Genomic DNA, 72,089 nt, shown 5'->3' with positions numbered 1-72,089 from the left:
TAGCTAAAATATCAGATCACGCAACATAGCAAGAGTTTTTATAGTGAAGTTTGCAGTCATATCATTTCAAACTACCCAACCATGAAATAATTATTTGATGCCATTTAGGGTCAATTTATTAATAGTCAGATTATTTGAAAACCAGGGAAAGGACTATTATCAAAGAGAAAAGGGTAGAGAATAGGATTCACAAATATATCTTTCCTTTCTGTCATATTTCAGTGTTTATCGTGTATTTATAAATATGGAACTACCGACGTGGTATAGTTGTGCTTTAATTTTAATAAAACTATATTCATAACATTGAGTAAATATTTGAAATGTGTGTATAAATATATAAACTGGTCAATTTTAATATTTCTTAGTCCATTATTAAAACGTTCGGTATAAATAAATATAATATTATGAGTTAAATTTTACCATCATCGGGTAAATCGTACACCATATTATTCGTAGTCCGTCAATTGTTAGTCAACCCGCTCTGATCCCGTGATTTTTTCCATTATATGTATGATATTAAAGTATGGAGGGAGGATAAAAAGGGATAAAAATTAATTTTTCTTCATTCTTTGGAATTATCGATTTGAAATAGCATATATTTTGTCTAGCTGTCGTAAATAATTAAAACAAAATATCTATCTTGTTTCTGAATCATTTAAACAGTCATAATATAATTTGTGTTTACAAAAATAATAGACATTCTGACGAGAGTAAAATTAATTGGAGAAACGTTAGTAAACACATTTATTCTTGTTGTGTATGGTTTATATACGCGAAATAAGATTTATGTTCTCCATTATTAAGTTAAATCCTTGCTAACTATACGTCACTACATATTTACTACATTAATTTGAGTTTCTGATTTGTGTCAAAACTTATAATTTTCAATAACTTCGAATGACCGTGATAGTGATTTTTTTTTCTAAAAAGAAAAATGTTCAAATCCTTGTCAATTTGTATTTTGATAATATTTACTGGTACGCAAAGCTCCTTTGATATTTATTTAATATGACTTAATAAATATTAAACAGTTTAACAAAATGAAAATAATTATTTTGCTACTGAAACAATATTAAATTTAAATAAGTTAAAGATGTGATATTAGTTATTACTTTTTACTAAGTTCAAAAAAATATTAAAAGTTTTGAATTTAAAATGATATATTTTTAATATACCTATATTTTCAGATAGAAAAAATATGTAAGATTATAGTTTAAAACATAAAATATTTCACTATAATATTTCTTACTATTCAATTTATTGTTGTGTTGTTACCTACCTATATTGTTTATAAAAATATTTTATTATTTTTCTTAATTGCAATACGTTGATGCTTAACACAATTGGGTAGTATTGTGTGATATATTTAATCAATGTAGGACGTATGTAGGTATGCAACTTTAACTAGTAAGTAGCTTACCTATGCTTCAATCATAATATAAACGAAATAAAGCAGTCGGAAAACCGTGACGTTAATATCATATTTTAATGCCACTATTTTTATATTTGTTTAATTATTGTTTTAATATAATAATAGATAGAACCTTTGATTTTGATTACCAATACGTAGTGTGCGTGACATTTAAGTTTATAAACGGTTTTTATTAAATTTGTTTGTCTGAACGTTCATTCTTATTATTCAATATAATATTCTATGAATTATTAATTTATTGAATATATTGCATTAGCATGAGTATTATAATATAATATGTAATGGTGTTGAATAGTATATTATTGTGAGTGTTGGTAGTATATTTGTAAATTTTAAATTGTGATTAGATATTATGTCATCCTAGTATAAAATAAGTAATTTTAATTTTTAATTATTACTTATTCGTTGTACCTATTACACATTATTTTTATAAACATATATTTGATTGAAAAATATATTGACAGGTGCAGACCTGCTCTAATATGTCCTTGTGAAACGAACAAACAAGTTTTTTTCCCCAATGGTTTTTCTAAGTAATGGATCCTACTATAGTAGAACCTCGATAACTCAAATCACTCCGAGGCAAAAAAAAATTTGAGCTATCGAAAATTCGACTGATAGAGGTTTGAGTTATTGAGGTTTCACTGTAGTTAAAAAATGTTGAACTAAATGTTGCAATGTAACAACCGTCTGAGGAATGGTGGACACTCACCCCATGGTAGTCATCTCACTCATCTGCGTAACCACTGCATCAATCCAGCTGAAATTGTTTAAATAAAAATATTATGATTAATAACCAACCGTTGTATTTTAAATCGTTTTTTTAACTTACATAAATATACTACCTGTATTTTAATAATTAGGTCCCGTTTATAAACTCTTATGTTTTTATTGTGTGGTATGGTTGATTAATAGAATATAAGTATTTTTATCGTTATCGAAATAAATATAGATTTATATTTATTTCATTCGTACTTATTTTTTTTTATTATTTATGAATTTCAGGATATCGTCAAAATGGCAAGCAGTATTACGAAATTTTTTATAAAGTGTTTTACCATTATTGTATTTTTATATAATATGTATGTATACAAAGTGATTCTTTTATCATTAAACACTTATTATTTCGTCAAGTATTTTCAAAATATTTTGTTTCATGCTTTTCTCAAACTCGATGAAAGATAGGGCTATTTTTATTTATGAATTTTTAACATTTGTTAATTTTTTAGAGAGATTTTTCAAAGTTAGGTGGTTTTCAATTTTTATAATACTTCTTGTTTCATATAATCATATTTAATTAACTTGTTATGGACTATCGACGCAGCCCGCAGTAATGAACTTTGTATTTGTAGTTACCAACGTCTCGCAGCTGTAATAACCTGTAGGACGAAACACCTATAACCTCAAACCCCCCCAACTTTGAGCAGCCTTAATTCACTAACTATTAAATGAAAAATAATAATTTTAACGTTAAAATTCATAAAAATAGCCCTACTATTTTATGACTTTTTATTTAAATACAGATTGTCATTATAAAATCAAAATTTGAAAGTGATTTTACTACTAAAATATAAGGATGAATAAATAAAAATTTTATTTATTTTTAGAAAAGCATGCAACTAAAAATATTGAATAAAGTCAACACTTTTTGAAATATTGAGTGTTTAATGATAAAATAATCACCCTGTAAATATATTTATAAATACGATGGCTCCTTTAATTCATCTATGTGATAATTGGAGAATTTTATATGTGTCCCATTATGGGGGTGGTTGATAGTAAACTTGGTGATAACAAATTTATAATATTGAAAAGTATTTAAACTAAATTTTAATTGCAATAATTCGAGTACCTAAGTATATGATTTAAATATTCAATAACTTAGTATTAAAATACATCACAAATAATATTGTAATTTTAACGATTGCATATAATTTATAAAATATAAATTTCCTATAACAATATTGTGTAACTATATGGTTTTCGGGCTTTTAAACTACTTTCGGTACTTGTTTGCCAGTATACCACATAAAATTTATCGCACCGACACTCTTGTTTGTTATCACCCCGAGAGGTTGTGGGGTTCTGCTAAATGGCAAAATATAACGCGTGGAACAGAAAAAAATTTTCTGGAATCGTATTTGACATAATTTATGTGGATAACTCGTCTCGGAAAACCAGATACATTTGGAACTATTTTAAAAGATATATCTAAGTTCTGGCCTCCATTCTAACTATGATAAAATAAATATTATACCTATACTTACTTATACATTTATACATATTTTTTTTTTAATTTATAAGTATAATACATTTATTTTTAACTTTTAATTATTAATAATAAATATAATTTATTTTTTATTTAAGGCGGGGTGATAAATTTTATGTGGCGTACTGGCGGGGCGATAACAAACAAGTACCTTACTTTCACCTATCAAAGATATAATATATTTATATTCCTTTAGTAGATATATTTATTAAATAGGTACCTTCTAAAAATTAGTATTATAAAAGCCTTTGTGGGGTTTTGTGTTTAAATTTAGATTGTGGTTGTAAACTTCAAAGATTTTACGGTTAGTAATAGAAAAAGTATTACATAGCCAATTTCAATATACCACTGAACTATAAATAGCTTTGATATGCATATAAAGGTTGTTTACACAATAAACACAATCTTTTGAAGAAAAAAAAAACGTGTCAAAGAATATCCTGGGGGGGGGAGATGTATATAGTATTATATATATATTCGTGATATTCAGGATATTCCGAATAACAATTCTTATAATAATTATACAGCAGTATCTACCAAAATACTTGTAATTGAAAACAAGAAATAGTGAGCATTTCTTCGGCCATTGAATTACTGAGGGTTGTAGGTATATAAGTATGAAGAGTGGGTCTGTTAAATCTTAAAGAAACAATAATTATTATTATTATATTCTGAAAATAATTCTGAGAAGTTTATTTAAAACGTTTTTGATTCCTTTTCGTTTTTTATTAAAGGAATTTTAAAATTAGTTCTTTTACGAATTATAAGCTGAAAATAATTTATAAGTCAATATTCTTTAAAAAAAAAAAATGTTTTAATGTATAAAATATTCTACAAAATCGTCTACAATTAAATTCAAAAGAATATAATATAATCTAACTATATTATACGTGTAGTCAAAAATAATCTTATACAATTTGTATTTGTATTTGTATTTGTATTAGTAGTATTTGACTAAAATTGCATCATATATTAAATTAGGTAAATTATTGACCTATAAAGAATATCCTAATACAGTAGGTATCACATTTCACATATCTATACTAATATTATGTAATATGGGTGTCAGGTGATACATGGAAATCAAAACAATGAACTGTAGAATTTAATACCTAATATAATTGTTTATGATAAAATAATTAGTCATTCACTTACTCATATTTGTTCAGAAATATTTTTTTTTTATCAAAAAATACATTTTTGGACACTGAGTTTATAAAAGTGGCCATATGGCCATAATATACTCGTCAAAAGTCATCATGATGAATAATCAAAATTTATTATTATTGCATAATATTATTTGTATTGTTATTTTTTCTCAGCAATCGTCAAATATTTGTGTAACTCTAAAAATAAATTCAATAAAACTTTATTTATTTTGAGACAAATAACGGTCCATTATTCGTCGTATTATCAAACATTTGTTTACCCAGACATTACAACAGAAAATGTCTACATTTTCTTCGAATTTGTGTAATAATAATAATTTCGTAATATTGTAACAAGGGGCTAATGCAATGTCTCAAGCTTGGTTGGGAGTTTTTTTTTTTTGGGGGGGGGGAAGAGGGGAGGTCCGACGTCACTGATGGCGGCGGCTGTGGCAACGGCAGCGGCATTTGCTTTGCCATTCTAAGTAGGGTGGTGGGTGGTTAGCTGCTGTGGGTGGACAATCGCGTAGCGCAAGAAATGCGGCCGACCGGCCGAAGAGCGCGCCGTCAGCGGAACCCTCAAAGTTATAAATATTACCAGAGTGACGCCGGATCCGCCAGAGTCTTTTGGATTCCAGTCAATGAGTCAGGTGTGTTATCACAGCGCATTCGCCTAAAAAATTCCGCTCTCTCGCGAAATCACTATCTCGATTTTCTTAATCGTCGACCATAAATTAAATATTAAAAAATATTTTAATCGTTTGTTTCGATTTAAAATACACGAAAATATAACTACCCCTAAACACGCCGATATTATTGTTGTATACATACGTTGCTTTCACGCGCAGTCTCTGACCAGATCACTTTCCGCCACAAAACCACAGCAATTCATAATAATAAATATAATACGATGAATTTTCGCATAACTTTTAACTGTTTGCTGGCCGCCGTGTTCACGATGTCTACCATCATCCTCGCCGCTGTGGTGGCCGCGTGCTACAGCCACCCGGCGTTGCCTCCGGCCTTGTTCGCCGGCCACAATTCTAACTCGGTGGTCGTCTACAGCAACGTCACGGGCGCCGGATCCAAGACCGCTGGTCGTGTAAACTCGACATTCGCTCGCAATAGCCAACCGCTGAACGTGTGCTGCGAACCTCTCGGTGCCGCCGCCGCTACCGCCGACAAACCAGCCGACCAGCAATGCGACCAATGCAAAAAGATGTGCTACATAGGGATAGCCGATGTATTACATTTCGGTTACCTCCGGCACACGAATTGTCGCTGTCACCCCGTGCCCCCGTGCACCACGCGCATCAGCTACGTGCGGAACACGACCACCACTGGCGGTGGCGGTGGCGGCGGCGGCACCGAACTCGCACAGAACCGCAACAGGGGCGACAACAAGAGGCCGACAGGCTACGGGTCGTTCAAAGCGTCCGCTGCGTTCAAGGACGCGTACCATAAAATGTCCTGCGTGTCCTGCATAAGCCTGTTGTTCAGCGCGGTCGTGTACGCCTTAGGAGAGGGACACGGCGTATACGGCCACTTCGACAAACATTTAATGGTGAGCACGGCCTTGTTGATCTACGTGAACGCGATCGACGAATTCCGTAAACGTCCAACCGTCGACGACTTCCGATCATGTGGTATGTAGGCACACGTAACGCCTTAATTATATTATTGTATTATTAAGTGGCCAATGTCCGATATAATATCTATTGATGTATATCATGCCCTCCTGAGTAGAAAAAGATACGTTATTAACAAAATGAAAGAAACATTTATTTTTTCGTTTGAAACGCTGTTTTTGTAAATTGCTTAAGATATTTTTAAAAAAAATTGATTTTTTTTCTAATTATACCTATAAAAATTATATGCTCTGTTTAAACATTATAAATAATATGTATAAATACTTACAAACTTAATATCTTCAAGGTTAATTATTATTCGACTGTCGTCACAAAATGTTGACGAGTCCAAAATTATTAAGGACAAAAGAAAATATTATGTTTAAAATATTTAAATGTATACACATGTTTGTATAATATATATTATATATTATATAAACAAATAAATTATTATCAGACAAAAAATGTATTAATTATAAAACTAAAATTAAATGTTTTACGTATAGAATAAAAATATATTGACAATTTTAGTTATTACATTTTTTTTATATTTTGTTCCTCTTCTGTACCGTGGTTCCTCTGAACAACACTCATGATTCCCTTTGAATCCATGATGAAGAGTTTGAAATACTTGGTTACCTCTGATGTAGACATTTTAAAGATGATTTGTCGTATAATATTATTGTACTATTTTCGAACAAATGCTGAAATTCAAAGTATAATACTTAAATATATAGACAATTCATAATTTTACAGTATTAGGGTGTCTTATATACATATATATATATTATATTATTCCATTATTTTAACTTTAGAATTTAAGCGTACTGCTATTGGTAAGTAATGAAATGGAAGTATTATAAGGTTTAATTAATGAAACACTATAGGACAATATATTCATACGGTATATGATAATACAAATCTGACAATTTAAAAGTTTTAAGTTTTAAGTACACTATGTATTAGTAGTTTTAAATTTAATCTAAATTTAACAATCTATAAATGATACTTTTAAAATATTTTTAAGATTTTATTTTCAATTATCAAAAATGTGCACGAAATGTTGACTTATATAAGATATTGGTTGGTAATAATTATAATCTCCAAATTTAATATCTATATCATAATATGCTGATATTTGTTTTTGTATACAAGCGTATTATTACACTTTTAATTACTATCTTGGTTCACATATGTTTATTAAAAAAAAAAAAGAATAAGTTGTTAGTAGTATTCACAGTATGTGTTTACGTTATAGTATTATGTATATTTTATGTACCTAGTACCTACAATAAATTTGCGAAAAATCCATTCCTTTTTTTATCATCGTAATACATAAATCAATTTGTATTTTCATTAATTAATATATTTTATAATTTACTTTTTTCTCTATAGTTTGTAAAATTAGCAGATATTGATATTCAATAATCTAAAAATATATTTTTAAAGTAAACTTTATAATATTCAATTAAAAATATAGGATATTATAGAAGTAAACAGGTAATATTAAAAATCCAAAATAATAATAACCTACAATTGATAGATTAAATTCGATCTATATACAGTGTAATTTGTTGATGAAATATTATTTGATACGACTTTAAGAACTCTAATCCCAAAAGGAACCTTAAAAATTATATTGGTTACACAAAACTAAAAATAACGTAACACAAATTTATTACAATAATAAACTTAAGTTATCTCTAGCCTAAATAAATTATTTGGACACAAAGTATTGCCAAATTAACACAAAATTCTGTTTTTTTTACAGAGATAGAAATTTTCTTGCGTTAAAAATAAATGTTTCTTAAACATATTTAACATAGTTATATAAAATGATTAATATTTTTAATTTTTTGTTATATTTATATTTATAACAATAAAATCAATAGCTATTAAATTACTGATCCATTTTTTTTCAGGCATTTTCAAGCTATTAATTCTTATAAATACTAATGGATGGCAACTGGTGACTTATTACAGACTGAAAAATATGTTTAAGTATGATATTACCATAATACAATAAAAATTACAATAGAAAATAGAAATTAATAATTAGATAATTTATTAGTATGTAATAAATATATTTTGAATGGTAATAATTTTATCATTATTAAGTACCTATTATATGAATATTATGATATTATTGCGGTGTTGTTATAGTGCTTTGTTTTTCTAACGACAATAGACATAATTAACATGTTGCTTTGTCACAAAAATAAAAATAAATTTTGTATTTTGATTCATAATATTCGATTCATGGCATTCATGCACGTTAATATAAAGTTTATATACGTAAATATCAGAATTTTAGTAAAATTAATAAGCCAGTCATTCATATTGTGGGAGCCATGCGTCGCGTTGTAATCCTTAAGCCACCCTATGATACATCATATTATATTATTATTCTTATAACAATTTATTTTATTTTAATAAATTAATACTAGGTACAATTTTGTTTTTATATTCAATAAAAAATAAAATTCATTTTTATTTTTTATTTTTTATTTATAAAACCATAATTAAAATAACCTCTCAAACATTAGGTTTAGGTAAATTATAATTTATATTATTGTAACACTTTTTTTTTAAATATATTTTAGAGCCATGGATAATGTATCTAATTTTAACAAGAATTTATCAAAATACGGTTTATATTTATACCTATCCACTTGGTTATTACCAGTTGCCACTATTGCAATAACCTATAATAATGAAAACGATATTTTTCATCAAGTCGATCAACCGGGAATTGATTTATTAATCAATCGCAAAATCTTAGGTGCGTAATCAATATTTTGAAATATTTTATATTTAAGTTTTTAATTTGTTGAAACATTATATTATTATAGGTTCTTTACTTGTTATAATATAAATCAGTCAAACATATCTATTTATATTTTATTTCTCAAAAAAGTGAGTATAATGCTAATAACTAAAGTAGGAAAGTTAAAGGATTTCGATGGTTTTTTATGCTTCTAACTTTTAGCAAAGCAAGACTCAAGTTTGGGTTATTATTTTAATATATTAAAATAATGATTTACATAATAATTTGATAACTTTTCCAATTATGAGTAGTGTACATTTTATGAATATTTAACATATTTTTAAGTATTTTTTTCATAAATATCGTCTTTGATAGACCTACAAAAAAAGACCATGCCATTTTTACCAACATGCTAATAATATAGTGTATTAAAGGTAATCATGTATTGCTACATTACTTTTGTTTTTATGTATATTCAAGAGTATGTACATGGTATAAACGATTCAAGATATCAGTCTGCTGGTTATAGTGTCATTTTCATAATTTTTTGTTAATTTGAATAGTAGATAAATACTTACATTATGCTCTAATAGTCTCATCCAATAATTCTGTCAGGCATTATTGTTCATAATATGTTGTGTATCTAGTCTTTATGTTGTACTTAAGTTTTTAGTTTGAACGTAATATAATTTCAATATGCCCATAACAAATAGTTATATTTTTTTATAAATCTTTTAACAGATTTGGTATATAGGTACATTTTTTTAGGAGTACCTAGTCGAATATATATTATATATTTGATTTTTATTAGATGGTTCGTTAATTTTAACTCCTACAACTGCTCTGTTCTATTGATGCTACTAACACAATAAACATATTATAAAATTTGTTTAAAAAAACCAATTGTTGAAATGTAAAATAGATAAATACAATTTAAAAATTATGATTATTTCACCTTAAACAGTAAATATAATATTCAAAATAGATGCAATCGCCTTCTAAAATATTAAAATATAACGATATTTTAAGAAAAATTAAACTTAATTGTAATACCAACTCAGCTAATCTCATATATCGATTATAATGTAGATAAATAGGACCACTTGCTGAAGAATTGTATTTTGTACATTTTTTACTTTATTTAATCGGCTTTTATTTTTTTTTATTAGAATTTTGAAAACGGAAAAATTATCTCTTAAAATTGTGTAACATATGTTTTTCTTAAAACCAATGAACTGTTGATAACAAGATGTGTTTTTATACTAAGAATTCTATGTGCTTAATAATTAATAATAGAAAAATCTACGTCAACAGGCAATGTATTTACTAATTTTTTGATAGCTCGTTTTTCGTATTATTTCATAATTTTCAAAATAAGTAGGTATCTAATACTTTTAAAATTTTTGATACTTTCATAAACTATCCATATTTGTATAAAAAAAAATATAATAATACATAATATGATTTGTGCTGTAAATCAAAACAATTTAATTATTTTTACTGTTGTATTTCTTTAGGTTTAAAAACTCCTCTCAAGTTTAACATTATTTTCTGCCTAATTGTTGGATTTATCACCATCCTGATTTTTTTGTACTTATTTAAACGCCACGAGATTCCAATGTCTTCAATACATCCAGATTTAATTAGCTTATATAAAGAGAAGTAAGTGTTTAAAATAATAATTATCAAAATAAATTTATATCTATAATTCGTTATTTATTACTAATTAAAATAATAAATACCTATTTATATATGCAGACAAATTAAATTGTATAATTTATTGAATTAAGTAATGTGATTTATTGGTTTTTCATTTTAATTATGACTATGTATTGAAATAGTAATCGTTTATTTTTTATTTATGATTAAACTTTAAATTAATAATTATAAACAGTGTTGAGCCCAGATAAGTAGTTTGTCATCTAGATAAAGATAAAAATAACTAATAATAATATTATATTATAATAAAAATTGTTATAGGCCGATCATCGTCGTCGACATACTGCGACGACACGAACGAAAATAGTATATATTATCAGAAACATAAATATAATAAATAATAATATTAATAATTAAAATAATTTCTACAACATAAAAAAATATCTAGATAAATTACAGTAGATGACTAGAGTATTCATTTAAGATAGATAAATAGATAACAATTATATTTTTATCTAGATAAGTTAATAGATAGTTACTATATTTATTTAGATAAGTCTCAACACTGATTATAAAACATCACTTGTTCTTCTAGCATTTATTTGTGATTATTATTTATTAATTAATTTAAATTAGATATTTACTTATCAAATTGTGTTTTCACCATTATAATTTTACTTGTTAAAATCAATTATCTTACCATAACAGATAATATATAATGTAGTTTAATAAGAAAAGTAAAATTATAATGATCTTATAGCACGTACCTATCACCGATCACCGTTTAGTACGTGCATCTAATACGATACATACGAGTACATATATTATTATTTTATATATTTCAAAACTTCAAAGCTGGGACACTAATATTAAAAAATTTAAAGTCAACAAATTGTATTGGATTTAATTCTGTTACATACTTTAACGGTTGCTCAATTAGGTACCTGTATACTACGAATTCAATCTATAATTTATAGATAAAATTATACAGACAAAGTTAGGTAAGCTAACACAATAGCGTACGCAGGATTTTAGTTCAGTTAGGGTTTTCACTATTGATTGATCAGAGACCTATCGGGGCTTCCCCCACCCCCATTGTTCTATATCTAAACAAGTAAATATCACTAACATTTTATAACACAAAATAATTAATATCGGTGATAATCACGGACTAAAAAAAATTGTTAATAAGTCTATTGTCTATGGTGTAAACCCTATTTGTAGGCATAGACCTTCATCTAAAATCGTGGTGTAAACATTTCCAGTGTCACAAATGGCGACCTTACTTCAGTGATAAAGTTGAGTCAGCTAGTTCAGCCATGCTCATCACTATCTTAGTTCATGGTTCAGCTTGTTGTTTGTACGAAAGACCATAGTCCATAGACAATAGACAGATTATTATTTAACATATAAAAAAAAATTGCGAGGAAAAAGAAATTTCAGGGGGAGGGGTAAACTGTAGAACCCTACCACTGCGTGTCTGCGTACGCCACTGATACTAACATAGCTACCTAAATTAATAGTTCCCAGGATACAATCACCGACTCACTGTGCTAGAAACATTATATTATACGATGTAAAACATTTGATTAAAAAATAACTTTTGATATAATTATATTATGTATTACAAAAAAAGTTGATGATAATTGATTATATTTCACGAACAAAAAGTCCAAGATAACTCTTATAAACAATAATTTGTCCCTGATCTAAATCGCTATCTATTATACTATGAAGTTCCTATTATTGTTGTACCTGTTTAAAGTATTTAACCATCTTAACCAAACATCTTAAACTTCCCCAGCTTTGAACTATGTCTATGTACGTGCTAAACTGACGAGAGTTTTTATCAAATAATATAATAAACATTTTTTTTTTATTATCATATCAGGATATACATCAGGAATAAAACGTTTAAAATCTCAGTATTAATGTGGATTGTCGAATTATTGAGTTTCTTGGATGTTATGATGGAATGGGATTTCACCATAATCCACATTTTACACTTCTTACCAGCGTCCAGGGGTCTATTGATAACCTTATCACTTTACCAACCAATATTTGATAAAATATTGGCAACTATACGGTGTCTAAAGCGTAAAGTAAGTACAAATGAAGAAACAGTCAATCCGACGCTTCAGTCTTAACCAACACGATAGTGAATAGTTTATAATGAAGATAATAATAATAATAATTATAAGATACGATTTGTCACTCATTAATAACATTGTGTTTAATGCCAATCTTAATTTAATATTATATATATATATATATATATTGTTTTTAAATTAATTGAAAATATAATTTTTTTTTTTAATGTTATTGATTAAATAAAAATTTGATCAATTAATTTAATTGTCAAAATGTTAGTTTATTTGGTAGGGGATATAATTGTCAAAGTATTAGTAATAAGTAATTACAATTAATAATAATAATAGGCACTAATGTAGTGTTAGTAGTATAAATGTACGTAATTATTTATCATTAATTAGTACAAAACAATGATATTATATAGTTTATCTAGAATAAAAATGATTATTAATGTAAATTACATTATTTAAACCATTCATTTGTAAATAAAAATTTAACCGTATGTATAAAAATACCTAAATTGATTAAGATTAATGGTTTATTAATTTATTAAATTGAATGTACAAATTATGATGGAATATACAAATTGAATCTGATTTTAGGGTAAGTACGTTTCTTTAATTCAGAGATTAACATATTAATATCTATTTAAATTACTGAACATATTTTAAAGCAGGAAATCTAGCTACCTTTAATGAAAAAATTAATATTGAAATATATTGGTTGATAAATTCTGTATTCAGTGTATTCTACTTCTCTTTGAATTTATTAAAATATATTTTAGATTTTTAGTATTATTATTATTATATAATTTTTTTAAATTATTTTGCTACACAAAGATGTAACTGAAACTAAATACAAATCAATAATTTTTAACTATTCAGTAATTATTAGTTTAAATTAATTAAAAATTACTAATCAAGTTAGTTGTTTACTTTGACTTGATGCTCCAATACTATATAGTACTAAATTAGTATTCGTCATAAGTAAATAAATTAAATATATATTATTTTATTATTTAATAAAATAGAAATATAATAACCCATACAATTACTGAATAAAAACTATTTTGGTTTATAAAATATAAACACCATTATAGCATTATATACCAAACAGATATAATATAAAAAGTCTGTTCTTTTTTCTTTTTTCCATCTCCAATAAAATACTCGCACAATTCATGAACTAATTACTAAAATTTTATGTTGATTACATTCATGGATAGATACAATTTAAACGTAAAAAAAATAATTAAGCATTCTTAGTAGTCAAAAGTTATTGTTCTTCATATATACATAATTATGTTCATAAATTAATAATACTTATTCACAGAACGACTATTATTGTCTTTCTGTCGAAAAATATTTAGGTATACAAGTAGTTGACACTTTTGTCACGGAAATATCCGTTAGTTTAATAGTTTATACTATTCAAACACTCTTCTATAATTATATCCTAACACTTAATGACTAAATACTTTAGAAATCACAAAGAACTTTACAAGTTATTGTATAATAATATCGATCAATATAAATTTCATAACCTTGCATAAAAGGAAATTAAATTACATTTTATTCTAAAAACTACCAACGGCATGGATTAAGATTTAAATAGTCTCCGAAAAATGGCGTCGGATCCATAAACTACAATATAAAATCAATGGTATAATAACACGGGATTGGTAAATTGGGTTCCAGGAAAAAAAGATAGTAGGTAAGTTGAGTCCCGGAAAAAAATATATAAATTAAAATACATGTGGTTTTTATAATATCGTATTCTAAATAAATAATGATGGTATAAATAATCAAACAATTGTGTCCCGATAAAAAATGTTAATCTAGTATATCCACAATAAGAATAGCCAGAGCCGTACCATTAAGATTTGGCGCCCAGGATAAAATTAAAAATATTCGCTCCCTATTTTATTTATTATATTTATATATATTATATACTATAAATTTTGGTGCCCCTTTAAACCATGCTTTCGGGGCGTATACCTCCTAGGCCTCCCCACGACATGGCTCTGAGAATAGCTGTCTATAAACACACATTAACATTATGATGCGTAGAATGAATTGGTGTCCGGGCGGTGTACCATTATATGCAATATGACGTATTATTGTTACAGAATTATTAAAAAAATAATATTTTAATTTATTAATATTTTAGACCTAGTTGCACCAATGGTTTATAGCTGGGACCCAACTTACCTACTACATTTTTATAGCCGGGACACAACTTACCGCTTTCAAAATGGACAAAAATTATCGTGGACCCAATTTACCTATCTCCTCATAACATTATTTTGTTACACCACATGTGCTTTGAATATAGGAATGTGTACTTAAACGATACGTTCTAAACAATTTTTTTGTAAAATAACCATCGATTTTACACTATGAGCGATATGCCGATATATTTTTACTACAATATTTTACTTAATAAAACCGTTAGCCAGGAATACGGAATCATCATACAAATAACAGCTAGCTATGCCTCATCCTTTTCGTAAAAATTTTGTACACAAAAACAGATATTGTAAAACGACCTTTTATTAGGTATATTGTTTCTAAAAAAAAAAAATGCAAGTGGCCTCGGCAGCAGCAATCAAATAAACAAAACCAATACATATAAAACCCGCCATGATTGTCTCCAGTCCACAAATTACCACTATAAGACGTATGATATTGGTGGGGCTATGTGTAATATGGCCACCCTACCTACCTGATACCGACCCAGATATAAACCGTCTGAATTCTTTGTTACTCACAATTTCAATTGTATTTACCCTCCTACTATCACTATTGTGTATTTTTAGGCACAATAAACACGATTTTTTGTTTGTAAGGAGGCAGATAACAAATAATAGTCACTTCATTAAAAAAAAATACCACAAAAACTACAACAGCTTTTATATTGTTTTTATTTTTTAATATACTGCATAGTCTTGTAATTTTAATTTATTATTCTCAATTTAATCTTTTGTCATTAAGATACTCACAAAATAGTTAAGTACAAAGTACCCAAAATATATTATACTATAGAATAAACAATTGTAAAAATTGTACATAGATATTTAAAATAAGATGAAAAACTGCTTTCCACTTTTCCAGACTGTAATAGACATTATAGTAATGATATAATTAGTTGTAAATGCATTAAAACAATAAATTATCCTATTTTCTTTATTATAATTTAACCTATTTAAGAGAGTACTATAAGAGAGCCCCATAAGAGAAGGTAAGTATTAATGGCTGCATACGAACTGAGTCCCAGTATAACCTTTTTTGACGAATTGAGTCCCGGGTTGTTTAAGGGTATATACCAATTGAGTCCAGTGAAATTTTAGGTATAATACTAATTGAGTCCATGTTTTAATACTAACTGAGTCCCGTCAAACTAAAAAAAAAACATTTTCCTTCCCATTTTTATAGACTTAGGAGTTAGGACTATCTGTAGCATGTTCTAACATGATGTATATTTTTTCGAATTAATTGTAAGTCATAGGTATCTGTATCATTCTCTCTGAGTTCTCTATGAATAATTTTTGAAGGTCTCTTAACTGGATCATCTAAAGCTTTACGTTTTAATTTATTGCTAATTTTCTGTCTATTTATTAAATTTTCACTCGGTTGTTCATGATTATGACTAATAGATTTCTCAACTATAGTATTAAATTCATTTAATTTAAAAAATGACTTACAGTTATTTTTGCAACAAGTCCAGCGTTGGTAATTATTAACTAAATTCTTGTGAAAACGAAATTTGTATCCGTCGTCGATTACAAATATAGTTTTATTTCTTTCACTTAGTATAACTTCATCCATGATGCTTGGTGTACCTCGTAAACTAGAGTGTGTAATATAATAAATACAAATTCCAAGTTGATATGAACAATATCAGTAGATATCGGTAATTATTTTACTAGCGACGACAGAAATAATATCTAAAAATCCCGGCCTATAGTATAATAATATGTTACTATATTATCTGATGAAAGTCATAAAAATGATATGAACGAAATGTATATATAGTATTATATACGTATATTGTACATCCATTTTGACGCCCGGCACGGCTGTGCGGCATAATTTTCGCTTTGTCTGGACTCGGACGGTTGATTTTATATTTTACTCAAAATAATTCTCGGACTCAATTCGTATAGTATTAGTTTCCTAACCCCGGACTCAATTAGTATATATCTCGTTAGTACCCAGGACTCAATTAGTATATAATTTTTTTCCCCTTCAGGTATAGGGACTCAATTGGTATACAGCGGTATTAATAATTATGGGCATGGACCAATTGCGGGTAAAACCAAATTTTTATACTAGGGTCAATATATCGATTGCGCTGCATATATTTTAGGGTCAGTGTACCAATTGTGCCTCTTATATTTTTCGGTTAGTGTACCACATGCGCTCTTTATATTTTACGGTCAATATATCAATTGCGTTTGTAATCAAATTATATTATTCTAATTGCCATGCTCAAGTTATTAATTAAAAAAATTATTATTATTCTTAAAACGTGCAAAATACAAACATCATGATTACCTTAAACACAAAATCGTATTATTATTATTATATCTTTATGATTTAACCACCTAGTCTCTTATTATTATTAATATTATTTTATTTTAATTTTCATTAACTAAACTGTATAAAGCCTATACGTTTCACCGACTTGGAAGACTTTTACTTTTAACTCGCAAAAAAATCGGTTATTAAGTTTTCCTTAGGTAATGTAAAATGTATTGAGCGCAATTGGTCTATCGACCCTAACATTTTTAGAGCGCAATTGGTATATCGACCCTAAAATGTTTCGAGCGCAATTGGTATATGAAAAGGTAATTTTAAGCGCAATTGGTAAACTCCCATAATTATCATTGGTATGATAAGTTTAATCGCAATGTATTTATAAACTATTTATCTTTAGATTTTACAATAATACTTAAAAATTCGTTCGCTAATGTGTAGGTAGCTAAAAAAGGTACATACCTACAACCGAACGATCATATGCAATCATCGTGTTTTACCCTTTATACCGTGTGACATGTAGTATATATATATATCTGCTCTTACTAAACTGGTTCTAGTCGTCGGCAATATCTACATAGTATATAAGGAATTGAATCATTTAAGACGGCGCCTGTGAAATGTAAGTTGAATTGTCTTATCTCACTAAAATTGATAATTATTTAGTCATTTAGAAGAACAATAATATATCCGCCAATCTCTGCTGAAAAAACAAAAATTTAAGAATGATGATTATTTTATTTAGTAATATAATATAATTAATATTAAATTTTTAAACTTATAGTTTTGAGATTACCAATAAAAAATTAGTACAATCTATACAATTTTCATAAGTCTTATGCAAAAGTTTAGATGAAAAATGCGTAAAAGTTATTAAGGGGCCTCGCTACTGCCGTCAATTTGAGCTCAAAAGATGTAAAGTTTTGACAAAATTAAAGTTAGTTTAAGATGTCCGATTTTGATTCTGAAAAAAATTCTGAACTCGACAGAAAATTGTCTATAGATCGTACGGAATACTTGGTAAAAATTAAATCTTATATTCTAATGAAGTGGTTATAAAAACTTGAAATTATGAATTTTTTCAAAGCATAATATTAAATTTAAAATTAAAATTAAAACCAGAATGTTTCGTACGATATACAGACATTTTTCTGATGAATTTAAATATTTTTTCAGTATTAAGATCAGACAACGTTAACTAACTTTAATTTTGTCAAATCATTAAGTAAGTTGTCGTAAAATTCGTATAGTGAATTTTTATTGTTATCGAGTTATTGACATGTGCATGCGCGTACTCCAACCGGTACCCGCATTTCATTTCACTCACACTAATAATCATTTACAACTAACACATAGATCTCGGGCGGCTAAGAAGAGATTATGAATTGCCTAAATGATGTCCCTTAAATAATAACCGTAGCGAGGCCCCTTAAAACATAAAATAACTTTTATATGATATCGTCATTTTGTTTTTCAATATTAAAACCGAATTCAATAAACATGCTTTATAATTATATTATACTTTTTTATACATTTAACATTTAATAAAAATTAAAAATTCGTCAAAAAATCTACTAGAGAGCTAAATTAATTTTTTATGATAATTTAAGTTCAAATTTTTACAATAGTGAATATTTTTAATCGTAAAGTAATTATTTCCTCTCAAATAATTTTTTATGTAAAAAAAATAGCAGTAGATACTTAAAATTTTTCTTGAATATTTATATTACCATTTTTATTATACGATAAAATTTTCTTAAGTAAAACTTAAAAATATGTCTAATTAGTTTTTGTATCTATAAAAAAAAAGAAGACATTAATTTTTTATGCCCATTATGAATTTATGATCAAATTTGTATTTTAGATAATCACTCGTAAAATAACTATTTCTCCTCGAACGATTTTTGTTTTTGTTGTAATTCAAAAATGAAAATATATTTGAAATTTTCACTTAATGTTTATATTATAATTCCCTATACCCTATACCCTATTAATATAATAAATTAGGTACCCTTAAATAGCAATATCAAAAAAGATTACATGAAATGTACTACTTAGTGATATAAGCAGACTGATGATTATAATTAAATTTATATCTTTATAACTTATATAACAATGTTTATTACATTTGTGAGTGTGTGACATAATATCATATTCGAAACACTCATTTAGTCTTATACAATTATGGTACATAATCTAACATATTAATATGGATTTTTATCAAAAGCAGTCAGAACAATTTTAAGCTTGAAATATAACAAAACGCACTTTCTGAAATTAAATGTAAACACAGACGCCACATTAACTCTATAACAGCTACCAATTATAGCCAGTCTGGAGTCTACTGCTCAATTTCTGACAGATCTATACATATTATTTTACAGTATATATTACTATACGTTTCGGTTTGTTTTTTGTTTGTCATAATTAACATACCCAACACAATATAAGTCGTTATTACTATATTACTATATTTTGTAGTAATTCAAACAAGTATTACACTCAAATAATATAACTATAATGATGAAAAAGATATGTTGTCCAAAAGAGAGGGAGACAATTTAATTTAATTTCACCCACAGACATAGCATATGAACAGTCAAGTACCTCTCAATCACAAAAATATACCATATATATCAAGAGTTTCCATCTTATGTATCCAGACGCAAATCCAAGAGGGGAGCAAGGGGCCATGCCTCACGTAGATTCTGCAACACAGGTAAATTTTAGGATGTCTGTTTTTGGCAGCCGATAAAATACGATACGCCCATGGTATTCCTCCCCCCTCCCCCGCGTAAATAAATTCTGAATCCGCGCCTGTATGTGTCATGGATTCAAAGGTCGTCTCCAATTATTATCATAGAATAATCTTAAATTATTATTCATGTAACATTCATCACAATAACTTATTATACTTGATTTTCAAAAGTACTTTACCATAGAAGTTGAACAATACATTTGGATTAAAGACCCTTTTACAGCTTATCTAGCGACAGAACTATCAATTTGTAAACAAGAATAGATAATAGACTTATCCGAATCAGCAGATTCAGTAAAAATTTAAATTTGCATTATCATTAATATTAGCTGAATTTTGGCAACTATAAAAAATCTTCATGTTTATTTGTATAGATAAAAACTTATATGTTATATTATTAATTGTTTAATAAAATAATTTATAATTAAATAAAAGTGACTTATAATATAATATATCCTAGACTTACAAATCATCTCCGTTCAGAATTTGTTTTTCGTATACAATGATACCTGTCAATTCATTCAAATTTAATACATCCATTATAGTGACCTTCATTTCCATGTTTACTATACAGCAGAGCGATATACAATTGCCCACCTTTTTTTATTATTATTGAAATGTGTGTGTTTTGATTAAATTTATTTATTAGAGTTTATCTATTTGAATAAAATAAAATCAGTGACTCAAAGTACGTTAATTAATTGTAGCAAAGTAGTTCATACCTGTTTGGAACGATGTGAGCTAAGTGTTTTTAATAAATAATTTGTAATTAGAGTTAAAGTTAGAGTTAGTTAGAGTTTAAATTAATTTTTATATATCCCCACTTTGCCTAATATATTATGGCTATATGGGTAACCTGTATATTTTTACATCTTTTTGAACTTCGAAAAAAAAATATTAAATTTTCATAATATGTAATTGCATAATAAATCACCATATCCTAAAGATTGGGTGAACAAAATTTGAAAAGAAAAATTATTATTATTTATTTGAGTTTTAGGTGAATTACAGGCCTTCAGAAATTATCGTCCCCACTTTGCCTCATGGGGAACCTAGTCTTCATTTCTTACTGGCTCACTTAGTTTCTCACACTGCTGTAGTTTTTCAGTAATCTTTAGATCAGTTGTAAATAATAAATTATTTATTGCGAATTTACTCCTCCATACCTATTGTAACTTATTTGAACAATAATCATCCAAGTACCAAATTGTGTTCACATTATACTGTATTGTAGTAAAAAACACGTATTTAATATATATATAATATATGGTCACTGTAAATGTATGTAGTACTAAACTTACAGGAAACTACTCTTGAAGATGAAGTAGCATAATTGTGAATGTTTAATGGGGGGGAGGGATATAAAAATAAGTATTCTTAAATAACTTATGGGAGATTTCACCTCCACGCTGTTCGTTATTTTATATGCAATATAAAAACGAACAAAAAAGTTTATTATGTATCAATTTTTTTGTTTTTTATAATATTATTATGTCCAGATTCCTTGGCTTCTTGTCAAGTTCATCAATGTCATTCACATAAAAATTTAACATCATCATGAATCGAAAACATTACCTAACAGACCATTAGGTAAGTCATCTTTTCTACAAACAAAATTAAAACATTTTATTTATTAGGTATTATGAAAATGTATTCAATTATGCACATCTATTACCAATCTCTGAGTTTGTTTTCGAAGATAGTACGTTTTGATTCTTTTAAGGGCTGAAAACAACCTTTCTGACGTAGGTACTGTGTATTTTTAGAATTGCGGTTTTCAACGCATCCCAAATGACTCCCGTCCATTGTTTGCTTATTTCAAAACGGCTCCCATCGAAAAAAATTTTACGAACAGGTAAAATTCTCAAACTGCTAACGGTTAATACCTACTGGTATACCAATTTGAGCTTCTCTAAGGCTCTAAGTCTCTAGTATAAGTAAACGAATTTTACGATTTTTTTTTATTTCGTAAATAATTAAATAATTATTAATGTTGTTATCAATTTAGTAAGTATATAAAAAATTGTGCCAAAAAATTTACCTAGAATTTAAATTTCTTATTTTTTTAAATTTTAAATGTAATTGATAATAATACGATAGTATATACTTTTTTATATAATTTTTATAATCTACTTATTAGTGTTCACCAACATATTTTAACCACACCACTTTTGAGATAGTCCTAAGTCTATATGAAATGGGAAGGTATTTAAGTTGTTAAAAACCAGAGCCGTTTGGGAATTTACCTTTTTGTAAAACGGGACCCGTTTAGGATAACGATAACCGAATGAGCTACGTCCGCGTTTTTACCCAGAGGTGCCTATATTCCATTACTATCTCATATCTCTGTGTATATAGTATGTCGGACGTGGATATTGTAATTAGTAATTACTAATTGAGTACATTATGTGGCACAAAACTCTGTGTTTGTAAATCAATAAGATAACGTTAAAAATGAAATAATTATTTATTTTAAAAATCATGCTTATTGCTTACCAATAAGTAATTAACTAATTATATAGGTACTAACTACTAATACAAGAATACAACTAAACATTTCATTTGATTTATTTTTGTAATAATTTATAAATTTGTATTTTAAACTATTTGTAGGTAAAAATCAATAAATAAATACAGCTTATAGGGGGATATATCACCTCGGAATTTCGCCGCTATGAAGATGAAAATCGAAGCATTTTTACTGGTTCAAAAGGTGATGACAGACACAAAAAAAACTCATCTCACCTCATTGTAAAATACATTTTATGATAAATTTTTGAAACAGTAAAATAGTGCAAACTTAGTAAGTTGGTAAGTCGGTAATTCTTAAACACTAATTGTATTTGTCTCTTTGTTCTGTGATTGTAATGAATTTTAGCATGTGACACTTTATTACACAAATTCATTTTTAATATGAACAAACCTATAATATTAAATATACATATTTCTAATTATTGTAACTAAATTTTTTTTTAAATTTTTAAAACATAATATTTTTCTCAGTTTTTAGTGTAAACCCAGAACACCGAGAGGCAAAAAATGAAGAACAGCTAATGATCTACCAAAATGGCTAATAATGACTGCTTATTTTGAATAACTATAATTAAGCGATTTAAATACAAACATAAATAATTTAATCTTTAAATGTATTTTATGTGATCAAAAAAAAAAAACAAATTTCTACTTCTAAATTATCAAATTCAAATCTTAGAACACATATCAAAGTAGGTATCTAGTGAAATCATTTTCAACTTTTGATTTCTAAATAGCAACCTATATTTAAAATGTCATAAAATAGTAGGGCTATTTTTTTTATGAATTTTAACGTTAAAATTATTATTTTTCATTTAACCGTGACTTATAACTACTCAAAATTAGGTAATTTGAGGTTTTTAGGTGTATTTCCTACAGATTATTACGGTTGTGACTATTTTAATTGGTCAGCAATTTCTTTTTCTATAGAGATTATTTAGCTAAGTTGGTAACATATTCTTTTACAATTTTACATGAAAAAAAATGATTTGTACATTTTTTTTTTGCTCATCAACTTGACTTTTTTTATTGTATCTATGAAGCGGGGCCTTTCCAATTGTGGCGAGAGCGCGGGGCCCGGGGCGAGGGCCCCACTCGCCCTGCCCTAGGGATGGCCTTATCGTCATAATTATTACCTAATTCACGGATTTAGATAGATAGATACTAGTATCTATATCCGTGCCTAATTGTACACATTATTAATTTTATAGTATATATACAAGTACATCACGTACTCCGTTCGGAATGTGAAATACATACCTACTAATACGTTGAATTAAATTATGCAGAATATTTTACCGGCGACAATTTATTTAATATAATATCTATACTCGGTGACAAAAATGTGACGAATTATAATTATTCAAGTCAATACTTCTGAGTATTGTAAATGCTGAAATCAAATATTGGGCATACCTTACTATAAGGCTGACATCAAATTCACAGCGTTCGAATTTCAAATATTTAAAATAAACACTTTCAATAACTAGAAAAAAATTATGTTTATAATATACACATTTAAAAAGGATTAATATAGAAACATAGTATTGTACGTTTGTGTAGTGTTATTCCCTGAAAAACTTTGACATGGTCTGCTGTCAGAAATACTGAGTATTATAATTAATATAGTTTATATACAATGTCAAACCTAGCTGTATAGTCATGATTTTTTTTTACAATTATGTTTATTTTACAAATGTATTTACTTAGTCAAAAATTATCAACCATATTCATCCGTATAAAAATGAACAGTTATTAGTTAATAATGTTCATGTTTGGCTGGAAACGGATTAACAATGGTCTATCTTTCGTATAGTTATTATTACAATTTAATAAAGCTTAAACTCCTAAAGCAAAAAAAAAAAAAAATATATGTAAACAAATTTGAAATAACATCATGTTTCGCTATTGGGAGTTATTCTGAAAGAAAATGTTTAATTTGATAATACAACATTATAATTAAAACGTTAAAAACCAATTCTCGTATTAAGTATTAACCTAATAAAAAAATCCTTTTCGGTTCGACCTTTATTTTGGGCATAGCTAGTATTATATATTAGGTACCTAGTGTGTATTGTACGCGTTTGAGGCGATATTCAATTTAAAGTAATACCAAATCAATCATCGCTTTTGCACTTAAAATCCGGACTTGCTGTATGATAGATATTTTTCGATGGTGGTTTTACCTTACCTATTCTTAAGTTTATTTGAAAAAAATCAAAAGTTTCACCTCTTTAAAGTATGCCAACATACTCGATAATCGATTTCAAGAGGTACTACACAAAATTTTTCTTGAATTTACAGAGAATAATAAAAAGAAAAAGTGGACAGAATAATATATTTTGATCATGAGTGGACAATGATATATCAGTATACCTATACCTACCCTCTATAATATTGTATCCGTATAATATTAAAAAAAACGACGCCGAGTGGTAGGTACTTGATAAAAACCGAGCTTTCGGATTTTATTCCTTCAACTATTTTTGACGTCATCGTTGATAGTTGGAAATTTCGTTGCCTAGAGAGCATATTAAAAAAAACTATTTTAAATTCAAATTAACTATGAAATCATAGATACGTTTAAACAGAGTATAACGATTTTAGTTATTATATTGTTATTCAAAAATATTATTCATGAGGTCTTGAAACTTATAGTTAATCTCAACATTATTATTTATACTGCTTAATGAAATTCTCTAAAATATTTAGATTAATTTTAAGCAAATAATTTATTTACCTCGTTAGTAAAGTCTATTGACTTATAATTCATAAATGTTATTATATTCAATAACATCAATACCTATATGGCAATATAATATTATTAAGTCATAAACTGGAGTAAACTGGAACTTTTGAGTCTATGGATGGGATTTATGGGTTGAATAGATGAGATTTGTGATACTAACGGGTTAGTATGGGAAGGTAGTTTGAAGTAGAAGGATCGGTAATGTTTGGTGGCTAATTGGTCAACTGACTCAATTTTTAGGTCAGAGTGTAGTGAAGAGTTTGAAAGACTTTCTTAAATGTTAATAGGGACTGATTTTTTTTTGTACAAATTACGCATATAAGTTTTTATTGCTCCAAAGTATTTTTTATAAATTATATTATAATATTGATTTATAGTCTTACCTATAGGTAGAGTACATAGTATTCAGAATGGTAATTTTGTTTTTATAGCCGTTCAATGTTTGTAAATATACCGAGTTTAAGATGTATATGCTTAATATATAAAATGTACCGCAGATATAACTCTAAATACTTGAAATGTATGCGGACTATTGATTAGAATAATAATATAGGTACATGTATATGAAATTACATTTAAACAATGTTCTTTTAATGATATTAGATATATTATCTAATGTGGAATACGTTAAGAGGCCAGTAATGAATATATTTGTTCAGATCTTAACTATTTAACTTTTTTAATAATATGCAGTATTATAGGTATATGATATGTATACATTTTTAAATTATTTTTATAATTTCATAGTTAATGAGGTAAATAATACTCGTATAGTCGTAAATATGTATATTCTATACATTCAGAAATTGGCTATTTTTTTTTTTTATAAGAGATATAATACTATTAATACTGCCAAATAAATGTATTTGAATCTGTTATAGCAAAAATATATGAACTAAGAATTTTGATACAAAACTGACGCGAGCTTGTTTGCTTATTTAAATGTAAGGTTTATTCAAAGCAATTCAAGTGCTTCTTAAATTCGACTAAATCTTCTTTTTTACTAAGAAGATGATCGGAATTAATATAATAATTATAATATATACCTACTTAGTAAATAAATGTTAATCAATAAAGAGCACGACCTTTCTTTCAGGAAACTGGGAAACTGCCCCCAACTCAACAGAGATTGAATGCTTGAAAATTAAGTAAGAATAACGAACATAATTCTGTGAATTTATTTATTTAAATTCTAACAGTATATTTTATTTGAATCGTATTGTTTATGTCTTCGCTTGTTGTTAATATAATACGACCAGTACGACCTATTCATATTTCGTTTAAAAACATTATAATTAACAGATTTTAAAAAGTTGTTTCGATATTATTGAAACATTACCTAGTATGTCTTTGTATATATGTATATTGTATATACTCGGATTACGTTTAATATTTGACTTCTTTATTTAATTAAGTTTAAGTGCACGACATAATACGTCATAAATATAAATATTATTCATCTAGTGGACCATTTTCAAAATGTCTCGTAAACAGCACAAGATCACGGCGCATAATAAATTATATATTACCTACCTATGCAAATTGTTGTCTATCGCTTTATCGGTGGGATAGCGGGTTGTCAAGTACAGGCGAGACTGTTTAGACTTTACAGCAGTCTGTCATTTCATCCTTTGTTTACTTTCGTACGAAATATATCGTACACAAATACCCAGAAAACCATCTTTACATTGGCAAAATGTTAAAGTAAAATAACACAATATTTATTAGGTAAATATTTGGAGAAAAAATAAAATAAATTCTAGCGAGGACAGAAATATAATATCGTGATGTGTTGTGTATTGTAACTTATTTTCTCCGATGTTTGCAATCTCGTCTATACATTTTGACAACTTACAATATTTTGCATCTGGCGCGTAACAGTTTTCGGTGCTATTGTGAGATAATGGAAAAAAAATAAGTGTAAGATGGAGCCATTTTTTTACGTTTTTCTTTGTTTATGTATAAGTGAGGTTGTCCAATACTCCTATATCGTTACCGAGTTGTATTAAGCTCTATTATATTTTATTATTATCTAAAAATTATCTACACGTCTACCATAGTATAGGCTCACATGCTATGCTTAGAAGACGTTTTGTCCAATTATTTTGAGTTTCGAGTAAGGCAATTTCGTACGAAAAAATATTCTGTACACAGAAATAATACGTAGGTTATAGATACTCGAGAGTCGAGACCACGTGATACTGACTTTTCTGGTTCATTCGTATCTATTTATTATTTAGCTATGTGCTTTTCTAAAATATTTCGTATATATATACAATAATACAAGTTGAATAATATTTATTTATTATATTCAACCAAGTATATTATTTATTCTAAGTGTATAATTTCAAGTTCTGAAATGTGAGATATTATTTTATAAAATAAATAACACATGTTTTTTCAGCCTGTACACAAATAGTCCAATACAATACAATGTTACAATGTATTTCATTAATTAGATATATTATGTATATTGAATAATATAATTTGTAACTATAAATATAGTTTTATATGAGTCTATCGAACGGTGAACTTAAAGATTTTAGATTTTTTAATCTTAATTCCAGACTTTTCACAATTATTGTTTTCACTGTTAAAATATTTCACTACCTACCTATTTCTAGTATCGCCATTTATTTTTCGCAATTTTAACTGCTACCTACCCCTTTATTTTTAATGATATTTTATAATATTTGTATAATTATATGTATATTATTAATTTATTGAATCTCAGGAAAAATAAATAAATATTATTTTGAAAAAATAATTTGCTATTATTGTAAATGCTCTAGTTAAATACCCGTTCTCAGGTTTTCCTTAGACGTTCACAGTACCTAACAAAAACGTGAAGACAGTGAAGTGTAAATGTTTATTTAAAGTATATTTTAGAAATGTAAGATATAGTAACTTGCCTAGTACTTCAGTAAATATTGCGAAGATACGAAGTACGTCATACAAATTATAGCCTGATAACAAATAGCTCACTACCATACCTCTATTTATATTTCACTTTGGAGCAGGCGCGGATCCAGAACATATTTACGGGGGTGGGGGCAGCACTACCATGTGCGTATGGTATTTTATCAGCTGCCAAAAACAGATATCCTAAAATTTACCAGTGTGGCAGAGCCTACGGTGGGGAGTGGGCATGGCCCCTTGGCACCCCCCCCCCGGATCCACGCCTCCTCTGGAGTTTGGTTTGAATGTTTGATTTAAGTTTAAATTTGAGTATAAATATGCTTACTTTATTATTTAACATTTACAATTCAAAAATATATAACTTAGATTTAAAAATTAGACATAGATAAAAACTACTATAGTTTAATTAGGTGTAAAACAAAATTAAAATAATTATGATATTAATAATTTCTGTGCATTTCATCCGTTTTTTACCATGTTTAACATTTTCAATATTTTAGTTTGTTATACATATAATTTAAACTTTATACTACAATAATACATAATCATCATACTTTATTAATAATCAGATGGGGTTTTTTAAAATAATTTTGTTATACATATTTTTATTTAAATATTAAATAACTAAATTTAAAAATCATTTAGTCAAAATAATTTTATTTTAATTTTTTTTATTATAAACTGTATAATATTTATTAAAGTAATATTCTACAAATCAGGTTATGTAATAATATTCTACAAATTTAAATGTTTTGTATTTAAATAATTCATCAATTAAATCAGAAATATTACCTTTTATTTAATCCTTTTTTTAGTGCAATAATTAATGATTTACAGAAAACTATATTCTTCATATTGTCGAACAATTTATTTACTGAATTTATAGTAGACAGTAAATATCCTAAGGATATAATATTTTTATCACTCTGCAATATAGGTATATAATGTTCTAGATATAGATTTCATAACCTAAAATATAAGACAATTATTAGAATATATTAGAAAATAAATATTAAGTACCTATGCATATTTATAGGTATGTAACTTTTACATTGCTGTATTCTTGTAAAAATGAGAATTTCTGAGGTCCTGAAATGGTAGGCAGTTGTAAAACATTACACACAATTTTCAATATTATCAATATTATCAACAATGCATTTTATAGCATCGTAATATGAAATCTAAACATAAGATATAAGACATTTTTAATAAATCATTTTTCTTCCAATACATAATATTATTTAAATTAATTAAGTAATAGTATAATACCTTGTGGCATTAGGTGTGATGAGATATTGACCAAGATGACTTTTGATATCTGTACTTAAAGTAGGTTGATTTTATTTATTATAAATTGCTTGACACTTTTATGATACTTTTTACTAATGGTCCTATACACAAAGTCTCTTTAATATCAACTGAAGCAATTAAATTCATTGCGTGTGCGCCACACACTGTTAGTGAGGGCCGAATGATATAATTATGAGTTATGAGGTTATCAATATCAACATTAGATAGGTAGATCACCTTCTAGAATCTAGAGTATTCATGGTTTCAATAGAGACTTCATTTTCTTCAGTTATACCAATGCCTTAATTTAGATCAGAATTATTATTATTACTGTATACTTTAGAAAATAAAAATATTTTTTTTTTGCTTAAATTTACTTAAAAAAAGTAATGTTTTAATTTATAAGTATAATTATTAATTACTAATTAGTATAACTATATTTAGTATTTATTAAAAAGTTGCAGCATTTTTATACTAATAATTGTTTATTGTTTGAATATTATATAATATTATAAAATGTAGGTGTCTCTGCTATTAATGAATCATTGAGTAATTATAATATCTTATATTATATAACATAAGTTATAATATTTTTAAATAAAAGTTTTGAAAATTATTATCTCATAATTTATAAATTATTATTTTGAATTATAAGAAAAACTATTTCATAGAAATATAAATACTTAAATATTAAAAAGAAAACAAAATACTTGAATAATATTTTTTAAATATAAGAGATATAGAACTATATTATTGCTGAAAAAAATAATCAAATGCATTATTTAAAATTTAAATACTGTAGTAGGTACAAAATCATTTCTAACAATTTTCAATACTTATAAATGAGTTGTTTTAACATAATTGCATAAATAAAAATATACCTACAATATTTTTAAATTATCTATAAACTAATATATAAATTAATGATAGTTAGATTGTTTGTTAAGCCAATTATTAAGTTTAAACAGTAATTATTATTAACTTATCAAGAAACAGATAATTATCTACATCATTTTTTTTTAATTTGCTGCATTGTCAGTGACTATCAATGTTATTTTATTCTGAATTTTAAATTTGTCGAGTACTTTGTACATTGATTTAGCAATATTATTGTTTATGTGTCTTCCTATCATTTGCCTACAAGCAAGTCCTTTCAAACATCTTTCCAGCGTTTGTTCCAATGGAAAGTAAATCCTATGTATGATCTAAAATAATAAAAGATTAAATGAAATAAAAAAACTAAATTTAACTAAAATGACCAAAATATTTATCTGTGGAATATTCTCCAGTAGTCTGCAGTACATATTTAATTGTATCTAATTCACTGACCGTTTAATTTATTATTTTATTATATAAATATTCTATACCACACATTAAATTTCTATTTAATGCAGAAACTTTATTTTATGTAACTCAACAGTGTTTTACAAACGCTATGCTAGAGACTCAATGAATGAAGAAGATGGTATAGTATCAATTATAAGTTTTTAATTAGCCTTATCAAACTCAGCATGATCTACCTAACTTTTTCTTTGGCTAACTTAAATTTAAAGTTAACCAACTTTAATTAATTTCAGTTGCTTATGTGATATTATTATAAAATCTGTTGGTCTTTTTCATACAATTGTTAAATTCTATCAAATCATTTGGATACTTAATCTGAAAAAAAGTATAAATATAATAACTTGCTCGAGAGTATACTAAAACTTGTTTATTTTTAATAATAATAAACAATAATCGAGACAAATTATTTAAAAAATATTAGTATTAAAATATAATAAGTATTTTTCTATAATATTTTAACAAATTGTTTAAGACCAATAACTTAGGTTAAGTTAAAGCACAATTTATGAACAAACAAAAATATGAACATTTATTTTTTGGAACAGCTTTAAAATTATATTATAAAACAAGAGTATCTAACTATTTTATTATAGTTTATACCTACCCTTTTAAGAAATTAGGCATCACTGTTACCTTAAAATACAATCCACACTTATAAATTACAAATACAGATACATACCTATTAATTAATATAAGGGTGAAAAAAATTAAAATGGTATAAATTGTTATATAAGTGTTTAATGATAAAAAAAATCACTCTGTATATGCAACTGACGCGCAGTAGTGATATTTTAGACATTTTAGGCCCCGCAATTTTACTCTGCCCCGAGCCCCGCAAATCATCGGGACGGCCCTGTATGACGACTATTATACACATAATTGTTGTTTTGTTGTTCGTTTTTTGTTGGATTACGTGTGCCATATGTATAAACTTGAGTTAATATTCTCTATCTATGGTGATATTGGAAATCGAGATACGCTTAGGTACTTATAATTTTTTCAATATTCAAATAGACTAAGTAGAACATAAAATAATATCTATGCTGTTTTTTTCTAAAAAATAATGAAAACTAATTAAATATTTTAACATGGATTTAGTTTACTAGCAGATATAAATAATATATTTTATTATTATTATGATTTAATATTATATTTTATTATTATTATTATGATTAAATAATAATAATAATATAATAAACGCATTGTTTTCAGTAAAAATTAAATCAATCTACCTTAACACTAATATGAGTAAAATAAATTACTTAAATAAAAATAATAATTGCATATCGCAAAAAGTATCAAGAAATACACTTAGTGTTAAGCTGACAGAACGTCTTCGCTCAAAATCCTTTTCGTAAACAATGAGCAATGATATAACATTGAATACAAATTTAACACATCCAGTAATTAACTAAACATTTACCATTCAACAGAATTTTTCTCTTATAAATAATTAACAGTTATTGGAATATACTTTTACATAATAAAATGACTTATAATAACTTATAAATTAATATATTATTAAATATATTATAGACGTATTTTATTTTGTTTAATCAGTATGATATTTAATACAAACACACCAATGTAAAGTAATTTTAATTAATAACTGAACTTTTAAATATATTAATTATTTTAGGTAGTTTCGCGTAATTATTGTGGTACGTAATTTAACACCACATCAGTTTTGAGATAAATAAAAAAAATATTAGGTTACCTAAGAAAGTAATAACTAATCTTTAAATCTTTTATTTGGTTGACCTAGCCTTTAGTAAATAATGGTTTTATAAGGAAAATATAAGAAAAAAGACTACCATTAATATTTTATAAAAAAACAAACATATTCACTGACCACTACTTACTAAATTCCAAAACTAGCAAAGTATTATTTATCACATTTTATTTAAAAAATCTATGCAATATATTTTATCCAACACTAGTGTTGTAGTAATGTATAATACAATTACCTATAGGAAAAATAAACAATTTATTAAAAGGTACCTACATCACGAATTATTGCAGTACAAATATTCACATAAATTTGATATTATGATAGATAAGTAGATAACACTATTTTGTTTAAATTTCTGATTACCGAGTATGCAATCAATACTATTTTGAAAAACGTAATTGTTATATACTTCCAGTATTTAAGTACATATCATTATATATTAAAATATATTTTTATAAGTCATATAATTATGTGTGATCATTGATTATACTATTGTGATTTGTAACTACTTAAAGTATAATTTGTAATAAAAATATTAGGTTTTACTAACTACAAAAATAAAATAACTTAGCTTTAAAAATGGTAATAATGCATAATATTCTTAAAAACAAAAATAATAATTAATACTACTCATATATTTTTTTTAAAAAAACGAGTAAAGTAAATTATTATGATGCACAATTTTAAAGTATAAAGGTATTTATGAAAAAATGCAGTGTTAATAAGTATAGAAAGATAATATAAATATCGGTTGATGTTGATTTTTATGTGCTAATAATAATATTGCATATTTTTTTATCATACAAAAATAGTTTTTTTTTCTCAACAAAGTATTCCATTTAGATTACACAGGCACAAATGATTAATTTATAATATTTAAATAATAAAGTGACACATATTATTATTATTTAGTTATTGCTATTTATTCTTTTATAAACTGTTATAAAATTTTCATAAATAATTGATATAAAAACATTTTCTGTAGTATATCACTATTATAAAATAAATTATTTATTATTTAAAATGTATCATTCATTACATTTGTCAATTACTTAAGAATGATACTACAGAACTATAAATTATTAACTACATTATGATAAAAAAAAAAAAAAACCATGGTTGCATATAAAAATAAAATAAGAAGCTTTTCAATACAATAATATGTATTATACTTAAAAATACATACATTATTTATGTGTAATTTAATTTGTTTTTTAATTAATTCAAATAATTGTAATGATAACTAAACTATAGACATTGAATATCTTATATAATATTTTGTTAGCATAAACTATTTTAACTTTAAAAGAATAAATTCATATTTATGAAGTAATTAGCATACATGAGTACATTCCTATTGATTAAAATACAATAATAAAACATGGTTGTCAATTAATTAAGACATAATTTAATTTATACCTAGACCCACTTTATAAAAACAGCTAAAAATATATTTAAAAAGTTAATATTTTAACAAATGCTTTTAAAAACCACTTGATATTCTTTTAAACGAGCAGCATATATCAATGCTAGTAAAAAGGACATAATTGAATTTTTATAAAATAATACTATTTGACAATACATGTTATTATATTACCTTAATAAAATTAAATGCTGATACTTATAAAACTTAATAAAAATAAAATAATAATTATGTAGTACCAAATACAATTTTTGACATTATAATATTAATGTTTAAATAAAAATTAAATAAATTGTTAGTTACATTACACTCTTTTGCGATCAGTAAGTACTCTGATTATACTACCAGCTCCTCCAAGAGCATAGGCTTTTTCGTGCCACATGAGGAGATGACTGCTTTTTTTCTCATTTGATTTTTCAAACCCTTTGTAAATATACTTCATAAGAATATCTACCATGTCAATATCTAATTGAGCAACAACTTCATCTATTTGTGATAATTTGGTGGCCAGAAGAACTTTCATTACAACATTTAAGGCATTGTCCTAAAAAAAAAATAACAATAATATAATTGTTTTAAATAACATTTTATGGTAATAAAATATACCCTTAATTGTTGATTTTTTGATCCTAAAGGGGCATTTTTCAATGCAGATTTTAAAGCATCAGCAAAACGACCTCTGTAAAAATTATTAAGGAAAATCTCAAATAATCCTACAATAATAATTTAAACTGCACTATACAAAGGATTAAATCATATAGGAGACACGGGAAAAATATAATATTAAATAAAATTTATAAATTCATATTAATATGAAAGACAATGTAATATAGTTCGGTGCTACATACATAATATTATACAATTTATTCCCATATAAAAGAACCTTAGGAATTTTTTAAAAAAATGCTCATAATTAGGGTTTGGATGTAATATAACTATTCGATAACGTGAATCTAAAAATAACGAAAACTCACCCAATTATAGATTTAAATTTAGAATTTATTATCTACAGCCGATGTACATATCAGAGTTTATTAAAATAAAATCAATAAAATTATGGCAGATACACATGTTACTGATACGTAAACGCGTCACTGGCCTAATGGAATAAACTCTGTTGACGCGTATACGCTTCAGCAGCGTTGAAAGTGTTAAATAGAGTATTGCATTATATTATATACACTTAAAAGCAGTTAAGCTTGTAACGAGCTTATTTTTTAGGGGCGATTGTCTCTTTTGTTAGGTTGTGTAAATATTTTCATACTTGACTATCATTATTGAATAAGTAACTTGTTGAATTTTATTCAGTGAGATAAATTAGCATCAATGTATTATATATTATATTTAGGTAGCTTCTACTCCTATGAATAAAATATTTGTGCATGATTGTTCAACAGTGTACAGCTCATAAAATGACTCATACAGAATAGCAGGACAGAATAATACTGCAGTGATTATAAATTACGCAAATGAAGTATTCTAAAAGCATTATTATCAATATAAATACTATACTTAACATTTATGTATAAATTTCATGAACAAATTAGTAAACATTTACATTATTTTTTCCAATAAACTATTGTATTATTGTAAAACAAAATACAAATACTGCATCATATTGAGTATAGAAAAGGATACTGGTTAATCATAGTTGTAATTTCGGATTCGTCTGGAATGGCAGTCGTCGATTGATTTTCCGTTTGCTCGTCATCTTTGAAATTCTCATTGAATTGATCGACGTCGATTTTTCTGAATGCAGAACTTCTTGTGTTCTCAGACATTGTGTACTACTTGTGGATTTTTGAGCAAGCACGAACGTAAAAGACAATTAAACAAGTGAGTAATCAGTGGAAGTTCTAACCTTACTGATAAAATGATTATTAATCACAATACAAAGTACTATCGTTGAACAACACACAATCAAATAAGTGATGCAAGTCTCCAGGAAAAATATCGGAATATACACAATTTGTGTTTATTGGCCACTTAATTGTTGAATAGTTAAAATAATATATTAAACATATTTTGCTTTAATGGATTTTTCCCAGTGATTTGCATAGAACAATGTAAATATTATAATCGTTTGTACTTCCACCAAATTATAATTCATAGATAAAACCTCTTATCAAAAATGAGATAGATAACATTTATTTTATGATAATAAATATTGCAATTATTATTATTATTTATTATTTGCATATTATCAAGTATTGAATTTATTTAAAAGAAATTGAAAATAATTGATTTCAATACATGTTGACAATTTAATTTAAATTCAATAATGTCTGCGAACATGGCTCCCATAGTCCGATTGTACGCGTTGTAGATATTAACATACATATATACTATATACAGTACACAAGATTTTCAAAAACAAAAATTCCATACTTAATGATAGTATGTGCCTACTCTAATCAAAATCAGTTAGATTCGGTCAGTACATTTGCTAATCGCTTGTATACCACACATTTAAATTTTTGAACGTTCGATGTTGTTGCATTTCGATCGGCGATTGTAAACTGAGTCCAAGGTATGGGTAAGCACAAAATCACACGTCATGTAAATGTGCGCCCAAGCTCTTATCAAGTTTAAAAAGGTGATATTATATAAAAATTTTATAATGAATAGTTATATTTTAGCGAAATCAAACAAAATTACAATCTTTAATTTATATTTAATTTATTACAGCCATTTAATATGAATAATTAATTGAATACAATTTAATTTAAAACAAACACAAAAATACCTAAATAATTTTAAAAAGTACAATATTAGGACAAATAATAACATATTGTTGATCAATATTCATCAAATATTTATTAATTAAATTGTATAACTTTTTACATTTTTTTTTTTGGCTTTAGAATTTTGATATTTAAAAGGTTCATTTATACTATTTAATTTAATAATTTTCTATTTGAATTTCTTTTAATTTTTTCTTTACTTATATAAATATTTACTAAGTAATCTGCAAATTATGTCACTCTTTCGTTGTTAGGCTTTGATTTCATTAGATAATTTTCAAAATACTCAGGTATACTTTCTGGAATTAGAAATGATATACCTTAGCATTGAATTAAAGGGCACAGTTTACATTATACCTTTTTTTATATAGGTAGATAAAATTCTGGCGTACTTTAAAAAAAAAATTGTTTGGGTGCAGCTTACGGCGTAGTGTCTATTAAAGTCTGATTGTCAATTATAACATTAAAAAAAAACATATTCATTTAATAATTTGTTTTAATTAATCTAACTATTAGTACCTATAAGTCAATCAAATTGAAATGAAAATTTTATTGTTATAAGTTATAAAACACGTTTAATCGTGATTTTTATTTATTTATTTTACAATTTTGTATACATATGTGTGTGTACATTGATTTGTTATTAAATAATATCAGGGTTTAAAATATAAAATAATTATTCTTTTTTATTTTTAACCCAATTTATAATACAGTCACACATGATTTAATTAATTATTATAGTTTATTGTTCTTAACCTACATGCAATTTAATATTTTAAGGATATAATATTTTGATATTTTCAAGCTCATAAGTGCATGCATAAATTAGTAGTTTTTAATTCATAAACTTTGGAGCCCTACAGCTATGCATATATTAAAAGGGGTTTTATAAACATATTGTTTCAAATATAATTCAACATTCAGGATAAATTAATTATAATTATAATTATTGTGTTTAAACTAATGAAAGATTATGTATCATTAATTCTAAAACAATATTATTTAAATTTCCACTACAATATAATTTAATTTTAAAAATATTTAATAAAAATTTTTATTTTATTATAAAACAGAATCAAGTAGGTAAATATTATATGTGAGTTATGCATATTAATATTTTATATAATTTCTTAATTGATAGGTATGTTAGAAGTTACATTTTAATGGAATTAAGTTTTTTATGTTTTATTTGTTCAACATTAAATTTTAATAATAATTATTATTAAATATTTATAGTATTATTATAGCATTGACTATGTATAAACTGCATATATGTAGTATATAATTACTAGGACCCGGATTTAAATGCATTTTACCACAAAAATGACCTTAAAGTGCCGTATATTTTATTTTATTCAATTTGTAAATTATAAGTAAGTTATAATTATTATTTATTATTCTATTAAAAAAAAAAAAAACTGAAAATTTGAAATGATGACTTGATGCTGACACACACATGTTTTGGCCGTTTTGGGGAAATATTATTCATTCTAAACATCCCAAAATATATATTAAAATGTATGTAAAATTAAAATTCTAAGTAAGCCTATTTTACTAAGTAAATTTTGAGCATTGCATTAAACAATAATATATTATCTAATATGTTCAAACACCAAAGATCTTCTATTAGCCAAAAGAATATTTCCGAATTTCATGGGACAATTATCGTTTGTAGTTAATTCTTCTGATATTTTTGTACGATTTATTTTTAGAGAATATTTTGAATAGGCTAAATTGTATCGTATATTAAACAAATACGCATTAAAAACCAATAAAATGGCCCAATAATGCTAAAAATGCAAAATAAAATTTGTAGCTTTGAAACCCTCGTTACATGAAACAAATTATATACTTAGAAAGCATTGTGTAAGATCAACCAAAAAAATATGCACTTAGCATTGAAAACAGGGCCCTAATAATTACTTTAATCATTTAAAAGTAGGAAAAATATAATTATATTTTAACAAATTTAATAATATTTTAATATTTTAAAATATTCAATTAATAATGATGTTAAAAAAAACTATTGATAGAATTCTATAAAACAAATGTTTCATTAGTAATCATTAAATTACTGTTGTTTAAAAAAAACCAAGTACACACACATATGATAATATGTAATAATTACAGTTAACTGAATTACCAATTCATTTTGTCGAGTATGGAACTATCTGTACACAGCACATAATTGACGTAAAAATCATTTTTAAAAAAAATATATTGTATAACATTATGACAACAATGCATAATAATTATGTCAGTATATTATTATATTATAAGTAAATACAATGCCTTATTCTAATACTTAAAAACATTATAGAATAAAAATGCACAAATTTAATTTTTATTTTTTAAGCAATTTTTAGTAATTAGAAAACCACTATATTATTTATTAGTATTGAATGGTAACAATTAAAACTGGTTAGTAAGTTATGTTTGTATTTAATATAAGTACATTTTCACATTACCCAGGGTCAGTAAGTATAAAATTAGTCATTTAAATATTATATAATTTATGAAATATTTATTATTTTATGTACGTATGTAGTGACTTAATTTAAAAACAAAAATTTACTAATGTACAATTATTGAATAATGTTGTGTAATTTGATAAAATTGTGTGAGGTGCATTAAAGGGGAACAAAGTTATTGTTCAATGGACCATTTTTAATCAAAAAGAATAGTAAATACCCAATGTTAAACTTTATATATGACACAGGCATATGAGAACTTGTACACAGTAGGATAAATATTTTGGATGTTTAATATTTATATACTTCATAGTTAAAATAGTTACAGCATTTAATTTTAAAATATGTAGATGTTCATTCTTTTTTTCTGTAAGAATAAATTACTCCTATTATAAACATTAAAAATTGTAATATACATGTAACAAAATAATTAATTAATTAACACTAAATTATGCTCATTACGTACCCTATAGTAGTCAGAGCCATCAAAGGTTATGTGAGGCTCTAGGACCCAATATATTTCAGGGCTTATATACCTTCTAAAATTATGATATATGTATATATATATATATATATTTAACAAATAATGTATAATTAGCTATTAAATATTATACATAGGTTAGGTTACATATTAAATTACAAATTACATTTTTGTCTGAATCTCTGTTATTTTATTGTTTATTATAATTATAAGAAAATGAACATATAAATGATTTATAAATTAATATTTTTATAGTTAAAGATAAATTTATTTCATTAAGTCAAAACTAAAATAATTTGTCATTTTTAATATTATTTTATGGTTTCTTCTTAATTTTAATGGTTAATAATATTTATTATTTTAAAAATCTATGTTTGATAATAATAATTAATAACTCATGTTTGATACTCATTAAAAATAATCAGTTTATCTACTTTTGGCTTACCTCTTAATTAATTAAATTTTATTAGGAATTGAAAATCACCCAGTAAAGTAAGTTATTATAATTTATACAATATTCTGAAAGATATTATTATATTTGGAAATATTTATTTTATTTATGGTTTATCTAATTTTAAATATTTGTACTTACTAGAATTACTGAATTCAGAAATTCCAAATTCTAATAGACATGCTTTTAAATGTATATGTTGTAGGCATATAATAAAATTAGCCATTTAACTAAATGCCTAGACTAGACATATATGACATATAGTCAAAGTATTTAATTTTCAAGCAATTTCACTATCCCCCTAGCCTATTTCAAGTCAGGCAAATAATAAAAATGAAACATTTTGTATTATTTAAAAAAATTAAATATATTTTAAATTAACAATCTATTGCTATTTTATATATAAAAAAAAAATAACTGTATTATTTATTAATATGTAAAAACGTAGGTATATGAAAAATGTTTAATTATGTGTTCAATATGTTAAATCATAAATATATTGCTACTAATTAGATGTGATAGACCTTGACGACAGTACAATGTTATATATGTTAAAATTTAAATAAAAACAATCAAAATTTAAAGTATACAAAAAAAAAATGCTAATATGCCATAATATTACATGCAATCATATACACACTACATACAAATCATATGATATACATATTATACACATACTAAATTAAATTAATGTACAATTCAATCACATGTTCTATATCTTTTTCCATAACATCATATTTTTGTCATTATAATCGATAAGATTATAATTTGTCCCACGATACTTAATAGTTAATATAGATAAGGTTCTCATACAACCAATTACCTATGTTAATTTTCCAAGGTAAGATCAATGGAACTTTTATTTTTATTTAATAAGAATATAAAGTACTCACTTGTCGTACTATAGACTATATTACTATAGGGTATATAATATAATTGTACTATCATTTACATCTATCACATCTAATTAGTAATTACTAGGGAACAGATTTTATTGTAATAAAAAATCAATACAATATGTATCAATTTTTCTTAAAATATGGAATAAAAAATCCAAAATGTGTAAATATTGAAAAAATGTATTAGTATTGAAAATTACAAAAAAAAATAAATATTTAATAAAAGTAATATAAATTATATGTAGGTATAAAAAATTATGAATATTATTCCGGAACAAAGCCATGAGAAACAACATATTGTTGTAGGTTTGGTTGTAGAATACTTATGTATTGGCTAAAAGACCGTTCTACATCAACTGCTGTGATAGGGGCATAATTCTTATTCACTATATCAGGAGTGAATTCAGTTTCCAGAGGTCCTTGCTGAAATTTTCCAATAAAAAATATCTCTGTCACGAATTACATATCTTGTTGTTTTAGACCAAGCAGATGATGTTAAACGTTGTTGAAAATCAATGAAAAAATCAAAAATTACTAAAATATGTTGGTACAAAATATATCCATATTTACCAAATATTTAAAAATATGTAAAATAAAGTTGGGTTTATTTCAATTAGAATGATCTAAATCGTAAACATTTTTAATCAGATTTATTTTATTTTATTTATTTTATTTTTTTTTCTCATTCCAATAAAAATATGTATTTACAATAAGATCCATTCCCTAGTAATTATCTATATATATATATATTTATGATTTAACATATTGGAAACAAAATTAATCACATTTTATATACCTACGTTTTTACATATTATTAAATAATACATAGTTTTTTTTAAATATAAAATAGCAATAAATAATTAATAGAAAATATATTTAAATTTTTAAAATAATAAAAAATGTTTCATTCTTATTATTTGCCTGACTTAAAATAGGCATTTAGTTAAATGACTAGGCGGATAGTGAAATTGCATAAAAATTAAATTCTTTGATTATATACCAAGCATTTAGTTAAATGCCTGATTTGACTGTATGCCTATGACATAAGCATTCTAAAATATCTTTATTTTTATTTATATCTACATGACAAAATTCCATAAATGTTTTACAATGGGATTGTATTTCTCTTATTTCTAAACTTTAACTTAAAGAAAAATCCAAATAGTTTATTTATTGATATGTATGATTTACCAAAATTTTTAGCTGAATTATTAGGGCATAAATTACTCAATATTAAATTACGTTTTTAAATTCTACTCACAAATACTCAATTAGTTTTAAGAAATCACAAGTGTCAAGAATATTATTAAAATAAATGTATTCTTAATAGAAAATTAATCTAAAAGCCATGTCAAAACATATAATGTATTCATAATATTGTATCTAGTTAAAGAATAAAAATGTATTATTCTAACAATTTTATAAAACTAATTCTGCTTTTAAAACATAATTCGTTTTCTTTTATACATATACATTATAATCACCATTTGGCAGATAGGTATATCGTGTATATAAACAAAGTTTTACAAATAACTTAAACTAATATTTTGTTTAGCATATTTCAATAATATTATACCTATTCTAGTGATAACAACGGTGAGTGTATGCCCACTTAGCCACATTGAAAAAGCTTTACTAACCAGCACCGGCATACAATTGTTGCTAATGATTAATGACTAATTAATTGTGTGTAAGTATTGGCAGTGAACATGTACATCCAGCACTTGTTCACATTGATATGCTTTTTTTATGTTTAATAATTATTAATTATTTAGATATTGGTATGGTTTAAAATATTAATGAACAATGAGCCCATGTCAATAAATAAATATAAGCATTATTTGTATATTTACAGCCCAATAGCACATTCTGGCCTACATGTTTAATTTAAAATGATATTTCACTTTAAATATTATACTAGAAAGTTTTGGATACACTTTTATGTTCAAGTATTAAGATTTAAATTTTCAAATAAATTAAAAACACAATTGAATTATTAATAATTAATTTAATTTTTAATCTGTGGTTTAAAACGTTACATATTACAAGTAATAACTAATAATATATTATAATATAATTATATAATTATTATAATTTTTATTATATATACCTTAGCTATAGTATGTGTATCATGATAAAGTTTCAAACTTCAAATATTATTATTCATCAATAAAAAAGTGAAGTCTTTATTAAACATTTATACGTCATACATAGGTAGGTTGTCTTGGTTTGTAATTTACTACTTAGAATAAAAATGGTTTTAATAAGTCAAGAATTATTAGTTATTACATTAAATTAAGTGTTTTTGTTGATTTGATTACTGTTTTATAAGAACGTGCAAAATGACATATTTCTTCTTGTAATCTTCATAGTTAATATTAACTTTGTCAGCTAAAAACTTTAAACTTTCATTCAAATAAATTGAACTAGATTTAATTTCATCAAAGCACCGTAGATCTAAATAAGCTAAAGCGTTAGTTAAACTTTTATTTTTTCCAAATCGCTCATTCATAGCCATTCCTGTTACATCATAAATATAATATAATAAAAAAAGTATTTGGCCAACATACGCATTATGAGCGTATGCAATTTAATTTAAATTTTGATATATTTCGTAAACATTTGAAGGAACTTTAAATGCTTATAAATAAAAATTGTGACTAACGATTTATTTTGATTTTTTACTACGATAAGTACAACTTATAATAAACCTTGTATTAAATTTTAAAGATTTTTTGGATAGCCAATTTTTTTTTATTGGCATTTGAAGAAAAAAAAACTAAGAAAAGTGGAAAATTTAAATTGTCTATAGGTAGCTTAAAAAAGGTCAAAATATTTTGAAAATTTAACCGCAAATAGATAACCATAATATAAACATTTGGTAAAAATTACAAGTATTTACAATGATTCGTTTTTTCGTAAAATTGCAGTTTTTCTGTTTTTCTCGATTTTTTTGAAAACTGTTGGAAAATGTTTACTTTTGACCCCCCAACGTACCAACTAGATGAATTTTCCGAAGCATTATTACTTCTCCAAAAAGTGATGATTACAATATACAATTTTATATTAACTTGTGTTTTTTAATCAACTAAAATTTAAAAAAAAAATTTGTTCTGGTGGGGGGGGGGGTAGGTTTCTGTATAAGGTGTACAGATTTTGCTAAAACGTATAATCCCCTACCAAACCAAATTCCTAATTATGCCACTGGGTAGTGGGTAGTATAGAACTATAGTGTATAGATTTAGTTTGTATTTTATAAAATTGTTTTAATTTTTAAATGTCGTCGAGGCATTCTGAAAGCGGTGCTTCTAAAAGAAGAAGAAAAGAATTACAAAACAAAGAACTAAAAAAATACAAAGGGTTAATGAACGAATTTGTGCTAAATTCAGGTAAGTTTTGAATCACTTATTTAACTACTTATTATATAAGATCAATATTATAATGACTACAATAAAATCTTTTCCTCTTCGTTACATTAAGAATCTAAAATTACTAGGTACATTAAGAACTAAAAATATTAAAAACTAATTGGTAATCTTAAACAAAAATTGAAAAATATAATGAATATAATAATATATAATATTATAATATTGTTCCATTTCTTTTTAGGAAAAGCACAAACTGAATATAATATGTCCAGTAAAAGTGGTACCAACTATTCTTCAAGTATAAAATTCCATCAAATAAACAAGGTAAAATATTAAAATATTATTTTTTTAAATTATGATTATATTAATATTTATGCTTTTGTGGGTTTTTAGGAATACAACAAACTGAATATAATATATCCAGTAATAGTGGTACCAGATGTTGTTCAAGTATAAAAATTTTATCGGTTCTACTAGGTAAAACATTGAATTTTTTTTAAATTTTGATTAATATGATTATATTATTATTATTTATGTTTTTGTGGGTTTTTAGGAATAGAACAAACTGAATATAATTTGCCCTGTGATAGTGGTACTAGCTGTTCTTCAAGTATAAAAATTTAATTTCATCTTATCTACTAGGTAAAACATTGAAATATTTTATTTATTTTACTTTTAAGGAAATATTTTATAAAAACCTGTTATACTTTAAACAGTTAACAAAATAGGAGCCTCATAATTCCTCTTGTCCTTTTTAAATTTCAGTTTCATAGTTTAGTAGTTATTAATATAATATATATTGTAAGAACTGTGATGGACTGATGAAGATAGTTACAATTTCTTATTAGTTTTTAGTTTTCAATATTAAACGGGATTAATTTTTCAGGTTTGGAGTTAAATTTAAATGATGAATTTCCAACAGATCGTGGAAAATTTGATGAAACAATTACCAATACAAATCTGAAAAGACAAATTATAATGTTTGGGGCGTTTGGGCCCTATAAACCAAATATCAAATTTCCTGATAATTTACCAACATATTTTAATAACTCTGATCCCAAAAGACGTACATTTTCTTCAGAATATTATTTTGTCACAAATCCCACTGGCATTAAAATACCAAGGTTATGGCTATGCTATTTTGTTGCTCTAAATAAAGCTTACTGCGAAATCTGTTGGCTTTTTGCAAATAGGAAAAATCCTAAGTTAAAGTTAAATTGGGTAAACGAAATAAATGATTGGCAGCATATATCTCAAAAGATTCAAGTGCATGAATTGTCTACCCAACATGAAGCCATTAAATTACGAGTTCTTTGGGTAAAAAATCAGACGATTGATAAGAAACTCGAAGAGTATATTTCCGATGAAGCTCGATATTGGAGAGATATTCTTATACTTTTAATAAAGATTATTTTATTTTTAAATTCTGTATTGATTTATTTTTGATAAATGGATTGGTTGGTCTTAACAAAATGTATTATCCTGTAAATATGCATTGTTTTAACTAAGTTGTTCCATAGATTTCAAAAGTTTTTGAGGTTGAGTGGAAGTTGAAATTATAAGAGAAAGTAGCATAAATATTTATTTTTGTGGTGTATGATATTTAAATACTATTGTACATTCCCTCCCATCAAATCATAGGTCATTAATTCATCAACGACTCAACATTTAGACACCACTGACAATAAGAGGTATTAGGGGCCTCTAAAATTAGCTGGCACCTGGGCCTCAAAATTGTAGTTGCGACACTGGATATAAGTACTGTTACAAATTAAGTAAGATAAAAAAAAAAATAGAATTGCTCTATCAAATTCAGCATTGGCATTTGGCAACTATACAATTAAAAAAAAAATCTTCTTTGACATTTTTATTTGTGAGATAACATTACCTATTTTTGAAAAATCATTTGCTTTACAAATATTTTGGTAACCAAATTAAAAAGACAGCGACAATACAACTTCATACCTTACAAAAATTTTCAAAATAATTATAAAATATATACATATAAAAATAATTTAACATTTTAAGTAAAATATATTCACAGCATTTTTTAGCAGTGACATTTTTAAGTTCAAGGAGGATTACTTAGCTTAAAAGTCATTTATTTTTCAGCAGGACACAAAATCTCAGTGATTTTCAAAAACTAAAATATATGTTCACAGGACGATTTTACATGAGAATTCCATAGTTTTTAACTATAAATTACATAAACCTTTTTTTTTTACAAATTATTCGAAAAATAATTGTTTTAAGTAATAAATGAACACAGGTTGATTAAATAAAAATATAGATGCATATCCTAATTACCTATTCTATTGTTTTTACTGATGTGACTTAATTTTTAAATGTGAATGCAGAATGGATGAATATAACATTAACTTCGGGGATTGTCACATACTTTTTTAATTATTAAAATTATAATACAATTCATTAGTCATTTTAATTTAATGTAAATACCTTGTTGAAAAATTATTATTTAGTAGGTACCTACCTACCTACATAAAGATATGCAACTCCAACACACTCTGCAAAGTCCGATGGCAAGGGGAACTATCCCCTCATTTCGAAGTAAAATCAGGATTAAAGCAGGGAGATGCCCTCTCTCCCTTTTTGTTTAACCTCGCCCTTGAAAAAGTTGTTAGAGATGTAGGGGAGGACCGAGTAATGGAGATTAATGAAAATATGACAATGTTGGCGTATGCGGATGATGTAGTCGTATTAGGAAATAGTCGTCAGGAGGTTGCACATACTGTAGAAAAATTAATTGCATCCAGTCGGAATATGGGACTTATAATTAACGAAGCAAAAACAAAATATATGTTTATGGCACGCCACGCGCCTACAGTATGAATGATTTAGTGGTCGGGCCATACACCTTTGAACGGGTCGATGACTTCAAATATCTAGGAGTATACATTAATCATAAAAACGACATGCACAATGAAATCAAACTTAGGATAAATTCGGCGAATCGTGCATATTTCTCACTGAATAAGCTGTTAACTTCGAGAATGTTATCATGGACGACAAAGAAAAAAATTTATTTAGCTTACTTACGTCCAATAGTGACATATGCCTGCGAGACGTGGTCGACTACCCTAGGAGATGAGGAGAAACTCCTGATCTTCGAGAGGAAGGTGCTGAGAAAAATATACGGCCCTGCGAGAAATGAATCAACAGGAGATTATGAAAGAAGAAAAAATACCAACTTAGAATCACTGTATAATAAACCAAATGTTAAATGTTTTCTAAAATCTAAACGTATGGAATGGGCCGGTCATGTATGGCGAGCTGAGGGAAGCATAATTCAAAAAGTACTGAATAATAACCTTACTGGCAAGCGTCCCAGGGGAAGACCTCGCCAACGTTGGCGAGATAGATTAAATGCAGATATAAGAATGGTGGACGAAGCAGCAAGTTTCGAGACTGCCAGTGATCGTGACAAGTGGAGAGGTTTAGTAGAAGCTGCGAAAGCCCTTAAGGGCCCTTAAAGCAAAAAAAAAAAAAAAAAAATTGTTTTTACTGATGTGACTTAATTTTTAAATGTGAATGCAGAATGGATGAATATAACATTAACTTCAGGGATTGTCACATACTTTTTTAATTATTAAAATTATAAAACAATTCATTAGTCATTTTAATTTAATGTAAATACCTTGTTGAAAAATTATTATTTAGTAGGTACCTGCCTACCTACATATTTATAATTATTAAAGTTAAAAAATACATTTTAAACGATGATTTTACTGAGGGGTAAATCTTTAATTTATATTTTATATGTTAATATCTATTATCTATTTGTACACGAGGAAATATTATTAATAAAAATACATTTGTTTATTTGAAATAAGGCAAGTCCATTTAAGCTTTCCTTCATCATAGCGAACCGGATCTAGGACGTTTTGGCGAGTTACAATTTCGGTAAAAATTAATAGTGAGTTATGAGTTATGACTTATGACTGTATGTTTGTACACCAGTTTAAAGTTTACTTCACACATTATCAATTGTTTATTTGGAAACAAAGTGAATTAAGTTTAGTTTTATGTAAAAAAATCATCTGTCTCCAATAGCCCACCACTCCAAGGATCCACGTTCGGGACTATCGCAATATAAATAATATAATAATATTATAGTATTATATTATATTATCGTTATCGACGTTATCCATTTAAGCGACCATTGAATGAAATCTTTGCCAATTTATTTTGTTCACTTATAATATACTAGTGTTTAACACTATATTTATTGTAAATAGATAAAACCAACCATTACACAAGCAAACCTATGTCTTATCGGTTTTATTTATAAAATCACACGTATAGGTACTTTAAAAAAAAAATTATTGTGATGAAAATATGTCGATGTGCGTTGACGCCCTTGTTCGTCGCTACGACGTCTCGTCAATTGCCACCGCCTCCGTTATTGGTCGAGTCCATGACGAGACCGTGCATGTCTTTCACGACACCCATCACCCGGCAAGCGAACGCCTCAGCTTCGTTGGCTATCCGCCGTTGCACCGAGCACGTTTCGAAGTTCTTCTTGCGCACGCGCAAGTCCATCTTGTTTCCGTCGATCTCGCAAGACACCGTCTCGTATTGTTGTTGCGGGCACTGCACGTGTATCGCGGTGGAACAGCACGGACGGCGACACGGCCGTGGTTGCGGACAACCCGTGGGACAACATGGGATGGTTATCGTCTTCTTCCGGCATGGGTCGCACGCAGACACCGGTTTCTTCCGGCAGCACGGGTCGGGTGGCGGCGAGCAGCGGACCGGACACGTGGACTGAGACGCCGGACGGCTGCCGCAGGGCACCGGGCACGGCGGTTTCGTCGCCGGCCGGCCGCCACAGGGTACCGGACACGGCGTGGGACAGGGGGCCGGTCGTACGCCGCAAGGGGCCGGGCACGGGACCGGACAGGTGGCTTTGCACGGGATCGGACATGTTGCCTTGCACGGTGTCGGGCACGAGACTGGACAGGTGGCTTTGCACGGGATCGGACATGCGGCCTTGCACGGTGTCGGGCACGGGACCGGACAGGCGGACTTGCAGGGAGCCGGGCACTGGACGGGGCACGCGATCGGCGCGGCCATCATCGGACCGACGCACCACACGCGCGCCTTGACAACCAACACGGACACGGTCCGGCCGTCGTGGCAGCTGGTCATCGGCACGGTCATCTCGCAGCCGTCGTCGGCGTTGTCGTCGCAGTCAGCAGCGCACGCACCGCCGGAGCTGGAAGCCGTTTGGCGGCGCCGCCGTCCACCCGGTTTCGCGGTCACCGGCACTTCCAAGTCACCGGACGCAAGTTCTACGCGACCGGGTAACGTGTCCGCGCCCAACATCCGGTGCAGCCGGACGGATACGCGCAACGATCGCGGGTCGCACTTGCCGGAGCCGGTCATCGGGAACGTGTACTCGTTGCCGGCGTTTACGTTGGTCACCCCAGACGCCGGACAGTCGGCCGGCGACGGGATCTCGCACACCGTCTGATCTGGGCTGCCCAGAAACCGGATGCTGATGGCCGTGCCGCAGCCCTCGTCTTCCGGTTGGCTGCACCGCGTCATCGTTTTTACCACGAACTCCAACTGGTACAGCTTATCCATCGGGCACGTCATGTCGCGTGTTATATTGCTTCGAAAAAATTTTATCTTAACTTTTGCCTATTCTATTGAAACAATTTTTTCGATTTGTACCGTTTATCTAGCGTGTTTAGTGTATAATAATAATAATAATACGATGACGGCTGTAGCTAAGTGACCGCGTCGTATATTATAATAATTGATAAGTATAGGTGGGCAATTGCGTAGGTATAGTTGTGTAAGTGTAATATATTATTATCAATCTGGCGGTAGGTACGTTTATATTATACACACAAGCGTGTTGCAGGAGGAATGATAGAAGAGTGATACACCCGTGCGGCTTGGATAATCTTCATGTTTTATTCGAGTAATATTATCGTTAGACTTCTGTAACTATACTATAAATAGGTACATGATTTTATGCTTGGCTTATAGAATTTGATAATTGGACATTGTTGTATATTCAGCATTAATATTAAATTATATTACACGTGTAGTAATTATAGTAACAATAATCATAAGTATCATAATTATACGATCGGTGGGGACTGTCCACCGGTCATTAGCGAGTAGAATATTATAATATATGTCATTACGATTTATGCTTTCAATTGTAAAGGTCTACAAAACACGTTTTTGTTGTTATTAATATTAATAATAATGCATAACAAATATATTAGGTACGAAAAAAGACAACAAAATGTTTTCAAAATGATTCCATGTCTTATATCCCATCAATTTTTAATTTGCCTTCTAAGAAGTGCAGGCTAAAGATATATTTATTACTGTTATTAGTAGGGATCAAAATTTCGGAAAAATTCGGGAAAATATTGGAAAAACCCGTTTTTCCCAAACTTTCGGAAAATATGAAAAATGTTACTTATCAAAGATTTAAGTGGGAATGTGTAAGAGAGTATTGCTCAGAAGATAAATCATCTGTAATTTTAAATATAATTATTGGAATAATAATTATTGTTATACTTTTATAATTAATACTTGCAGACTTTAAATAATACCTAGTAATGATAATTGATAATATATTAATAATTTATATATTATGATTATCGTCTATTATTATTTATTGGTAAAAACCCGGTTTTTCCAGAAATTTTAAATGAAAACAAATTTTTCCAATTTTTCTGAAAAAACAGGTTTTTTTTTGGAAATTTTGATCCTTAATTATTAGGCTTTGAAGTGTAGGGTTAGGTTAGTGTTATAATATTAATATTAGGTAATAAAAAAGAATTCGTAACACTTATAATATAAGAATATTAAATATTAAAAAAAGCATGAGGTTAAAGTTGAATTAAATTTTTGACAAACTTAATAGCAGCCATTTGAACAATGGGAAATTGGACAATTTTACATATTTTTTTTTTCAATAAAAACAATTATGAGAAAATGTTATTACATTTTCAAGCTTATAACATTTTAAAATTTAAAATGTTATGTATTTTTAACTATAAAATATTAAAATGATATACATAATTTGATGAATTGAACGAAATTGTAAAAAATAGAATATTGATTGGCAATGATTGCTTATAGCTTTAAGAATAATAATTTCAGAGAAGCATTAAATTAAGATTTTAACTTTTTATCCATGAAATAGGGTAATCATTATTCATTAATCATAAATCAATTGAAAAAAAGCTAATAAACAAATCAACAATTTCAAATTTCTATAGGTAAATGGCACAAAAGAATCCAAAATATTTTTTAAATTATGCCATGTTTACTGCCAAGTCTTCACATTTAGTCATTAATTTGAATTACAACAATTTATTATAATAATAGATTTTATTGAAACTGACTTTGCAATTTGTATAAAAAATCCCGTTTTTCTTACTTTTTTTTAAGGGGGAGGAGATTACTTGATTGCTTTGGAAAGTACTATGTTCATGAATACAACCTATAGTACCTAATCTGCATAATCAAGTTTTGAAGTAGATTATGTATTACCAAAGCTAAGTGGTTCTCGGTTTTTATACTACTTCTTGTTTCATGGCCATGCTTCCCCCCCCCCTAAACCGGGCTTGATTGATGGAATAAAATGTATTAATATTTATATAAATTGTATTTTAATATCATCTGTTTACCTATCAAATTATAGCAACAACCACGAATAATTAATAACATCTTACTTCGTGGTAATCATTAGCAGTTCAATCTACAACCGTGGTCTAGGCTTACCCAGTTTTAAATATTATCGTTTTGTATTTCTTTAGTGATATTAATTTTTATTATTTGTTTATGCATAACTCTGTGTGAATGTGATAAAGTAATAAGTGCAAGCAATAAAATAAATGTTATGTATGTGGACTGTAGGTTTAATCCAATGTTGAGGTCCGAGCTAAATTTGTACATCATTTTTTCATTGAAAATACGATCATTTTAAACTCCTTTTGAAATTCTAGCATCATTGGTTTAAAAACTATAAACTATAGAGCAATGAAAGATATCATTGTCATCAAAACGACGTAAAAGATTAGTAGAAAGAAATTGAGTAACAAGTTAATTATAAGAAGTATGTAAAAATATTATACGTATATTTCTATAGTATTACTACTATCTATGTAGTATTAATATGTATGATAATAAATATTAATAAGATTTGAAAATATTTGTGATTTTCTTTATAGTTAGCATAGAAAAAAAATATTTCACAATAATTTATTGAATAAACTAAAATTATACATACAGATCATACAGGTACACATAATTTAGTAATAAATATAATTGGTAAACAAATATAAATATCATAATCTGTTTAAGTTTAATATAAATTAATTTTTATTATTATAATGATAAAAAAAAAAAGTACTATCCGCTAAAATACTAAATGTTATTGTTTAGCAATTAGCACATTTTGCATTACACAAATTAAATTATTCGTTTTTGTATATTAGATGTTCATAAATACAACCTATAGTACCTAAGTCAAAAATCACTATATCTAGGTCAAATTGTACGTGTTTTATTAAGGGACAGCTGAAATGTGTTTGCGGTTTTTCTATGACAGAACTGTATTGCAAAAAAGTTAAGAAAATATTTTCTAATTATATTTGTAATAATATGAACTCCTTTTCAGTTTGTTTGAAGGTGTAGTATTTTATTTATTTATTCGTATGGCTTAACAAATCATTTACAGCAAAATTAACAATAAAATAATAAAATAAAATATAAAATAAAATAAATTAAAATATAAACATAAACATAAAGCATAATTTAACTAAATTTAGATTAGAATGGTTAAGGTTTTATAAATATATAATATAATATGACATAATATGACATGACAATGCGTTACAGTTTACAGGTTACAGGTGTACGTCCAGTTCCCTTATCCACTTTACTGCTTCCGGTGTTATCGCGTGGATTCCTTCGATGCCCTGATTGAATTTCCTTATCTGGCATTCCTTTATTATGTGATTTATGGTTTGTCTATCGTTTCCGCAATCGCATGCTGGGCTGTCTTGGAGTCGCCATTTAAACATCATATCAGAGCAACGGCCATGGCCTGTTCGAAGACGATTTAGTACAGACCATTCATGTCTAGGCAGTTCCATACCCATAACTCCTTGATTGGGGTCCATCACCAGATTTTTGTTTCTGATTGGTAAAGTAGAGTTAGTCCATTCATCGCACCAGCACTTTTTGGTTTCAAATCCTGATCTTATTAGGTCTTTAGCTGTCTTCCAAGGCGGTTTCCTTGACTTTAGTCTGAGTGCTGGTATATCTTCTAATCTTTCGGCTAGCAGTGAGTTCCTCCTATCTTCGGCTTTTCTGATAGTATTAATAAGTTTCTGCTTTCTTCGTAGGTCTGGTGGAGCTATATTGGTTAGAACTGGTAGCCATTGTAACTGAGTGGACTTAACCGTGTCGCTAATCACTCTCATTACGCTATGCAGTTGTGTGTCAACTTTTTTCACGTGTGCACTATTACACCACACTTGGGCACCGTATTCAGCTGCACTGTATGTTAGCGCCAGTGCTGCTGTCCGTAATGTTTTAGCGCTAGCACCCCATCCTGTACCGGCGAGTTTTTGAATTAATAGTGTAGTATTAATAGTATTAAATAGAAATTTGTCATAGCTATTTCGGATGGTGACTGTGTTAATACTATTTTCGGAACGTTTATACTTATGAAACGAACTCACCTAAACAAACTTCAACTAAATGGGTAGGTATTTACCTTACCATGGCTTGCAGTTGGGAAAAAATTCGTTATACGTTATTTAAAATTTAAACGTTATTCAGCTTTTGCGTTTATCGTTATTCGGAATTAAAACGTTATACAACTTTTGTATTTATCGTTATTTAGAATTAAAGTTTAAAATGGTTGTACTTAGGTACCTGTTTCAAAAATACACAGGCCGCAATGAATGTCCCTCCTTATAACTAAACTTATCTTCTCTATTCCGGTGTATAAATCCAACTTCCTTGTTCCCTTGTCTAGCTTCCGTACCAATTTCCAATACAAACCCGTCCAGTGTCGTCGTCGTGTGTTAGGTTGTCTGTTATGCCCCGTCGAACACATGTGATATAGGAATTGCCTACCAGTTTCTATTGTATAAATATAGTGGTAAAATATTATGTTACTACGAATTGATAATAATAAAAATCGTTTGGCAGTTTGTTTGAGGAAAATTAAGTTCCATTAAATTCTAAAATGTTTAACAAATAATAATAATTGATGCGTACCAAGTCTCAACAGATGTGAGATTGTTGGCCACGCAATATAAACTGTACCAGTGTAGTGAACCTTATGACAAGGATAATAAAGGTATAATAAAATAATATGTGTATATGATAACAAGACAAATATTGACGTAGGTAATAATAATAAATAATACATAAATGCATAATAAATAAAATTGATGAGTAAAAGTATAATATATCAATATAAAGAACTCACATTAATATAATGTGCCCTTACAGTGGTTCGATGCTAGTTAGTTAAAAATAAAATCGTATTTAGTCTCTCCACAGTGACAAAAGACTGTATGATTATCGCTTCTAGAGAACTTTTTCAATGTTCAAACTTTAGAAAATGTTATAATATTATGCAAAATTCTATTTTTACAAAATGTTGATTCATTCATATGTATTAAATAAATATATATTTCTGAAACATTTCTCGGCCATTCTCTAGAGAAGGTGTTAATAAATATTTGAATTTTTACAGAATAAAATCGCCCCATCCGAAAGCTCACAATTTTGCAAGTCTGAACACTAACGTGTTAATAAGTTAAAAGTTAAGTTTAACTTAATATCTTAATTTACTAATTCGCTGATTTAATTAACTTAACTTTAAATTTAAATCCAACTTATATTGTTTTTAAAATTCTTAATTACACTAATTTTAAATTGTCGTGTTAGTGAAATTAACAGTGGTTTTCATTTTTCTGTGTGACCCTCTCCTCACCATTACCTCGGATAATCAAGGTTCCCCTGTAAATTTAATATTATAATTATTTCATTTAAAACAAAAGAAACACCATCAATTTAAATTATTACATTTGTGTAATCTCTAGTTAACATTATCAATGAATAATAATAATCAGTTATTTAGCATATGGAATAAAAATAAAATATACTTATATTAGCATTTATAAAACTTATAAAATAGAACATAAGCAAAGTACTAACATATTACAATAGTTGACCAATAATTAAGATGCAGTGAAAATAATTTAAAATTATGTTTAAAATGTTATTTAAAGAACTATTAGGTCAATATATTTAAAAAAATGTTTATTTAAAAACGACTGAATAATAGTGGCATCATTTGGACTACGCAGGGTATATATTTGCGTATTTAAAATTTGATATTATTATAACTTGGCGCACTTTATTAATTGATTGGCCTAAATAATTGATAGTGACTTGCGCTTAAGTGGCCTGCTCTGAACGTCAAGCGTATAAAAAAAAAAAAATTGAATTATTCTGAAGTTTGTTTAGGTAAGTTCGGTTCACAAGTGAAAACGTTCCGAAAATAATATTAATAACACATTCACCACCTGTAATATCTAGGACAAATTTCTATATAATACCGTACCTACAAGCCAATATTTTCGTAACTTTACCCAATACAGTTCTGCCACAGAAAAACCGAAAACACATTTCAGCTGGCACTTAATAATACATGCACCTTAAGGGCCTCTCTACTCCCGCGCGTCATTTTGAGATCAATTAACCTATAGTTTTGAAAATATTAAAGTAACAGTACTTCAATCAATTTTAATTTTGAAACAGATATTTGATTTCAGTTAAAAACAGACTATAAATCGTACGAAATACTTTGAAAACTTTTAATCTTATTTTGTCGTGAACTCTTATTGGAAAATGTTCAATATAAATTTTCTCGAATCATAAGTGTAAATATAAATATCTTTTTTGGAATTAAAACCAGGCGACAATCAATAACTTTGATTTTATCAAAACAATAGGCATATTGCCGTAAAATTCTTATTGTGAATTTTGTATTTGTATTAATATGTTTACATGCGATAGAGCATACGACAGGTGCAAAATAATATTCAGCTGCCTCTTTGTTCACAATTTTTACATTATAGATAAAAGTAGTTATTTTGTAAATTGTATGCTTACTTTTTTACAAATTCGAAAAATAGTCTTATATAAAGAAATTATTTTATAATATGTGATCTGTTATATTAATTGTCCTTAGTTTACGCATGCGTATACGGTCTTAGACTTATCAAATAAACATTTTCCTATCGTGATGTTGTTGTGAAGCTATATTATAAAAATAAGTTATCGCAATATCGCCCTAGATTTTTTTTGAATTTTAAAGAATTATATAGACTATAGACCACAACTATTGGCATAAATATCTGCTCATACACTACTGCAGATAGATACATGTAAGATTGTAATAGGGAAAGGATAATATAATAAATACCAGGAATTAGGCACTAATAAGAATATTTAATATATTTCGTAAATTTTTAAACATTCAGTTATAATGGAATAGAATAAATAACACAAATATTAAAAAAAAAAAAATAACACTTAGAGTATTCCAATTTATGTCTTCAAAAATTGTTCATTATTACAAAAACCGTAACAAAATTTTCCTGGTGCTTTATATATATCTAAAAAATAATAACATTTGGGTATGATTAAATTATTCATTTTTTATGAACTACAACTGTACTTCTGATTTATAGTTATAGTCGTTTAGTCCATATATTAATATGTATAGACTATTTTTGTAAAAAATGTATTATTAAACTTTATTATTGGGCTACGTACGAGTTGATTCCCGGGTTAATATATTTCAATATTTAGTCAAATTTTCAGCCTATTATAGTAACTCAAAAGACGCCACGAGGAGGTTGATTGACAAGTTTCTCAATAATGTTGTTCTTTTTAATTTTTTCATATTTTGAAAATCATTTTATTTTTATTTTTTAATAATTATTACTAATAAAATTTAATAGTTAGGTAAAATTTTAAAAACACATTATGTTTAAAAACTGGTATTTATATATAGTAATTAGATAACCAGTAAACCATGACATCATTTCTCTCATTAAATTTGTTTTTCTTGGATTTTCTAATCCCATTTCTCCTGCATTTATAATATGTTTCCGACTGTACTTATAACATCGTTGTGCATGGCGGTCAAACACTTTATGGTCGTGCAGTTCATTGATATACATATACAACAATAGGGAATATAATCGTACTCGTACATACCTATATTAATGACCCGTGAATCAATTAATACATAAAGCAGGTCTCGGGATTCAATTCACTTACAACACTACATTTTACCGATTTAGTAGATAATTACCTTTTAATTTTCCCTGTGTGTATAAATATATAAAATGCGATGCTATTCCTGTAACTATATTTTCGAATTTTTAATATTACTCTATAAACAACAAATTGTATATTAAATTAAATTTATGTACTCAAAAAATATTCAATAAGTACTCATAACTTACATGTTACATCAAGTCCAACTAAATTAACAAAGTAATATTAAACGAATAAAATAAAATATTATTTTATATTGAATATCATATAATATACGTTTTTTTATGGGTAAAAATTATAATTCTTATTTATTAAATTTTGATATTCATAGTTTAATTATCATATTATTTTACATCTTTGATCATATAAATATGCGAAGTGTATCAAGTTCCTTTTTTATTGTAAATTTCGATAGTATATAAACAGGAAAAAATTGGTTAGTGTAAACTCCGCCAAAAAATAAAATAAGTATAACAGTTTAAAATTAATAACTGTTATATACAGGATGATTTTTTTATTGAAGAACACTCATTTATTCTATAAGTATAGACTTTTTACCAATTTTTTTTTTCTAAAAATTTTAATTGCATACTTTTTCACATTTGTTAAACACTTAAATTTTTTCACCCCTATATTTATTTGTCAAACTATTATCAACTTTTGATTTTCAAATGGCAACCTATACTTAAAATGTCATAAAGTAGTAGGGCTATTTTTTTATGATTTCTAACGTTCAAATTATTATTTTTCGTTAATTATTTTGCGAGATATAGCTTTTCAAAGTTGGGCGGTTATATCAATTTTAGCAATTATGTTTTATGTCATCTCACGAATGTCAACATTAAATACGTAACACTGGTGGAATTTACATTTGCCCATTTCAGGTAAGAAAGTAAAACTGACGGAGTTTACAATTGGCTATATTTTTACCATTAATATTATACTTTAACATCTCATTTTCATTCTATGCATAAAAAAATATTTAAATAAAACCGTAGGTATAATTAAAAATTAATATATTATTACTTTTTTTTAGAATAATTTCATTAGGTTCATTATAATCAAAAGCCGCTCCATCTAGAAAAATGTATATTTATATTACATATAAACACCGAACGTTGTACATAGGTACCTATACTTGTTATTAAATTAGAAAAGATACATATATATTATTGAAATTCAGTTCGTGTTTACACCGCGTACAAACGATACGCTTCTTATCGCAAATGGCGATTCTAAATTCTTATAACTACAACAGTAAACAAATCGATGCAATCCGCATACTCAGATAATTGTGGTTACTATTTTAATACCGTAGATACGAAAACTAAACAATGACGACCCGGGCATTAGCCCAAAACACGTATTCAAAAAAACCACCGCTGAAAAGTCTATCGACTTGCCAAACCTCACTAAGCACCACAAATCCAACCGTTATAGAAATATCTAATAAAATAGTACAATTTGGACTAGAACCGTTAGAAATCGCAAGTAAACTTGTTCCTTTTTTCGAAAAAACATGGAGTACGGAAAACTACCCTGCACTCTAAACATCAGGTTTATATTCTTCCCGGATAAATCATGGTTCATTATTTTCTCAAAAAAATTTTCCCCAACAATCAAGTTTTGAAAATGTAAAACAAAAATATTCCTCGAGAATACAAAATAGTAATACTTGACATAACCTTTCATTATATAAACTATCATGACGCACATACATGATGAATGTCAATTGGCACTCTCAAAAGCAGCTCTCAGTTCACAACATTAATTTATAAATCTAACAGGCTCAACGCCACTATATAAAAATAAGAATATAACACACATTACTACATTAGAGTACCCTACATTTGCTACAAGAACAATAATAATAATAAAAAAACAATGAGTACAATATAAAAAAATTGAATGGACCAATACCAAAAACATAGTATTTGCACTCGAACGAATACCAATACTTCACATCTTAAAATTGCTTATTTGCCTTTCATGTACCAAACTTAAAATATTTTATTTAAATTTCAAAATTTTATATATTTCAGGAATTCCAATAAACTTAACAGTTGAGACGTATATATAAAAAATAATAATAATAAAAAAAAATATTTTAATTATTTATCAAACCAACAATTTAAAATAAATCCTTACAAATGTATCGGTGGATCTTATATTTTTAAATAAAATAAAAAAAAATATATTAATAAAACTAAGAAGGCAAACTTAATTTTATATCATTTACTGCGATTATTCGATACAATCAGTATATTAGTATATTGTCGAATCAGTTATGTCCAGAAAACATATTACGCAGTAAATAGTACCCCAAACACAACACGTATTTAGAACATAGATAATTATAAATATAGAACTATAAACTATATCTTAATAAAAAAAAACACATTTCACACATAAATATAAAAATAAACTTCAAATTGGGATAACAAAATGCTAAACAAGTAACAAACATAAAAAAAAGTTATGTCGGTTAAATTTGAAAATCGATACTCAAATTTCCAAAGATCAGATGCTATGGGGATGATAGATTTAAGACGTGTTCCTCACATTGAGCTTATATCATTTATTGTTGAAATAATATAATTATTATTTGCATATGATTCTACTTACTTACTCCTCTATACATTAAATCATTGTCAGCCATACTTTCTGTAAAGGTTAACTTTTAAGTAACAACGAATATTTATACTTTTTATAAAGTATATTATGTAGCAATGGCAAAAGGTGAACTATTTCAGTTACAGACAAACGTTATCACAAGGAACTGCTGACGAGCGCTGTAGCTTGCCATTCACCTAACGCTAAAATGTCTTCTTCGCATGCACTAAACATACAATTTTTGTTAGGTACGTCTTTTTATATATTGACAATCCGATATTAACTACCATTCTCAGAATCTTGATTTGTCAAACTGCTTAATAGAACAGAACGATACTATTCCACCCGTAAAGTGCGTTTGAGATTGAAGATATTTAATTATATATTTAAAAATAACGTTATGTAATTGGCTTTACACATTCTTCTTTGTTGTCACAAGTCTACATTTTAATAATATTTTATATTTATTTTCCTTAATATATCAGACAAAACGTATCGATACTATCGTGCATATTAATCTGACTTGGCAGAAACGTTTCCATCGCGTTTTAAGATTTTCAAATTACTTTATGTCTATATAAACATATATATAGGTAGTAGAAATATATTTTACTATAATATATTAATAATTATTATTATTGTTTCGCAGTTGTTTCATATACCTTCCACATATTAGATAAACAACAGTCAATAATTATTAATTAAATTGTATACATATTATAATATATACATAAATTCAACACACAAATTGTGTATGAAGAACAACAGTGTAGAATTCGAGATAACTTGATGCGACAGCAGTTCTTAACGGTGGTGGAGACGATCATGGATCGCAATGAAGCTTTGGAGCAAGACGGAAAAAGGAATGAACACTTCACCTCAGTCTGAAGATTATCTTTCCAATATCTAGTGGACTTAACTTTTGTATACCGCATGGTTAATCCTAAGGTGGTTAGATGCCCCGAATAATCTGTATTTCTAATTGAACGAGTAAAATATTTATTTATTTGGCTCAATAAACGAGGTGGTCAGGGAAGCAGCATTGGGAATCCACATTTCCCAACCTGCCAACAATTCCAAAACGAAAAAAAAGACTACCATGTTTGTTCATTATTGATTTCCTACATAACGTTCTAGTGTAGACAACGATTGATGGAGGTAACTGATGACCACACAACCTCTATACTGTACGACTTGGCCGATGTCGACAACGTTGGGAATTTGCGGAGGAAACTATTGTACATCGCCTACGTGTCCTCTAAAATTGAATACACGATTTATTGTATCATTCCTTTTATATTATCAACTTTTGTTATTGTAATTGATACCATTATTGTTATTTGTATATGGCTGATATAGCTTGAGTTTTCTTGTGTTACATCCTATAAATTATTAAGCTTCATTTTATATAGCTGGTGGCCTTCTACATTATCTCCATACTTATCCATATTTGTATTGTAATATTAAAAATTATTTAAATGTATATATAATGTATGTCATGCCATGTAAATTTTATTTAATACAGTCCATTATCAGGATACATTGTTTATCTATATTTATATGTCAAGTTGTATCCGTATTAATTATAATCGGACTTCGCAAAGATAATAATCTAAGTATATTAATTTTTACACTGCCTTAATGTAAAGTTTAAATTTTAAAAACATTGTACGTATTCATATAATTAATGTATACATTGTAAAATAAAATGTGGATAAGTTATCACTTACGTGTGCAGTCATAGAAGTCGACTGAAAATAACAATAAAAATCTGTTACATACAATACAAATAATGAAATATTGTTCAGGGTCAGATTAGCTCATCGAAATACAGAATAAAACTTAGAGGGACGCAACATTTTGGGCCGTACACGTCATTATGGGTTTCTGAAGGAAAATATGATAAGAATTAGAAGTTGATGGAGTGGAATCTTAAAGTTGTACTTGCATAGTTGCATAGACCAGCAGTTCCATATACTTTTACGAGCACACAAGCTTTGAGAAATAGTTAGATGGTAACCTAACGTTGTGGAACCTATTTTTTTAAATAATATAAAATAATAATTTTTAAAATATAATATAAAATAATTTACTTAATAATCACATACATCTGGCGGAACCTTTGAAAACCTAACCTATCCCTAATGTTCCAAGGGACACACTTTAGGAAACGCTGGCATAGACCATATTACATGGTTGTAGGTTTTTGATATTAAATATAAGGACAATATGGTATGAGTGGGCCAAATATGTAATGTAAATGTTGTATAAAAAAATTATAATATATATTATTTACTAATAAAATATGCCTTACAATTGTACTCTAAAACAAAATTTGAAAGAAATTAATGTCATTAAAAATACTTTTAAATAAAAAATGATCATCATATGTTTTTGTAATACTTTTATATTATTAAAGTGATGTTTTATAAGAAAACTTACATTTGGGTCATAATATTTTTATTTAAATAACTCACAATCTTATTTATGATCTGTGTTATATTTTAAAGAAAATCACAATAATTGAAAAATAATATTACATTATTAAAAATAAATCTTTAAAAAATAAATCATCACTTTTATAATATGATGATATTCTGTATTTCTTACTTAATATTGATTTTATAGTTTAATAAATATTTGATTATTTTCTGAATAGATACCCCTATTTATTCACGATTAATTATACATTTTAACTAAATGTTTCATTATGTTTTAAAGTATACGGTAATAAAAACAACATAGAAACAAGCCAACGCATTTACATTTTGCCACACATTTTTTTACCTTTTCTATACAAAATTGAATATAAAATAGAAACAATTTTAAAGAACACTAGAAGGTAATTCATAATGAGGTTAAATGTTATACTAAAACTACAATTATTAACTTGAATAATAAATAAAGGTAATCCAGTGTAAACCATATATAGTCATAAATATGGTATAATTAAGGTACCTATAGAATATAATTAATAAAATAAATAGCTTTTTGGATTTTATAAGAAATATGAAATAATTATTACGACTATTTTGGCCAAACAGATAAAAATGATAACAATATGATAAATAAAAATTGAACAAATATTAATAATAATAATAATAATGCATAATAATTGATAAGTAAAAGTATATAAAGAACTCACATTAACATAAAATTATTAATAATAAATATAACAAATGCATGTTCCTTTTTTTGATTCGGTTATAGTCAGATAAAAATAAAATCGTCTAAATGTTGTGCTTGCATAGTTGGATTGACTATAGACCTAGTATATATATATGTTTAGGTTAAATATTAAATATGAAGAATATAGTACGAGAACCAGATTGACCGAATATGTAATATAAATTTTGGAAGAAAAAATTGTAAAATATACTATTTATTAATATGATATATATATTTATGAATATTAATTTTAAATTTTAATAAATATATATATTGTATATAAATTATTTTTGTTACCTCCATCTTCATTGTTGGAATCACTGAAATTTATTATACTTATCACTGTTAATAATATTAAAATTTTAAAAGAAATCATTATTATTATTATTTAGATTATTCCAAAGAACAATTATATAATACTATTTTGTTGGAGCTTTAAAATTAATATGATTATTTTTTGTAAAAACACGCCTATTTATTCACGATTATGTACACCTTTTAACCATATTTGTTGTGTAACCTTTTAAATATTTATTGACTAAAGTTTAACTAGTGATACGAAATAGTATTAAGTAAAAACTATTTTATGAAAACAATTTGTAGTGATTAAACAAACATACTATTGTATATTAAGTAAGTTTAGTAACATCATAAAAATTATATATATGCCCAAAACTAAGTAAGTTAAGATAGTATTTAAGCAATATAGTAACAATTAGTATAATATTTACTTATAGTCAGTTAGTATGATTTATCAGATAAAGTGTTTATATTCATATTTGTTCGTTATTTTTGTGTAGGGTAAGGTGGGGTAAGACGACAATGTTTAGATCCTTTACAATTTTACCTGTTCACTGTAAATTAATTTCAGAACTGAAATCTGTTTGAGAACTTCTTTCACATGTTGTTTGTTATTAGAGATGGGCCAATTCCGGTTATCGGTTCTTGAACAAATTTTCATCGGTACCGGTACAATTCTTTATGAATTTTAGTATTATACGGTATACTTATTAATTACTATTCTTAATTTTAAGATTTTTTTTTTTAAGGATAAACCAGTATCGGAACCGATGGGGAATATTTTAGAACAGGACAAGAATCAGAACCGACAATTTTCTAAGAATCGGCCAATCCCTATTTATTATATTTATTATTAAGAATTATTTTCAATGGCCTCTTTCATCTTTAAAGGGGCAAAAAACCTGTTTCACTAAAAATGAAATTTTCGCCATCTCGCCCCAGCCATTTGAATTATTTATAATTATCAGTTGTCAGTTATCAGTTGATCAAAAAATAAAATTGGTACACATACATTTAATCATTATTAAAATCTATTCTATGTTGTACAATATTAGCAAATTCCATAAATTATTTATGTATTTTTTTTTTCACGAGGTTAAAATTGTTTTATTAAATCTATAATTATTAACTCGAATAATAACAAAAAGGTAACTTAGTGAATACTATATGTAGTCATAAATATGGTATAATTAAGATATAAATAATTAATAAAATAAAACCCTTAAAGAAAAACTGTCTAATAAAGAAATAAACAAATTATGTGTAGATTTTTTTATTTTTGCAAATTAGAAAATTTTAACTTAAAACTAAGTTAAGTTATTTTTCTTAAAAAGTTAACTTTTCACTTAACGATTTTTTTTCTACTTATTTAGCAAATAAGAAGTCTAGAAAATGTTTCAAGTTTTGAGTCTTATATTTATTTTAATTCTCATATGTTACGATTATAACTATTTACTGATATTTTTGTATGTACACAGGATATGAAGTATTAAAATAATAATAAATATTATTTTATTATAAATTAAATGATTATAAAATGATAAAATGTGTATTAAATAAAATATGCAATAATATTTAAAAATAAATTTTAATATAATTTTAATATTGTGATAAACTCTACTTGGACGAAGGGGGCCCATTAAAAATTTCGATACGGAGACTAAATTTTAAAGTTAAACCACAGAGAAACCCCCTTATAGACAAACAGAATAAAATATAGATATAAGTATAATATAATAAGCAACAATAAGTTATGGCCCTTTTGGTTCGATAACACAATTTTAATATAAGAACAGCTATTAGAGCTGTAACCTCAGATAATAAATATAGGCCTTTTGACTCATCGATGGAAATGTATAATAGTGTAATAATAAAATAAATAACATTATAAAAAGTAGCTCACAGCTTTGTGTGTGCACTGCTTGCCTGCAGCTGCTGCCTATGCCTATAATACTTATACACTAAATAAAATTGGATGTACGTAAACTGCGGCAAAATTACACCTTTTCTAAAAGTCGATATGTAAACTGCGATAAACCGATAAGAAACATTATACAAACTGCGACAATTTAATATATAATATAATATTATATAGATTATAGATATTAGAAACGATATGTACATGCCAATACGATAATAAACATATATAGGTATATAAATGCATTATATATTCATATATACCTATGTGTTATTAATTGCATATGTAATTCAATTAATATATTACGTTGGAGACAGATTTTTAAGGAAAGTCTAAATTTATTTTTAAGCTTTAACGCAATATACTAAATATCGGTTCCTTCATGAGTACAAGATCATCACAAGTTAAGTTAGTACGTGCTGTGTCGTGAAATATTATATTATTTAAAATGGAACTTACACAAATGTTTAGCCAAAATGACAAACAGATATTGGTGCAAAACAATTTTAAATTTAAATTTAAATATAATTCCAAATTAAGCGATTTGTTCAAAGAAAACATGCAGAGCCAAATTGGTCTTAAACAACGAAAATATTACTGCACAGGAAAAATCATTTTAGATACATAATCTATAGCTATACCAATACCATAACATATACAGAGTGATTCTTTTATCATTCTTTATTTCAAAAAGTAATCTATTTTTTCAATTTTTTTTTTTTAAATATTTAGTTTCATACTTTTTTAAAACTATATAATATTTTAATTTCTTTCAACTTTATGTTTAATAGTGAAATCACTATCAACTTTTGATTTTCAAATAGCAACCTATACTTAAAATGTTAGGGCTATATTTTTTTATAAATTCTAACGTTCAAATTATTATTTCTCGTTAACTCGTTAGCGAGATATAGCTTTTCAAAGTTGGACGGTATTCGGTTTTTATAATATTTCGTTTCTGAAGACCAGTAGTCTCAAGGGTAATAAATAATAAGAGATAGGAACATATTTTCATGTTTAATAAACTCGTTAACGACTATCGACGCAGCGATGAACTTTGTACCTGTAGTTACTATGTCAATTCAGTAATTAAGTAATAACATAAACATTAAGAATATTGTCATATCTAATTTAGATAATAACCAGGGGTATACCAAATTACCAATATTTTTGAAAAGAAATTTAATAAGTCATAATTTTTCGTTTGTAATGACCGCAGTATACGTAAATACGGTGGCCATATGCGTATAGAGATGATGAATATCAAAGATGGTAGAGATAGTGCCACATTTTTTTAATTGAAATAATATAAACGTTTAATGTCTAAACTTTACACCATACTCCATACTCGTACATCACAACGCTATCAATTTGGTCAGTGGTATTCTATTGATGGCAAGCCCGGAGTAAGATAATTTTGGGCCATACAATTGTAGGAGCCCATAACCATGATCAAAATATTGATGACCCACAAATAAAAATATTTCAGACAAAAATAATTATATTTATAAATTTATTTCTTACTTTTTTAAATACAAAAATAAAAATTTTATTTCTATAAATAATTGTACATGTTTCTTTTGATATACGAAATATACTATTATTATTATATCCAAATATTTCTAATTTAATAAAAAAATAAAATGTACTATTCACCAGAGGCCCACTATTCTTTGATATAAGTTGTGGGCCCATGGCCATGCTTCCCCCCCCCCCTAAACCGGGCTTGATTGATGGAATAAAATGTATTAATATTTATATAAATTGTATTTTAATATCATCTGTTTACCTATCAAATTATAGCAACAACCACGAATAATTAATAACATCTTACTTCGTGGTAATCATTAGCAGTTCAATCTACAACCGTGGTCTAGGCTTACCCAGTTTTAAATATTATCGTTTTGTATTTCTTTAGTGATATTAATTTTTATTATTTGTTTATGCATAACTCTGTGTGAATGTGATAAAGTAATAAGTGCAAGCAATAAAATAAATGTTATGTATGTGGACTGTAGGTTTAATCCAATGTTGAGGTCCGAGCTAAATTTGTATACCATTTTTTCTTTGAAAATACGATCATTTTAAACTCCTTTTGAAATTCTAGCATCATTGGTTTAAAAACTATAAACTATAGAGCAATGAAAGATATCATTGTCATCAAAACGACGTAAAAGATTAGTAGAAAGAAATTGAGTAACAAGTTAATTATAAGAAGTATGTAAAAATAATATACGTATATTTCTATAGTATTACTACTATCTATGTAGTATTAATAAACATTTATGTTATAACAATGTTAATGTTATAACATTTTGCATTACACAAATTAAATTATTCGTTTTTGTATATTAGATGTTCATGAATACAACCTATAGTACCTAATCTACATAATCAAGTTTTGAAGTAGCTAAGTGGTTCTCGGTTTTTATATTACTTCTTGTTTCATATCTCATTCGTAGTAAACTCGTTATCGATGCAGTGATGAATTTTGTACCTGTAGGCTGTAGTTACTAATGTCTCACTGCCGTAATAATCTGTAGGAGAAACAACTATAAACCTCAAACCCGCCTACTTTGAGTAACTATAATTTACTGACGGTTAAATGAAAAATAATAATTTTAACGTTAAAATTCGTAAAATATTTGCCCTATAATTTTATGACATTTTAAATATAGGTTGCCATTTACAAATAAAAAGTTGATAATGATTTCACTATTATAAGAGTGAAAAAAATAAAAAATATTACATAGTTATAGAAAAGCATGAAACTAAAAATGTTGAAAATAAACCAACATTTTTTGAAATAATTTTTTTTTTATTTATTAATTGATTGGCCTGAATAATTGATAGTGACTTGCGCTTAAGTGGCCTGCTCTGAACGCCAAGCGTATAAAAAAAAAAAATTGAATTATTTTGAAGTTTGTTTAGGTAAGTTCGGTTCACAAGTGAAAACGTTCCGAAAATAATATTAATAACACATTCACCACCTGTAATATCTAGGACAAATTTCTATATAATACCGTACCTACAAGCCAATATTTTCGTAACTTTACACAATACAGTTCTGCCACAGAAAAACCGAAAACACATTTCAGCTGGCACTTAATAATACATGCACCTTAAGGGCCTCTCTACTCCCGCGCGTCATTTTGAGATCAATTAACCTATAGTTTTGAAAATATTAAAGTAACAGTACTTCAATCAATTTTAATTTTGAAACAGATATTTGATTTCAGTTAAAAACAGACTATAAATCGTACGAAATACTTTGAAAACTTTTAATCTTATTTTGTCGTGAACTCTTATTGGAAAATGTTCAATATAAATTTTCTCGAATCATAAGTGTAAATATAAATATCTTTTTTGGAATTAAAACCAGGCGACAATCAATAACTTTGATTTTATCAAAAAAATAGGTATATTGCCGTAAAATTCTTATTGTGAATTTTGTATATGTATTAATATGTTTACATGCGATAGAGCATACGACAGGTGCAAAATAATATTCAGCTGCCTCTTTGTTCACAATTTAGGCCGTAAAAAGCACTTTAACACTTTAATGAATCGTTTCAATAGATTTAATATTGATCGATATAGAAATATTATAGTTTTAAAATTGCCAAGTCGTAAGTAGGTAATTGTTTAAGTACTACTATTAAAAGCAAAAAAAAATGTATAATATTATCCTTTTCGACTTTCACTGCTTTTTTTACATTATAGATAAAAGTAGTTATTTTGTAAATTGTATGCTTACTTTTTTACAAATTCGATAAATAGTCTTATATAAAGAAATTATTTTATAATATGTGATCTGTTATATTAATTGTCCTTCGTTTACGCATGCGTATACGGTCTTAGACTTATCAAATAAACATTTTCCTATCGTGATGTTGTTGTGAAGCTATATTATAAAAATAAGTTATCGCAATATCGCCCTAGATTTTTTTTGAATTTTAAAGAATTATATAGACTATAGACCACAACTATTGGCATAAATATCTGCTCATACACTACTGCAGATAGATACATGTAAGATTGTAATAGGGAAAGGATAATATAATAAATACTAGGAATTAGGGACTAATAAGAATATTTAATATATTTCGTAAATTTTTAAACATTCAGTTATAATGGAATAGAATAAATAACACAAATATTAAAAAAAAAATATTAAAATAACACTTAGAGTATTCTAATTTATGTCTTCAGCAATTGAACATTATTACAATAACCGTAACAAAATTTTCCTGGTGCTTTATATATATCTAAAAAATAATAACATTTGGGTATGATTAAATTATTCATTTTTTATTAACTACAATTGTACTTCTGATTTATAGTTATAGTCGTTTTAGTCCATACATTAATATGTATAGACTATTTTTGTAAAAAATGTATTATTAAACTTTATTATTGGGCTACGTACGAGTTGATTCCCGGGTTAATATATTTCAATATTTAGTCAAATTTTCAGCCTATTATAGTAACTCAAAAGACGCCACGAGGAGGTTGATTGACAAGTTTCTCAATAATGTTGTTCTTTTTAATTTTTTCATATTTTGAAAATCATTTAATTTTTATTTTTTAATAATTATTACTAATAAATTGTAATGTTTAGGTAAAATTTTAAAACACATTATTTTTAGAAACTGGTATTTATATATAGTAATGAGATAACCAGTAAACCATGACATCATTTCTCTCATTAAATTTGTTTTTCTTGGATTTTCTAATCCCATTTCTCCTGCATTTATAATAAGTTTCCGACTGTACTTATAACATCGTTGTGTATGGCGGTCAAACACTTTACGGTCGTGCAGTTCATTGATATACATATACAACAATAGGGAATATGATCGTACTCGTACATACCTATATTAATGACCCGTGAATCAATTAATACATAAAGCAGGTCTCGGGATCCAACTCACTTACTACACTACATTTTACCGATTTAGTAGATAATTACCTTTTAAGTTTCCCTGTATGTATAAATCTATAAAATACGATGCTATTCCTGTAACTATATTTAATATTACTTAATAAACGACAAATTGTATATTAAATTAAATTTATGTACTCAAAAAATATTCAAAAAGTACTCATAACTTACATATTACGTTACGTTTAACTAAATTAACAAAGTAATATTAAACGAATAAAATAAAATATTATTTTATATTGAATATCATATAATCTACGTTTTTATGGGTAAAAATTATAATTCTTATTTAATAAATTTTGATATACATGGTTTAATTATCATATTATTTTACATCTTTGATCATATAAATATGCGAAGTGTATCAAGTTCATTTTTTATTGTAAATTTCGATAGTATATAAACAGGAAAAAGTTGGTTCGTGTAAACTCCGCCAAAAAATAAAATCAGTATAACAGTTTAAAATTAATAACTGTTATATATAATTATTAAAAAAAAAAAAAATCATAGTTTTTATAATAATAATAATTGTCTACATTAAATAATAGTTAGGTATGCGTAATATGCCAAAATATATACAAAACTTAAAGATAAACATAATACTTATCTAAACAATTCAATGACACATATTAATATAATGTGTATTTCGTTAAATAATCTGAATAATCGTAATAAATAATAATCATTATACTTATATCAATTTTGTTGAGTCATCTCACGAATTTCAACATTAAATACGTTAGGAAGTTCTTTACACTTGCGGAATTTACATTTGCCCATTACAGGTAAGAAAGTAAATCTGGCGAAGTTTACAATTGGCTATATTTTTACCAATAATATTATACTTTAACATCTTATTTTCACTTTATGCATAAGAACATTTTTAAATAAAACAATATAATTAAAAATGAATATATTATTACTTTTTGATTGAATAATACGTTCGGGTGTAATATAATCCAAAGCGATCCTGTCTATAAAAAAGCATATTTATATTACATATTATCCACAAATGCCTTTTGGTACTTACTTCTTTATATTCCTATATAATAAACTACACAAAACGTTGTACCTACCTACT

At 26.7% G+C, this 72,089-nt stretch overlaps 2 protein-coding genes, 1 long non-coding RNA gene and 1 pseudogene across 3 annotated transcripts; 1 reads left to right on the top strand and 3 right to left on the bottom strand.

The window, feature by feature from the left end:
* Window positions 1-29,278: 29,278 nt before the first annotated feature.
* On the bottom strand, window positions 29,279-30,913 carry LOC132924224 (uncharacterized; annotated as a pseudogene).
* A 2,841-nt stretch (window positions 30,914-33,754) lies between these two features.
* Window positions 33,755-36,357, bottom strand: LOC132927296 (actin-related protein 2/3 complex subunit 5-B). The gene is made up of 3 exons (XM_060991806.1): window positions 35,918-36,357; window positions 34,886-34,958; window positions 33,755-34,823 (listed from the first exon to the last, which is right to left on the bottom strand). Exons 1-3 carry the CDS (start codon window positions 36,058-36,060, stop codon window positions 34,584-34,586), a joined length of 456 nt encoding a protein of 151 aa, XP_060847789.1. The 5' UTR covers window positions 36,061-36,357; the 3' UTR covers window positions 33,755-34,583.
* A 7,258-nt stretch (window positions 36,358-43,615) lies between these two features.
* LOC132926497 (uncharacterized) lies at window positions 43,616-46,117 on the top strand. Its single transcript, XR_009661454.1, has 5 exons — window positions 43,616-44,714; window positions 44,935-45,017; window positions 45,087-45,170; window positions 45,247-45,335; window positions 45,580-46,117. It is a non-coding gene; the product is annotated as an uncharacterized LOC132926497 (long non-coding RNA).
* A 2,977-nt stretch (window positions 46,118-49,094) lies between these two features.
* On the bottom strand, window positions 49,095-50,312 carry LOC132925329 (keratin-associated protein 10-7-like). Its single transcript, XM_060989737.1, has one exon. The coding sequence runs from the start codon at window positions 50,310-50,312 to the stop codon at window positions 49,095-49,097; it is 1,218 nt and encodes a 405-aa protein (XP_060845720.1).
* Between the last annotated feature and the right edge of the window lie 21,777 nt (window positions 50,313-72,089).

The sequence above is a fragment of the Rhopalosiphum padi genome, chromosome 3, assembly GCF_020882245.1.
Source record: "Rhopalosiphum padi isolate XX-2018 chromosome 3, ASM2088224v1, whole genome shotgun sequence".
Classification (NCBI taxonomy): Eukaryota; Metazoa; Arthropoda; class Insecta; order Hemiptera; family Aphididae; genus Rhopalosiphum; species Rhopalosiphum padi.
Note: the sequence above shows the minus strand (reverse complement) of the source record. Positions and strands in the feature narration are given on the sequence as shown.

Bases quoted from the DNA above. Each gene is read 5' to 3' on its own strand.
- LOC132927296 (XM_060991806.1), bottom strand. From the start codon at position 36,060: ATGTCTGAGAACACAAGAAGTTCTGCATTCAGAAAAATCGACGTCGAT. The intron at 34,959-35,917 runs GTATCCTTTTCT...TAATTTTTACAG, and splicing joins ATTACAACTATGATTAACCA to AGGTCGTTTTGCTGATGCTT. The intron at 34,824-34,885 runs GTATATTTTATT...TTTTTTTTTTAG, and splicing joins CAAAAAATCAACAATTAAGG to GACAATGCCTTAAATGTTGT.
- LOC132925329 (XM_060989737.1), bottom strand. From the start codon at position 50,312: ATGACGTGCCCGATGGATAAGCTGTACCAGTTGGAGTTCGTGGTAAAA.